This window comes from Lynx canadensis, chromosome C2, assembly GCF_007474595.2.
Source record: "Lynx canadensis isolate LIC74 chromosome C2, mLynCan4.pri.v2, whole genome shotgun sequence".
NCBI classification, from domain to species: domain Eukaryota; kingdom Metazoa; phylum Chordata; class Mammalia; order Carnivora; family Felidae; genus Lynx; species Lynx canadensis.
In genome coordinates this window covers 156,009,693-156,077,913 of record NC_044311.2, presented here as the reverse complement: position 1 = coordinate 156,077,913, position 68,221 = coordinate 156,009,693, and the positions used below count along the sequence as shown (strand labels likewise).

General features: G+C 61.4%; 1 protein-coding gene and 2 long non-coding RNA genes across 4 annotated transcripts; 2 read left to right on the top strand and 1 right to left on the bottom strand.

Moving 5' to 3' along the window:
* Positions 1-12,671: 12,671 nt before the first annotated feature.
* Positions 12,672-17,764, top strand: LOC115524038. The gene is made up of 3 exons (XR_004344114.1): positions 12,672-12,764; positions 13,304-14,028; positions 16,725-17,764. It is a non-coding gene; the product is annotated as an uncharacterized LOC115524038 (long non-coding RNA).
* A 6,882-nt stretch (positions 17,765-24,646) lies between these two features.
* LOC115524216 lies at positions 24,647-28,243 on the bottom strand. Of its 2 annotated transcripts, XR_003971980.1 has the most exons (5): positions 27,994-28,243; positions 27,261-27,441; positions 26,409-26,533; positions 25,873-26,047; positions 24,647-25,403 (listed from the first exon to the last, which is right to left on the bottom strand). It is a non-coding gene; the product is annotated as an uncharacterized LOC115524216 (long non-coding RNA). The 2 variants fall into 2 exon arrangements; XR_003971979.1 differs by having other exon boundaries at positions 24,647-26,047.
* A 2,663-nt stretch (positions 28,244-30,906) lies between these two features.
* On the top strand, positions 30,907-40,821 carry SIK1 (salt inducible kinase 1). Its single transcript, XM_030330193.1, has 14 exons — positions 30,907-30,952; positions 31,948-32,118; positions 32,545-32,661; positions 35,074-35,137; positions 35,315-35,476; positions 35,639-35,763; positions 35,865-35,988; positions 36,451-36,674; positions 36,968-37,117; positions 37,585-37,707; positions 37,825-38,041; positions 38,641-38,919; positions 39,478-39,712; positions 40,120-40,821. Exons 2-14 carry the CDS (start codon positions 31,963-31,965, stop codon positions 40,478-40,480), a joined length of 2,337 nt encoding a protein of 778 aa, XP_030186053.1. The 5' UTR covers positions 30,907-30,952; positions 31,948-31,962; the 3' UTR covers positions 40,481-40,821.
* Positions 40,822-68,221: the final 27,400 nt, after the last annotated feature.

Genomic DNA, 68,221 nt, shown 5'->3' with positions numbered 1-68,221 from the left:
TTCTCCAGGGCCAGCAGCTTCTCCAGGGACAGCAGCTTCTCCAGGGTCACCAGCTTCTCCAGGGTCAGCAGCTTCTCCAGGGTCACCAGCTTCTCCAGGACCTACAGCATCTCCAGGGTCAGCAGCTTCTCCAGAACTGGCAGCTACTCCAGGGTCACCAGCTTCTCCAGAACTGGCAGCTTCTCCAGGGTCACCAGCTTCTCCAGGGCCAGCAGCTTCTCCAGAATCAGCAGCTTCTCCAGGGACAGCACCTTCTCCAGAACCGGCAGCTTCTCCAGGGTCACCAGCTTCTCCAGGACCTACAGCTTCTCCAGGGTCACCAGCATCTCCAGAACCGGCAGCTTCTCCAGGGTCGGCAGCTTCTCCAGGGTCAGCAGCTTCTCCAGAACCGGCAGCTTCTCCAGGGACAGCACCTTCTCCAGAACCGGCAGCTACTCCAGGGTCACCAGCTTCTCCAGAACCGGCAGCTTCTCCAGGGTCAGTGGCTTCTCCAGAACTGGCAGCTACTCCAGTGACAGCAGCCTCTCCAGAACCGGCAGCTTCTCCAGGGTCACCAGCTTCTCCAGGACCTACAGCTTCTCCAGGGTCAGCAGCTTCTCCAGAACTGGCAGCTACTCCAGGGTCACCAGCTTCTCCAGAACCGGCAGCTTCTCCAGGGACAGCAGCTTCTCCAGGGTCGGCAGCTTCTCCAGGGTCAGCAGCTTCTCCAGGGTCAGTGGCTTCTCCAGGGACAGCAGCTTCTCCAGGGTCAGTGGCTTCTCCAGAACTGGCAGCTACTCCAGTGACAGCAGCCTCTCCAGAACCGGCAGCTTCTCCAGGGTCACCAGCTTCTCCAGAACCGGCAGCTTCTCCAGGGTCAGTGGCTTCTCCAGAACTGGCAGCTACTCCAGTGACAGCAGCCTCTCCAGAACCGGCAGCTTCTCCAGGGTCACCAGCTTCTCCAGGGCCAGCAGCTTCTCCAGGGTCAGCATCTTCTCCAGGGACAGCACCTTCTTCAGAACGAGCAGCTTCTCCAGGACCTGCAGCTTCTCCAGGGACAGCAGCTTCTCCAGGGTCACCAGCTTCTCCAGGGTCAGCATCTTCTCCAGGGACAGCACCTTCTTCAGAACGAGCAGCTTCTCCAGGACCTGCAGCTTCTCCAGGGACAGCAGCTTCTCCAGGGTCAGCATCTTCTCCAGGGACAGCACCTTCTTCAGAACGAGCAGCTTCTCCAGGGTCAGCAGCTTCTCCAGGGACAGCAGCTTCTCCAGGGTCACCAGCTTCTCCAGGGTCAGCAGCTTCTCCAGGGTCACCAGCTTCTCCAGAATCAGCAGCTTCTCCAGGGACAGCACCTTCTCCAGAACCGGCAGCTTCTCCAGGGTCACCAGCTTCTCCAGGACCTACAGCATCTCCAGGGTCAGCAGCTTCTCCAGAACTGGCAGCTACTCCAGGGTCACCAGCTTCTCCAGAACCGGCAGCTTCTCCAGGGTCACCAGCTTCTCCAGGGCCAGCAGCTTCTCCAGAATCAGCAGCTTCTCCAGGGACAGCACCTTCTCCAGAACCGGCAGCTTCTCCAGGGTCACCAGCTTCTCCAGGACCTACAGCTTCTCCAGGGTCACCAGCATCTCCAGAACCGGCAGCTTCTCCAGGGTCGGCAGCTTCTCCAGGGTCAGCAGCTTCTCCAGAACCGGCAGCTTCTCCAGGGTCACCAGCTTCTCCAGGGTCACCAGCTTCTCCAGAATCAGCAGCTTCTCCAGGGACAGCACCTTCTCCAGAACCGGCAGCTTCTCCAGGGACAGCAGCTTCTCCAGGGTCGGCAGCTTCTCCAGGGTCAGCATCTTCTCCAGGGACAGCACCTTCTTCAGAACGAGCAGCTTCTCCAGGGTCAGCAGCTTCTCCAGGGACAGCAGCTTCTCCAGGGTCACCAGCTTCTCCAGGGTCAGCAGCTTCTCCAGGGTCACCAGCTTCTCCAGAATCAGCAGCTTCTCCAGGGACAGCACCTTCTCCAGAACCGGCAGCTTCTCCAGGGTCACCAGCTTCTCCAGGACCTACAGCATCTCCAGGGTCAGCAGCTTCTCCAGAACTGGCAGCTACTCCAGGGTCACCAGCTTCTCCAGAACCGGCAGCTTCTCCAGGGTCACCAGCTTCTCCAGGGCCAGCAGCTTCTCCAGAATCAGCAGCTTCTCCAGGGACAGCACCTTCTCCAGAACCGGCAGCTTCTCCAGGGTCACCAGCTTCTCCAGGACCTACAGCTTCTCCAGGGTCACCAGCATCTCCAGAACCGGCAGCTTCTCCAGGGTCGGCAGCTTCTCCAGGGTCAGCAGCTTCTCCAGAACCGGCAGCTTCTCCAGGGTCACCAGCTTCTCCAGGGTCACCAGCTTCTCCAGAATCAGCAGCTTCTCCAGGGACAGCACCTTCTCCAGAACCGGCAGCTTCTCCAGGGACAGCAGCTTCTCCAGGGTCGGCAGCTTCTCCAGGGTCAGCAGCTTCTCCAGGGTCAGCAGCTTCTCCAGAACCGGCAGCTTCTCCAGGGACAGCAGATTCTCCAGAACCGGCAGCTACTCCAGGGACAGAAGCTTCTCCAGAACTGGCAGCTTCTCCAGGGACAGAAGCTTCTCCAGAACCGGCAGCTTCTCCAGGGACAGCAGCTTCTCCAGGGTCAGCAGCTTCTCCAGGGTCACCAGCTTCTCCAGAATCAGCAGCTTCTCCAGGGACAGCACCTTCTCCAGAACCGGCAGCTTCTCCAGGGTCACCAGCTTCTCCAGGACCTACAGCATCTCCAGGGACAGCAGCTTCTCCAGGGTCGGCAGCTTCTCCAGGGTCAGCAGCTTCTCCAGAACCGGCAGCTTCTCCAGGGTCACCAGCTTCTCCAGGACCTACAGCATCTCCAGGGTCAGCAGCTTCTCCAGAACTGGCAGCTACTCCAGGGTCACCAGCTTCTCCAGAACCGGCAGCTTCTCCAGGGTCACCAGCTTCTCCAGGGCCAGCAGCTTCTCCAGAATCAGCAGCTTCTCCAGGGACAGCACCTTCTCCAGAACCGGCAGCTTCTCCAGGGTCACCAGCTTCTCCAGGACCTACAGCTTCTCCAGGGTCACCAGCATCTCCAGAACCGGCAGCTTCTCCAGGGTCGGCAGCTTCTCCAGGGACAGCACCTTCTCCAGAACCGGCAGCTTCTCCAGGGTCACCAGCTTCTCCAGGACCTACAGCTTCTCCAGGGTCAGCAGCTTCTCCAGAACCAGCAGCTTCTCCGGGGTCACCAGCTTCTCCAGAACCGGCAGCTTCTCCAGGGTCACCACCTTCTCCAGGGTCACCAGCTTCTCCAGGGTCACCAGCTTCTCCAGGACCAGCAGCTTCTCCAGGGTCGGCAGCTTCTCCAGGGTCGGCAGCTTCTCCAGAATCAGCAGCTTCTCCAGGGACAGCACCTTCTCCAGAACCGGCAGCTTCTCCAGGGTCACCAGCTTCTCCAGGACCTACAGCATCTCCAGGGACAACAGCTTCTCCAGAACCAGCAGCTTCTCCGGGGTCACCAGCTTCTCCAGGGACAGCAGCTTCTCCAGAATCAGCAGCTTCTCCAGGGACAGCACCTTCTCCAGAACCGGCAGCTTCTCCAGGGTCACCAGCTTCTCCAGGACCTACAGCTTCTCCAGGGTCAGCAGCTTCTCCAGAACCAGCAGCTTCTCCGGGGTCACCAGCTTCTCCAGAACCGGCAGCTTCTCCAGGGTCACCACCTTCTCCAGGGTCACCAGCTTCTCCAGGGTCACCAGCTTCTCCAGGACCAGCAGCTTCTCCAGGGTCGGCAGCTTCTCCAGGGTCGGCAGCTTCTCCAGAATCAGCAGCTTCTCCAGGGACAGCACCTTCTCCAGAACCGGCAGCTTCTCCAGGGTCACCAGCTTCTCCAGGACCTACAGCATCTCCAGGGACAACAGCTTCTCCAGAACCAGCAGCTTCTCCAGGGTCACCAGCTTCTCCAGGGCCAGCAGCTTCTCCAGGGTCAGCAGCTTCTCCAGGGACAGCACCTTCTCCAGAACTGGCAGCTTCTCCAGGACCTGCAGCTTCTCCAGGGTCACCAGCTTCTCCAGGCCTAGCAGCAGATAGAACTCCTCTGTACGGGCCACTGGGCCAGTCTCTTCTGACCCTGCAGAGGGGATGGCCATAGTCTGGGGTCTCAACAGGACAACTTACCAGGGTACAGCACCATGCACATATGCACAAAGTATCAGAGCACAAGTGTGCACGCGTCTATGATGCGAGCGTGCCCGGAGGTGCGTGTGTGCTGTGTGTGTCTTGGGTGAGTGTGTTGCATGCCCGTCGTGTGCGTGTGTGTGGCGGCTGGGCGGTGGCCCCTGGGCACTGGAGGATGAGCCGCGGCATCTCGGTGACTGCTGGCTGAGGGACAAAATGATGAGAGGGCTGGAGGGAGCGACCCCAGAGCAGAGGCTGCGGCGTGCCCCTTCCTGAAGCCTTTCCAACGGGCGAGGCAGCGGGAGGGGGCCATCTGGGTCACCCTCTTGCTTGCCGGGGCGTGGCGGGACCCTTGGTCCCCGGAGGTCCCCACCGCTCTGGGGCTGGGCGGGGCGCCCGGCTGGCAGCACAGCCCTTGAGACGCAGCGAGGCTCTGCGGTGGGGCCGGCGGCTGGCCACGAGGACTTTCAATGCGAAGGGAGACCCCGGGTGTCGATGAGCAAACGAATGCCGGGCATTTCTGTGCGCCAGGCTTTCCCCACCAGAGACGAGGGTTGTGACGGTGGCATTGACGGTGGTGATGTAGACGCACTGGGTCGGTGTAGCTGCTGTTGGCGATGGCGGTGGCATTAGTGGAATGTTTGGGGGACCCGCTGACCCCAGTCGAGGGGAGGGGCGTGCAGGGTGGTTTGCTGTGGACTCAGCCGGACCAGCAAAGCCCAAACCATCCAGAGTCACCCGGCGGGTGAGGGGTGGCTGCTGGGCATCTGTTGCTGGAGCACGGAGCTTCGTGGGCCGCCCAGGGCAGCTCTCTGGGCAAGGGCAGGGGGCCACTGGGAGGAGGGATTCCACGTCGCTGGTGAAGCGCGTGATTGCTGGCCACCAGGTTGGCGGCACGGGTTGACTTTGTGTAACGCGTGGAGCACAGACTCTCTGTACCAAGAGATCATGAGCCTGAGGGCGCCTGGGGGGCTCAGTTGGCTGAGCATCTGACTTCGGCTCAGGTCACGATCTCGTGAGTTCCAGCCTCACGCCGGGCTCCGTGCTGACAGCTCGGAGCCTGGAGCCTGCTTCCGGTTCTGTGTCTCCCTCTCTCCCTGCCCTTCCCCCACCTGTGCTCTGTTCCTCTCTCAAAATAAAAATAAACGCTAAAAAAGAAGAAACGAGCAACCCATGGGCCTGGCAGAGCTGCCTCGTGGAAGCTAACTGATGGGTGGCTTCCCCTCCAGCCAGGCCTCCCTGCTGACTGTGACCCCCGGTGCGACCAGTGGACCAATGAGGCACCTGGGCCTCGGCAGCCCTCCCAGCGGGCGGCTGGGCCTGTGTCCTTGTGCCTCCCTCGCTCTGACGTGGGGGGACGCGTGGCACGTGGCAGAGACGTGGCCCCTCACACCCGGGCGCAGATGACCGCCGCGTGGGCACCTGCTGGGCGCCTGGCCCGTCCTCCAGCTCTGTCACTTGCTTAGGGCTTCTTTCGGAATGGGTCTTTCAATTTATTTTTATTTTAAAAAAGTTTATTGATTTATTTTGAGAGAGAGAGAGAGAGAGCATGAGCACGGGCCGGGGAGGGGCAGAGAGAGAGGGAGACAGAGTCGGAAGCAGGCTCCAGGCTGTGGGTACGGACTCGAACTCACAAACCGTGAGATCACGACCTGAGCTGAAACCAAGAGTCGGGCGATTAACCAACTGAGCCACTCAGGTGCCCCTTGAGGGGTCTTTTTAAGATAAACTCCCTCAAGGACACTCTTATCTCTGTCCGGAAAGCACGAGGTCCGCGGCAGGAATGACAGTCGGGCTCGTAACAAAGGGCGCCACGGTCCCTCCCCGTCCCAGGGGCTTGTGTGCTGGTGGTCCCCGGCCCCTCGTGCTGTGGCTGGGGCTGGGTGGTACCCGGTCGCTGCCCTGGCCTGGGCCCCTTCAGGCCCCGAGTGACTCCGGCTCCCAAGTGACCCAGGAGGCTCTCCTCGTGCAGTCCCATCGCCATGCACAGCAGGACCCCAGGGCCATCGTGGTCAGGCCAGCTGGACGCCCCTCGGGCCTGGCCTGTGTCCCCCCCCCCCGCGCCGTCCCCCCACACCGTGCACACTGCTGTCCCCCGTACCCTGAAAGGAGGACCCACGAGCCCCCACCTCCCCGCCCTCCGCCGCCAGGCGCTCCGGGCCGAGGAGGCGGAGACGCGGAGGTGTCCCTGGAACACAGACCGACAATTCAGCTTCTCAGAACTTCGGCGATCTTTAAAACGTTTCTTTTTCTCTTTTGGTTCGGAGTCTTAATGGAAGCCCAGGTGTTCCAACCACTTAACGTGTAAACAGTCACCTCCACTGTGGGTGTCAGTCCAGGGCAGGGGGTGTGAGGATGGGCCACGGAGGGGATGCTGCGGGGGATGTGGGACAGGTGAGGAGGAAGGGGTCCCCGTTCTGCCTCTCACTGGTCATGGGACCTGGGGCCCAGCACGAACCTTGCCTGCACCTCGGTGTCTCCATCTGCGAAGTGGGCCCACGACTGCCTTCTTCAACCCAAGGAAAGAGCAACCCCACAAACAGAGGGGAGGGTGTGAGCCGTGCCAGGAGAAGGGCTGCTGCCCAGGGTAGCCCAAGGCCTCCTGACCCGCCACGGAGAGGCTGCACCCCTCCCCAGCCTCCCCTCGCCGCACTGCTGCCCGGCGCCCTGAAGCCTGCAGACCCCTCTGTCCTGAGTGTTCCGAGAGTCCTGGTTCCCCCCCACCCCCGCCCCCAACTACCACCCTGAATGCTCAGGGCCTCGCGGGATGGTGTGCCTTTTAGAATGAAACAGAAACAAATTCAGTTATTTGTTGTTTCAGGTTAAAAAATCTCATAATTATACAATACCCCTCAAAAGATTCTGCTTTATTTTTAATCTTGAGAAAGGACCTCTGAAGATTTTCCATTCAAGATGCACTGAGAAGGCAGAGGCTGGCGGTGGGCGCCCTTGTCCGGGAAGGTCCTCGCGGGCCCCGCTCCGTCGCCGTGGCCTGCCTGCGTCACCGGGACAGGGTTTTAGGGAGCAGGGAATGTCGGGGGCCAGGCCCGCTGCGTGGCCGGGGCTCAAACAGGGCCGAGCTCCCCACCCCCCCAGCCGAGGCCACGGTCACCGAGACCAGCACTGCGTGGGGGGGGGGGGGGGGGCCTGGCTGGCAGGCGTGGAACACCCAGTCCCCTTCCACTCAGAGCGGAGCTGGGCTCCCCCAAGCCGAGGAGCGCCAAGACGGCCATCGATCACCAGGAGCAGGGAGGGCCTGGAGCCGCCCTGCTGACCCCGGGTGTCGGGCGTCTGGCCCCAGAACTGGGAGAGGATGCGTTTCTGCGGCTGACGCCGCCCCATCTGTGGTGCTTCATCGGGGCGGCCCCAGGACCCTCACACGGGGCCCCCCAACCTCCCCTGCGGAGAAATGCCACGGCCCCGACAGGGCGTCCTGGCTGCCCTGCGTCCAGACCCCAGCGTCTCTGCGGGCACCCGCGTCTGGCAGCGTTGCGCGGAGAAACGTGCCCCGAGCTGCTCCCACGGGCCCCGCGTCTCTACCCGGGAGGCCCTGACGGGGAGATCGTGGCTGATGAGCTCGTGGAGGAGAAGGTCATCGGGAAATGCCCTCATCTCCGCTCTGCGTGAGCTGTCGCACTCGGGCCTGTGTCACCTCTGTGCCCCCACGGGGAGTAATCAGCAGGCAGGCCACCGGGCGCTGGGGGTCTCTGTGACCCCCGCCGTGGTCCCGCTCAGGGCTCCTTGTGGGTGGGGCCTCTTGGCTGCCTGCTGAGAGGGCATAGCCTCCCTGGGGACTCTTAACACCAGGGGCACACGCGTGGCCTAGGCCAGCAGGGGTGTGGAACGGAGCCGTGTTGCGAGGGCGGGGTCCCCCCCACCTCAGTGCCCGGGATGGTGGTCTTCTCAGGCCCCCGCCCCCGAAGCAGGCTGGCGGTGGCCACCGTGCCCCTTGGTGGCCAGGGCTCCCAGCGGCCGGTCTCTAGGCCTCAATCACTGGAAAGGGCCAGCGACCCTTGCCCCACGCTCTCTCTACCCAATTCAGGATGTTCCGCAGGAGGGACGGGATCGCTGGGAGGGGACACGTGTCCCGAGAGGGGGGCCGGGACAGGCGAACTCCTGGGACCCTTCGTGATGGGAGGTGACTTGGAACGTGTGCCTGGTGTGTGTACTTGTCCAGGGTTCTTAGTTCTGCCTTGTGTGACTTGTGTTCAGGGCCCTGGGACAGTGTTCACCACGCTCCCAGGACGTGCGTGTCCCTGTGTAAGGATGTGCCTGAGAACAGAATGTGTCACGGGCAGGGGACAAAATAACAGCTGATCTGTCATCTCTGGCTCCTGCTGTCCCCTCCTCCGGCCTCCAGCCCCTGGGACCCCCTTTCCTTCCAGCCTCCCCTGGAGGGAGCCCGCATGCGGGTGCTGGGCTGGGCAGGAGGGGCAGGGAGGCGTGGCGGGAGCGCAGGGGAGGCCTGTGGGGAGAGAGCCGTGGTGCAGCCACTCAGTTTGGGCGCCAACGGTTACAGCCGAGGCCCAGGTGGGTCCTCCTCTGGGCTAAAGGCTCCTGGAAGACACGGGGTGCCTGGGTTCTCCGGGACACCCCCCACCTCTAGCACAGCACTTGGCACGTGAGAGGCATGCTCAAGCCCTGACGACTGACCCTGGTCTTCTGGAACGTTCTGGATGGAGGGAAGAAAGCTGCAAGGACATCCGTCCCTCCGAAGCCGGGCCTCTTCCTTTTTAATGCCTTGATGGCTGACGTGGCTTTGTCCCTCCCCCTCACTGGGAAGATGCTTCCAGAAAGAAGGGGGTCAAGACCCGGCGGGCTTCCCTGGCCGGGGGGTCGGGTTAGGGGCAGACTCAGCAGACAGGGACTGGGCCCTGTTTCGGGGAGGCTCCCTGCCTGGAGCTCGCTGCACCGCCTTCCTGGGGCTTGGACAGAAGGCTTTCTTCAGAAAGGAGAGTGGAACTCGGGAGAGTTGGCTTGGCGTGTGTCGGGCCTTACACAACTGCATTTCCAGGGCTTTCTGGGAAGGGTAGAGCGAGGCCGCAGGGCACCTGCAGCAGCCGATCTTCCTCCCCACCCCCCGGCCCCAGCGTTGCAGCGCTGGTGAGCGAGCGGGGAAAGCACGGAGCCCTGAGCGTGGTCTAAGCAGACGCCCCAGACCCCAGGGCAGACGGCAGAGGAGGGAGGGGGCGGGTGCAGGGAACACCACTGAGCCAGGGAGGAGGGGGCGGGGCGGGGGCCGCTGGCTCTTCCGGCCCTTCATCCTGCGGAGGCAGGGGCCCGACGAGACGAGAGAGGCTGGAGGGCACCACTCCAGACAGACGGATGGACAGACAGGGGCCACACTCAGCACCCCCAGCACTCACAGGGATGTGTCCTCCCATCTCGATGTGACTCCCGATACCTCTGCACCCCTTGCAGGGCAGAGATGGGGTCAGCCACGGGGGCACACGTGTCCCTCAGTGGGAGTCGGGGGCCACAAAAGCGATGGAGGGGTGCCGAGGATGAGCGGCGAAAACGGGTAGGCGGGGCACCAGCCCTCCGGCCCGAGGGCCTCGGGGGGCTCCTGCAAGCAGTCTTGCCCCCCCGTGTGGGCAGTGTCGAGGGGGGCCTTTCTTTAGAGCCAGGATCTTGCTGCCGTGATGACGCCCTATCAGCCTTGACCGCGTAGGAGACCAGTGGTGCAGACCGCTCGCCGAGTGGGGCCCATCCAGCCCTGCCCCCGGGGACGCCAGAGTGTGGGCCCGGCCCCGGGGACGTGACCCCTCAAACGGCCATCTGGAGGCCGTGCACCGGAGTTCTCACGGAGGGGAACCTGAAACCGGCCCTGGGTGACGTGGACGGGGGCACTTTGACCCCTTCGTCAGGACTGAGTCCCCCCGGCTCCTAGAAGAGGGCCTACTCTCCATTTCCCTTAAGCCCCTGGGCACCCGGGGGCATCCTGGCAAGCATAGGCCCCCTGTAGCTCGGGGACCTCCCTGCTGGGATGGGACCTCCTGACGGCCAGCCGGGACTGGGAGCTCGTCCTGCGTCACCGCTGCTCCCCCAGGAGACGTGGAGGCGGTCTGTCTGCCCCTGCAACGCGCGGAGGGTGACATCCCCGGAGGGGTTCGGTGACTCGCCACCCCAACCGGGCACTTGAGAGAGAAGGGGGCTGTGGACCCCGAGACCAGGACCGAAGACAGAGCAGTCTCGGGCGCACAGTCACCGTCTTCACTGCTGTCCCCTGGCCGCACGGCCCCACGGGCCTTCCCTGCTGTGGCTCACGGCTGCTTCCCGGGAGGGGGGGCTGCTTGGGACCCCCCCCCCCAGACTGGCCGCACCTGCGTCTGCGCTGCCTGGAACCCTTGAGATTAATCACCTCTTTCCAATTAGACTCTTCCTTGATTTCAGAAGTGTGTTTTCTTTAGCGGGGAGTGGAGGTGACTTTTTAAGAGGAAGGGGGAGCTCTTCGGGTGTGGATTGCTAAAGCCGGCTGTGCGGTCTGGCCCCGGGTGCAGGGGTGCGCTCGGAGCCAAGTGCAGCCGGGTGCCCAGGCTCTCAGTGCTCAGAGGAGGCGGCTTCCTTCCTTCCGGGGCCGCTTGTGTGGGACGGCGTGGGCCGCCCGCGGGTCTGGCCGGAGGGACCCTTCCCACCTGGAGACATCTCCTGGGGGACAGCAGAATGTGGCAGGTGATTGAACACAGAGCAGAGCCACGATCGGGCCTCGTTTGGCCATTTAAGGAGCCCCAGGCTGCCTGGAAAGCCCGGAATTAGAAAGGCATCCAGACCCGTGTGGCAGATAAGCCCCGGGCAGCCGCCTTCCTCCGGCGGAAGCTGACCTACACACAGCAGCGAGGGTCCCAGCTCGTGGGGACCCTGTTATCAGCACGCAGACAGTGAGGGCTTGCGGCTTGGTCTGGGCTGTTAGCAGAAAAACCCACATGGTTCTGCTAAATGCCAGGCTTTGCTGGCTCGCCTGGTGGCGGGTGAGCCGGTGTCGGGAAGGCATGGCTGCTCACCTCTTTATAAAGTAGGCGCGGCGGTGACCTCCGGGCACCACGCAAGTGCTTGCCACATGCATAGCTTCCTTGTCATTACAACTCAGAGGCGGGGCTCACGGCTTCCCCAGTTTCACAGGAGGGGAAACTGAGTCCAAGAGCCCAGGATCCGTGCTGGGTTCCCATTTGGTGAGGACACAGCAGGGCTTCTGGCTGGACCGGGCTCACGACTGGGGGAGGGCACGTCCGTGGGTGTGGCCCTGTCTCTCCCATCACCCCTCGAGCACCCCGTGGCTTCTGTCACCTAGCTCACGTGGCCTGTCTCGTTCTCCTTCCCAGGCAGAAGGGTCACCTGAGTCCACATCCTTGGCCAATCTGGCAGCACGGTCGCTGTCCCCCGGGGGCTGCAGGTGCATCAGGTTCCTGGAGCCCAGAGCCACCAACACCACCTGTACAGCCACACACGCAGCCCAGCTCAGCCCTGCTGGGCTGCAGCCCGCGAGGGAGGCCAGGGAAGGAGGTGCCGGGCCGCGGTCCCCCGCCGGCCTCCCGCTGCAGCTACCTGGGTGGCTGGGCCTCCCTCCACCCCCGGGGGACCCTGGGCCTCCCTGGCAGGCCCTGGACAGTCTGCTTAACAGCTTCACATCGGCGTCTTCCAGGAAGTTTTGGCTTCTGGAAAAGGAGCACACTCCCAGAATGACTTGTAAGAACGTGTTTGAAGCTGAGCGTGTAACTCAGGCACCGTGAAAGGCGCACGTCCTGTGTCCTGCTGGTTACACGTTCACCCGTCTACGCCCGTGAGACCCCACCTCTGTAATGGGATCCACATGGAGCCCCCAGCACCTCTGAGAGCCCCTCGTGCCCCGTGCCCCCTCCCAGTCACTCTCCCAGGGTAACCTCTCCTCTGACCTCTGACCTCCGTCACCTCCGTCGTCAGCTCTCGACGTCACGTGAACCGAAACTTCTCTCCCTTGGTACCAGGAATGTTCACGCCGTGAGCTCCCTCCCAAGGCTCTAGGGGAGCGCCTTCCTGCCCTCTCCAGCCTCTGGGGGCTCCGGGGGCTCCTTGGCTTGTTCATGTGGCCTCACCGCCATGTTGGAATTTCCCTCTTCTTGGAAGGACTCCGGTCATCAGTTCGGGGCCCACCCTGCTCCACAGTGACGGAGACTTAACTTGATTACATCTGCAAAGACCCTATTTCCAAATAGGGTCCCATTCTGAGTTGACATGAGTCTAGGCAGGGGATGGGGACATTGCTCAACCTACCGTCGTATGTGATCCAAGAACTCAATGAGAAAAGCTCCAGGCCTCAAACAGCATATCAGCTCAGAGTCAAGCAAAATGAAACATTCTTTTTAAAAAAATTTTTTTTAATCTTTATTTATTTTTGAGAGAGAGACAGACAGAGAGCGAGCGGGGGGAGGGGCAGAGAAAGAGGGGGAGACACAGACTAGGAAGCAGGCTCCAGGCTCTGAACTGTCGGCACAGTGCCCGTCGTGGGGTTCGAACTCGCAAACTGCAAAGGTCATGACCTGAGCCAATCGGACGCTTAGCTGACCGCGCCCCCCAGGCGCTCCAGAACACTCTATCTGACACAAGGTGCACTGCGTTTTATACACACGGTAAGTAAGTGTGTGGTGAACGATACCTCAGGAGAGGCTGCGGGGGGACAGGAGGAAGCTGGGGCAGTGGAGGGACAGTGTGCCGGGTAGGGCCTGGGTGGCCTGGCCAGGGTGAGGGGTCTGTGGCTGCACGGCTCCCAGAGTTGCCACCGCGGGAGCCCGAGTCGACAGCCAAACCCAGAACCGTCGGCCCCACGTGACCAGGCTGTCGGCCCAGAGGCCCCCACAGCCACAGGGGTCGGGGTCTGCGGGGGCGTGGGGGTAGGGGTGGGTGGGGAGGGGGGCGGGCACCTCTGCTCGGAAGGGCACAGGTGCTCCCTGTCTCCTGCAGGATCACCCCCCCCCCCCCCCGAGCAAGAGCCCGGCAGCAGGTGGAGAGGCTCCGAGAGGCTGGTGTGCGGCTTCCCCCTGGGGTCACCTATTTCCTGACGCTCCTGGGGCTCCGGGTTCGGGTGCTGGGGACTCAGACCAGAAAGGGAGCTGCCACCATGTTGAGGTCGTATCTGCCGATCCCCGAGCCACCCCTCGCCTTTCTGCAGAGCCCGGCAAGTTGTGTCCCGCCGGGAAGTCCCAGGAGACACCAACGGGGCGAAGTCTGGTTTGAGCGGGCCGGCTTCCAGCACCGCCGCTTCGGATGTCCGTTTGCTCCGACATCGACCATCCCCTGGGCTGGAGGGGGGTGACCTCGTCTGCGCTGGGGTCAGGAGTCCGCCGTGCCAGCTTCGTGACCGATCACGACGCCAGCTCAGAGTCTCGACCCCTCCTGCCTGAGCGCTCCGCTCTTTGCTCTTGAGGATTGTGGAACAGCCTCAGGGCCGGGCATCTCCCGGCCTGTGCTTCTGGAAGAGAGAGTCCCATGCTTGTCCTGCCCCTGGCGAGACCCGGGCTGTGGGTGCACGTCTTCCCCTGGAGCGGCCTTGCTCGGGCGAGCAGACGCTTGGGTCTCCTGTCCCTTCTCTCTGTCACTGCTGCCTTCCTGTTCTGGCACATTCTGGGAAATGGTCCCTGAGAGTCAAGTGGGCAATGTGGTGGGGAGGGGGCGGGTTGGGGCTGACTTCTCAGACCCCGGGGGTTCCTGGGGCATCTTGCACTCGGGAGGGCAGGGACAGTCTGAGTGATGGGGAACGTGAAGACGCAGGGGCTGGCTTCCAGCACCGGCAGAGAGCCCAGCCGCTCGCCGCTCTCCGGAGGACAGAGCTTTGCGGATCAGGGATGCTGAGTCACGGCCGGCAGCGGGGGTGGAGGAGGCAGGACAGGACGGCAGGTGAGGACGCCTCTGGGGGGGCAGCCGGCCTGCTTGGTCGGCATGGAGGAAGGGAATGTGAGGGATTGTTACGGGATCCCGGGCCGCGGAAGCGTTGGCTGTGTGGTTCTGGCAGCCGCTCTACCAGAATGTGCTGGAACAGAAGCAGAGGGGTGATGCCACGTTGGACAGAGGATGGAAATGAGAAATACAAGGGCCCCAAGCCAGACTGAGGCTCCAGCAGCAGGGTCCATCTCGGGGCAGGGGTCCCCTTCGCGGGGACCCAGGGGTGCTCAGATAGTGGCTCCAGGGTGTGGGCAGACCCCAGGGGTATGTACGAAACAGCCCTGCCCCGTGGCCCGCTCCCCTTTGTGGACCCTCGCGGTGGCTGACCCTGTCCAGGATGAGAAAGGGACGTGGGCAGTAGGGCCCAGGGGTGGGGCACCGGCAAGGGCACAGCTCCCACCAGGTGCCATGGAGGCAACGCTCCCCCACTGCAGAGGCCTCCGGGGCCTGGAGCTCACACCTCGGTGTCCGTCGGGGCCAAGGGGACCCGAGCGATTACACCCCAGAGCACGCTGGTCAACGCAGAACGCTATTCCAAGGGGGTGGGAAATTTCCAGGCCAGGCCTGACTGCTCTCTGTGCACGCAGTAGTTTAAAATCTAGCTTTGTGGGCACCTGGGTGGCTCAGACGGTTAAGCGTCTGACTCTTGATTTCGACTCAGGTCGTGATCTCGAGCCCTGCGTCAGGCTCTGCGCTGACAGCACGGAGCCTGCTTGGGATTCGCCCTCTCTCCCCCTCTCTCTGCCCCTCCTCTGCTCTGTGTGAACCCTGGCTTCACCTTCCCACCGGCGGCCTACAGAGTCCCGGGCCTCTGAACCTCCGTTTCCTCCCGTGTAAAGTGGACATGGGCAGCGAGGGCTCTTGGCGGGTGAATGAGGGGACGATGCTGTGAAGAGTTTGGTGTAGAGCTGGACGGCGGGTGTGGACAAACACCCACCCACGGGTCTCCCTCAGTCCACACGCCTCACAAGTGGGGAGGGCGGGGAGCCGAGGCTGCGGGGCTCACGGGGCCCTCTCTGGTCCAAGGCCAAAGCAGAGCCTGAGACTGCCCCATGCGGAGGGAGGGAGGGCAGCCCCAGCCTGCAGGAGGGCCAGCCTCTGAGCCAAGGCCACCTGGGGCCACCTCGGGCCTCCCTGGGCCACAGTGGACTCCTCTAGGCCACTCAGAGCCACCCTAGCCACACTGGGGCATCCTGGGCCACCCTGGCTCACACTGGGCTACTCCAGACCACGCTGGGCCACCCTGGCCACATTGGGTTACTCTAGGACACATTGGGCCACCCTGGCCACACTGGGGCATCCTGGGCCACCCTGGGCCACGCCAGGCCACCCTGGGTCACACTAGGCTACTCCAGACCACACTGGGCCACCCTGGTCACATTGGGTTACTCTAGGACACGTTGGGCCACCCTGGCCACACTGGGGCATCCTGGGCCACCCTGGGCCACGCCAGGCCACCCTGGGTCACACTGGGCTACTCCAGACCACGCTGGGCCACCCTGGCCACATTGGGCTACTCTAGGACACGTTGGACCACCCTGGGGCACCCCTGGGCTGCTCCCCAATGCCACGCCTGCTGATTTTGGTGGGGTCCAGGCCCGGAGGCCTTGGGCTTCTGCAGTCGGGCTACAGGAGGGCTATGTTGAAAAGGACATTTTGTGCCAAACCCAGGCCTGATTTTTGCCTAGGTCATTTTTTGGGGTTTGGTGGGAGGAAACAGCACAGGCAGAAGTGGTCAACTGAATTCCTTCCCCTGGAGCCGAGGGCCTTGCTGACATCAGCCCCTGACTCGTTGGTAATCAATGAGAAACCTGATACAATCAGAGCGAATCCCCAGGGTTTCCAGATCACTCTGCACTTGGAAAGAACTTTCTGGAAATGCAGCACACCCCCTGCCCCCACGCTCTTGCTCTGCGTCCCTGCAAGGTGGGGCTTGGGGGTGCTTCCTCACCGCTGTGTGGGGAGGAGGTGAGCAGGGATGGCTCAGGGGGGAGCTGGGAGCCGGCAGTCCTCCAGGACCCGCCGCGGGGCTGGGGAGCACGGGACAGCCAGGGCTCCGTCCTCCCCTCCGCCTGGCTCCAGCCACGGCCTGGTCACCGCTGGCCTCACGGCGGCTGGCAAGGCGGCAGCTGGTGGGGGCCTTCCCGGGAGGCTGGGGACTCCCTGCCTGGCCCAAACACGCTCAGGGGCACCGAAGGAGCTCCCCCTTCCACAAGGGTCTGGCGGGGACCCCCGAGCAGGGCTGCTGGTGCGTAGGGGCTGTGGCTCAATTTATTCTTCACTGGATGTGGAGACAAGGAGCAGGATCGGCTCCACTCGGGCCGCAGACCGGCCTGGCGGGATATTTGCACGGGGGGACGCGGCTGTCACAACAGGCCTTTCTAAGAAAGCGGGAGCACGGCCCTGCGGCTGGGCTGGGCTGGGCCGGGCCTGGGGTGCGGGCTGCGTGCTCCTGCGGGGGATCCAGCCCCAGCCCCAGGGGTCTGCCCCTCCTCCCCTCAGCAGCCATGGGCCCTGGTGGGGGGGGGGGGGTGGCGACACAGCGGAGGGGCTGAGAAGTCCCTGTTTGTCCACTGTCTTCTTCCCGTGCTCCCCGAGGCCCCCGACTCTGAGCAGAGATGTTGATTTTCTTCCCCTTCACTTCAAACAAGACACAACACAGTCGTCCAGTAGGCACGAGAGCAAGTTCCCAGCCGCTGTCCTACAGAAGTCCCCACCGCTCAGGCTGTCATCATAGGCTGCGTGTCCCTCCCGGATGCACGTGTGGAAGCCCAGGCCCCCCGCACCTCAGAGCGGGACTGCATTCGGAGATGGGGTCTTTCCAGCAGTGATGAGGCTAAAATACGACCGTTGGGGTGGGCCTGGCCCCGTATGACTGTGTCCTCTGAGAGGGGAGACCGCAGGAGGACATGGGGCAGACGGCGTCCACGCGCCCAGGAGAGAGGCCTCGGGAGGAGCTGGATCCCAGTCTCCGGCCCCGGGGAACTGGGAAAGCGGGTGCCGTCGCAGCCGCCCGGTAGGCTGTGCTGTGTTTCGGCCGCCCAGACACGGATGCATCCGCGTGGCACGGATTACAGAGAATTTCGCTCCTGGGAGGTGATCCCCCCAGCACTCCAGTGGGGTGCGGCAGGCTGGCACGTCACCCCCACGACGAGGGGCTCTGGTCCCACTGCGCACCAGGGGGGAGGAAATCGCCCTTTGACCTTCCTTCGAGGGGCGTCACTATGGGGCCAGGCCGGGGAGGCTGGTGGCCTTGGTGAGGCAGAGTCCTCCCCACCTGTGCTCCCGGCTCAGCTCTGCCGCGGCTCCCCACCCACCGCGGGCCTGACGCACACCCCTCCCGAGGTCCACGTGATTACTTCGGGGAGCCCTGCTCTGTGCTGACAGTGCTGTGTTGCCCTGGCCTCGGCAGATTGTCCACAACAAGGAAGCATCTAGAAGCAACGGTCCCTCTGCGCCTTGTGATTTGTCCTCAGAGTGTCCAATGTGCCCGTCACTGCCTAGAGCCCCATGCTTTGGCCTTCAATGCAACACGTGCCAGTCTGGGACCATCCCAGCCCCCTTCGTCTCCACGGGCACCTAGCATGTTGCTGGATGCCTGATCTGCAGTGACTTGTGTTCAGGAAAGCTGCATTTAAAAGAGAATTCAAGGGGCGCCTGGGTGGCGCAGTCGGTTGGGCGTCCGACTTCAGCCAGGTCACGATCTCACGGTCTGTGAGTTCGAGCCCCGCGTCGGGCTCTGGGCTGATGGCTCGGAGCCTGGAGCCTGTTTCCGATTCTGTGTCTCCCTCTCTCTCTGCCCCTCCCCCGTTCATGCTCTGTCTCTCTCTGTCCCAAAAATAAATAAACGTTGAAAAAAAAAAAAATTAAAAAAAAAAAAAAAAAAAAGAATTCAAGGGGCGTCTGGGTGACTGAGTCGGTTAAGCGTCCGACTTCAGCTTGGGTCATGATCTCACGGTTCGTGGGTTCCATCCCTGTGTCAGGCTCTGTGCTGACAGCTGGGAGCCTGGAGCCTGCTTGGGATTCTGTGTCTCCCTCTCTCTCTGTCCCTCCTGCACTCATGCTCTCTCTCTCTCTCTCTCTCTCTCTCAAAACTGAATGAACATTAAAAAAAATTTTTTTTTAAAGAGTATTCAATGGTCAGGTCATGTTTAAGGGAATCCTTTTGGGAAGCATTATGCAAAGAAAATAAATCCTCAGTAACTTGCATTTCATTTAAATTTGTATTTGCGGGGAGCCTGGGTGGCTCCGTCGGCTCAGGCCATGCATGACCTCATGGTTTGTGAGTTCGAGCCCCATGTCGGGCTCTGCCCTGATAACACGGAGCCTGCTGGGGATTCTCTCCTTCCCCCTCTCCTCCTCCCCTACTCGTGTTCTCTCTCTGTCTCTCTCTCTCTCTCTCTCAAAATAAATAAATAAACATAGATTTGGATTTGAAAATGTCGGGTTCCCTGAAGGTGGATTCCCCAGGAAGCTCCCGGACGGTCACAGCAGGGAAGGGGCAGGCATGCTGCTGGGATTTTCCCAGGGTTCCCAGCTCCCCGCCTCCCTGCGGAGGCTCAGGTGGGGACGGCCCACACTGAGTTCCCACAAGGTCGCAGCTGTGGCTAAGAGCCCTTTTCAAGGGCAGGCGGGTAACATCATCACCAGCAGCGTTCTAAGAAATTCCACACTTCTCTCCTGATTAAATCAGCCGAGGGCTGCAGCTGAAGTTATTTCCAACCGAATCTAAATAAGGTGGAGATTCTTGGGCTCCGCGCCGAGAGGGGGAAGGAGCCCACGGAGGGCCACCTCACGGGGGCCGGGAGCCTTCCCTACGGTGTGGCCGAACCCGAGGCCGAGGCCGGGGCTGAGGGACCCGCCTCCCTCTCCCCTTCTCGGAGGCGTTTCTTTACTGTGGCTGAGCCAACACACACCTAGCGACGTCCGCTCCCCCATCCCTGGCTCCGAACCCGAACCCGCTGGCCCTGGGAGGAGACGGAGTGGCCTGGGCGTCGGGCCCCTTTGCTGGGGGCAAAGTCAAGGGCTCTCGGTTTGGGGTCCCCGAAAGGCAGAGCTGAGGCCAGGATTTGGGTGGGGGTGGTTCATCTGGAGGCAATCCCAGGGATCCCAGGGAGCAGGGGGCACGGTGGCTGAGGGGGTATGGCCGAGCGGGCACAGGCTGCCGGCCGGTGTGCAGACCGCACCTCCACATGGTGCCTCTGCGGCCGGCTGCGGCCACGGCGCTGCGGCCCAGCCCCCTCGGCGGAACTGTCCTCCTGGAGCTCAGACAGACCGAGCGCGCCCTCAGGCAGGGCGGAAGGACAAGGGTCAGAGACGGTGACCTCACTGCCCCCCGCGGGGGCATGGCGGCGGCCCGCCTGGCGTTCAGGAGGGCGCGCTGAGCACCTCCAGAACTGGGTCGCGGCCAGAGACAGGCCCATCCCTGAGTCAGACGCCCCTTCAGCAGCAGCGGCCGGAGCCTGTTGGTGTCAGGTGGCGGGGTGGGGGAGGACGCAACCTCGTTCCGGGGAGGGGGGGGTCTGGGAGCCTGGACACAGGGCAGCGGGGACCCACCGGGCTTCCGCGTCCCCATCTAAGCAGACACTCCCGTTGGCCCCGTGTGGCGGCGGCTGGCTCTCCCGGGATTTTTACAGTCAGTCTGGAAGAAACTGGGGCTTCTGAACAGCACGCGCCTCAGGGGGCCCGGGACTCAGTCAGGTTGAGGCTCTTTGTCGGGGGCCTTCAGAGGGGTCTCTTTCCGGGGAGAGGCCTGGAGGAAACCCCGGCCCCTCCTTGCCGGCTCTCACCCAGCCTCCGGCGCCGGACCCTCCCACCTCCGCCTGGGCCCCGCTCCCTGGGCTCGGCCCTCCTGTCAAGGCTGCCCAGCCTCTCCCTCCTGGACGCTCACACCCCTTGGCTGATGGTGTTGAGGATGCCTCTGGGCCTGGGCCTGTCTGCCCTGCTCCTCGGGGAGCCTTCTGGCCCTGCGAGGCCAAGACCCCAACCGTGAGGGCGGCCGGGCCCAGCCCCAGCCCGGGGACCTCCCTGCGGCCAGGGGACCACCGGCAGGCCCATCCTAACAGGCCTCAGGCCCCTCCCCCGGTCCCTGCAGTCACTTCCCTGGGCTGTTCTGTCAGCCCTGAAGACCCCTCCTTCCCGGGCAGAAGGCTGGGAAAGGGGCACCCCCCCCAGCAGAGCTGGCCCGCACCCTGAGGGGCTGGCTCTCCAGGGACGCGTCCTTCCGGGCAGCAAGGTGGGCCACAAGTGCCCCATGAGCCTGCCCCACGCCCCGCTGCTCTCCCTGCCGCAGGCCCGGCCCCAGGGCACTCCTTCCCGGCAGCCGTGCAGAAGCCCCTTATCAGGAGCCCCGGCCGCGCTCTGTTACCCTTGAATTTAAGCTCACCGCAAGGACGACGTGGCCTGGGAGCCGGGGAGCCTGATGGTGGGGGTGGGGAAGCACAGTGTGCACCGGGCCGTCCTCCCCGGCACTTCAGAACCTACCCCTCGGAAAGGTTGGAAAGGAGCAGAGGGAGGGCGTGGGGGAGGGGAGGGCAGGGGGCCGGCTGTGGGGAGGGTGCCTTGGAGCTGGACCTCCGGAGCCCTGGAGCCAAGGCCTGCCTGGGATTTGCCTGCGGGAGGGTCAGGCCGCCCGTTCTATCTGCCTGTAGGCCACAGCCCGGTCACGAGGTTAACGAGCTCCAAGTACGCTCCTTATCACGTCGCCGAGAGCCAGCGAGGGCCCAGAGCCCTGCACCTGCACCGTCCGTCCTCGGCGCCCTTTCTTTTACTGCGTGACCTCAGTAACTGTTACGGGTGCGGCCACGCTTTTATTAGGTGAGTGGCGGTTCCTTCCCTCTAGCCTTCGCCCGTGACGTCTGTGCCCAGATAAGCTTTCAAATGCTCAGTCGTTCACGGAAGTACTAGCCACGCTTTTTTTCCTCCTTTTCTGTTGGATGGCATCATTTACACCCGGGGAATGTGGCCTAACCAACCCCCCTCATGTAATGTCATCACACAAGGACACTGTAGGGCAAGGGCGCCCGAGCAGTGACACAACCCAAAAGGCAGCACTGGCCTCCAGGAAGAGACTCACAAAGACGAGCTTGAGAAAAATATGTGGAACAAAGATGCAAAGGATTAACATCCTCAATATGTAAAGAGTTCTCAGAATAAATAAGGAGCATTTGCCTTACTCGGGGACTTGCTTTGATTTCCTCCCCCGAAGGCATCCGTGGCTCCTTCCTCGGGTAACACCTCAGGAACCACCCCTCTCTCACCTTTAGCCCGTGAGACTCAGTGGGCTGACCTACACTTCCCCTCCAGAGGTCAGACGTGTGGCCCAGTCCGGGCCGATGATGGGGGACCCTGGGCTGCAAGCCAGAACCGCAGAGCAGGAGGCAGGCTCTCCCCTGGTGTTGGCCATCACTGCTACAAGACGGAATGTGCTGATGGAAAACAAGAAGGGCCACACAGGGCAGCTGAGCTGGGAGGTGGAGTTGGCAAGATGTAAGAGAACAGAGAAACTTCTTACGAGCGCCTGGATCTAACTCAGCCTGAAGCCTAACCTGAAAGCACGAACTTTCCTTTTTAGCTTAAAGCCATTTGGGTTGCGTTTCTGTTTTTCGCAACCAAGGGAGTCTGGGCTAAAACCCACTGATAGAAAACAGGGCAGGAAAGAAGGCCTGATAGTCACGAGGAATACGAATGGCCCATAAACATAAAAGCAAGAACCTATCTTAGTAAGGATATTGAAAATCACACATTAAATTGCACGCACACTGTTATGGACACCTACACCACAGCCCTTCAAGCCACACACACCCACACACACCTGTCCACATAGCTCGTGTCCAGATGCTGTGGTCCCGAGAGGAGCGTGTTATCCAGGGTGAAGGGAAGGGCCTCGGTCCGTCTGTGCTATTTGAGACTTGCACAGGTCCAGGGTGAGCCAAAGCCCCGCCTCCAGCCTGGCCGCCTCCCGTACATGGAGGTCCTTCAGCAGGTGCACTGGGACCCAGCCTCCGTCTGCTCAGCAGGGCCTGCCTCCCTGGTTCTGGGCCCTTCCAGCCTCAACGCAGGGTCTCCAGAGCAGGACACAGGCGACGGGGGAGAGGTAGCAGGGGACAGCAGTGGCTCCCGCTGTAGGAACAGTGTGGCTCTGGGGAGACTCACTCTGGATGGGTAAGGGTAAGGAGGGAAGGGTAAGGTGGAGAAGACCAAGGCGCGGTGTCCCCCAGCTGCTCTGGGCTCCTGGGAACAGCCCTTGCGGGCGTCAGCTCAGAGTGGCAGGTGGGGTCTGAGGCACACCTCCCTGGTGGCCGGTACGAGCCTGAGGGCACACGTTCTGGGCCTGCCTCGGCAGCACAGGCGGCCTCTGGTCTGTAAGGAAGGGGGTGGAGGGCCGTTGGGTGGTCCTGTGGTGCTTTAGGGTCTTGCTGGACCCTTGGACGTGGCTTTTTTTTTTTTTTTTTTTTTTTTTGATAAAAGATACATAAAATTTACCACCTTAACCATTTTTAAGTGCGCAGTTCAGTTGCATTAAGTAATTCCCAATGCCGGGGCGCCTGGGTGGCTCAGTCGGTTGAGCGTCCGACTTCGGCTCAGGTCATGATCTCTCAGTCCGTGAGTTCGGGCCCCATGTCGGGCTCTGTGCTGACAGCTCAGAGCCCGGTGCCTGCTTCGGATTCCGTGTCTCCCCCTCTCTCTCTCCCCTCCCCTGCTCGAGCTCTGTCTCTCTCTCTCTCTCCCTCTCTCTCTCTCTCTCTCAAAAATAAATAAACATTAGAAATTTTTCAAAAAACAATCATTCACGTTGCTTGGCAACCTTCAGCGCCATCCATCTCCAGAACTTTCCATCTTCCCAACCAGAAACTCTGTCCCCGCGACACACCGACTCCCAGGCCCCCTGCCACCACTGTGCTCCTTTCTGCCTCTACGAATCTGACCGCATGGAATCGGTAGAATATTTGCCCTCTGGTGACTGGCCCGTGTCACTCAGCATGACCTCCTCGAAGAAAGAAAGCTTTCTCTGTGCCGGTGTAGAAGTCTTTAGACACCTGTTCTAGCCTCACCCCTATACGTGAGGGGTATGTATGTAAATGAGCCAGTACAGAAACAACTCAAGGTTGAGGCCCAGCCCTCTGGTTGCCCCGGGAAGCTGGCTTTCAGTGCGCGGAGGGTCCACGCTCTTCAGAGGTGAGGTCAGCAGGCTTAGAGGTTGTCGCCTTTGACCCAAGGGCTAAGGACACCAGGCAGGAGAGTCAACCCCCTTCAGACTAGGACTGAGTGTCAGCTGGGACCAGAGAGGGGCTCCTGGAATGGAGGCCTGAGACGGAGCACATCCAGGGGACCCTGCCCCAGGCAGGCACCCTCAGACACACTGGACAGGTGGGGTGGGGTAGAGTGAGCTGCGTCGGCCTGAATGACCCAGCTTCACCGTCAGCATTTCAAAACACGGGCTATGGGGCGTGTGGCACAGCCTCCCGAATCACCGGGAGGAAGGGGGTCCTGAGAGCCGCTGAAGCCCATCCTGCAGCCCGTAGGAATCCAGCCAAGGACTTCTGTTTCTAGAACCTGAATGTCTGCCTGCTTGCCCTTCCTCCCCTTCCCGCATCTGGTTTGGGGGCAGAGGGCGAGAGAGCGCCCGTCCTAGATGCCTTGCAACGGCTGGGGCCGGGGGTGCTGTGGAGTGTCCCCGGGGACCACTCTGGGGGGATGCCGGCTCAGGCCTGGGAGGGGCAGGGTCCCAGCACCGACCCTGGGGCCCGGGAGCTTGGGGGAGCACCCCGGAGGGGTGGAGGGACTGGCAAGGGGGAGGGGAGGGGAGGCAGCCGCTGTCCGGGTTCTCTCTCTGAGTGGCTCAGCTTTAGGCGGGGGGACCCGGAGCAGGGCACTCCCAGAGGAGAGAGACGGGGAGCGGTCAAGGTCGGGGGCCACGGAAAAACAAGACCCGTCACTGCACACTCCTGTTTCTGGCTCACTGCCCCCATGCCCCTGCCCAGCTGCCTCACAGTGCACGAGTCTGCCCTGCTCGGCTGCGCCTCCCCCAGCCATACGCTCTGTCTCTCCCTCACCACACGGCCCCCCGGCCCCGCTATCCCGCTACCCCACAGCCCCCACAGTCCTATGGGCCCAAGATCAGGTGTCCCTTGCTGCCAGCTTCTCTGGAATATCCCACTACTGAGCTTGCCCTATTGTTTTAAATTGTCCGTCTTGGGCCTTTCCTGCACTTGGGGCTCTCCAAAGCCTCTCAGGTACCCTTCACATCAACTCGAGGGCCCTGGGACCACACACCATCGAGGGGGGACAGCGGGAGCTAGGCTGCGGGCCGGCCCCGGAGCGGACGGGCCAGCTTCCTCCCGCTGCTCAGCTGCCACTAACCAGTCCCCGGCCCCGGGATCTGGTTGGACCTTCTTCCCGGTCTGGCTGGTCCCGAGAGGCTCTGCCCACCTGCAAACTCTCTATGTTCTGAGTAGCTGTGGCCTGAGCTGTCTTGTTTTCTCCCCGACCAAATTTTTGTCCTTTCTGGTCTCTCAGGGACCACCACGGAGACGTGAGCAGGACCGCGGGGTGCCAACGCCCCAGACTTTGTCCCGCTCCGTTCCACGTCCCGTCTCTGCACGGCTCATTAGCTGTCCCGCCGTACTCGGGAGACGTCGCTGCGGGTGCGTGGTCTGGGGACTAGCTTTCGGTCATTTTTATTAGCTGATGGCTGTGACGTCTCTGCCTCCTCGTGACGTAAGTCTGTGTGTTTTCTTTTTAAACAAACAACGCAACAACAACACCGGAAACCATGGAAACCAGGTCAGAGGGGATGAAAACACCTCTGCAGGCTACGAAAAGGCCCGAAGCAGAGCCGGCCTCCTCCTGGGCAATCAGAGGCCTCCGTGTCGCCTTGGCAATGGGGGGACGAGGTGCTCCTGAGCTCTGCTGCGGTGGCCCGTGCCTGCGGGTCCCCAGGTGTGTCTGCAGGCCCTGAGGCTCCCGAAATTCTGCCCTTGGCCTCCAGGGACCACCCCCCACCCACGGTCTGCGCCGTCCTGAGCTGTCTGGGCCAGGTGTCCAGCCTTGACCCTGGATGCCTCTCCAACAGCCACATCACCCCCAAGCCAGCCTCCCGGGGAATGTCAGAGGAAAGCCTCATAGCACAGGAACCACGATGTCCGCGTGGAGGGGAGGACAACAAGGGGTTAAATCGGGGACGACACGGCCACTTCCACAGCGGAATTCCGGGCAGACACTAAAACCACCGCTCTGATGGCTCCGTAACGCCTGGCAGGACGCTTGCCGTCCGCGGCTGGTGAAGAAGGCTGGCAGAACAGGGTCTCCGCACGGTTTTCATCAAAAGACTGGATGGAAAAAGATCACACTGCCGGTAGCGTGGCCAGGGTTTTCTGTTTTCATCTTTCCGGACTTGCGCATTTTCTAAATTTCCTATCGATTGTGTGCCCAGAAGACACCGCTGAACGTGCTGGGATCCCTCCCGAGGCCGCACAGAGACCCAGTGTCCGGGCCTCTGTGTCACTGCCTGTCCCTCCTCCCACGGCTCACACCCGGAATGGGGGAGTCCTCTGCCACTGCCCCAGGGTCTGGGCTGGGCAAACGACTTACACTTCCTGTGCTGCCCAGCGGACCCCTGCTGCCCTCACCCCTTCTTTCCCCCGTGGGGAAGCCACACCCAGGATGGGTCGGCTCCACGCAAACATCCCAACCTCCTCTCCCCTCATCCTGGCTGCTTTCCCTTCCGTCACTCCTCGCCTGGCAATGGCCCAACCCTGGTTGAGCCCAGATACCCGCTTATGCCACAACGGTCCTCACCCGAGCACCTCCAGGGAAAAGTCACAAGGCCACCTGTGCAATAATTTGCAGACGGACGTTTGACGATGCTGAGCATGTCCACCCACATTTGCCTCTCCAGCCTCGGAGCTGCCTGGATCCCCCTCTCCGGCTTCTCCTCAGCTGCCTCCGCCGGCCTCCTGCTCTGTGTCCCCACCTTCTCTCGGGAAGACGGAAGGAGCCCCCCGTGGGATGCCTGCCAAACCCCTCTGCCCATCACCTTATCGCCTTATCCTGTTGCCTGTCTTCTTAATGAGGCATCTGCCCTGGAGAGAAGGCACCTTGTCTGTCCCCTTCCTGCTGTGCTCACGTGCCCAATATGCGTGGCACACGGCAGGTGCTCCGTGACTCTGGGTGGACGCCTGAGGGGGGACCCCCCAGGCACCGCACGCCTCGCCACCTCCCCTCCCTCTCAGACCCGCCCCCCACCCCCCGCTCGGTCACTGCCAGCGCATCCGTCACTGTCCATGGCGCCCGGGCACACCCCTGCACAGTTCTGACCAAGAGTAGAAACTCACATCGTTTCTGAATGAGTGAACAGCCGTAAAGAAGACAGTATAGCGTGCTCGATGACAGTCAGATGAGAGTCACTGCTTAGAAGTCCAACATCTCCCAGCAGGGGTCCGGGAGCTCTGTGCAGCCCCTGTGGAAAGCCCAGAATGAGGGGTGTGGCCACACTGTGGCTCCTGGGCCCGGTGCCTGGTCTGCACAAGGTCAGGGCACCCCAGAGGCCTCTGCTCTACAACACGGAGGAGTGGGAACTTTTCTCCCCACTTGCTTGGGACCGCCAGTAAGACGGCGGGAACTGAGGCATTTACAGGTGCGGCTTCCTTCCACCTGAGGACAGCTGGTTTATTCTGGGAACGCGACCAGGACATGTGACCACCCCCCACCAGGTTTCTAGATGTTGCTTTTCTTAAACGAGCCCGCGATAGGTACATTTCAGGTCCTTGCTGCTCCCTTGCCCAGTCCTGCGTCCCCTCCCACCCCAGTCTCCTTAAGACAGCTGTCTACAGAACGTCCATCAGGAGACAGACATCCAAAGGCCTGCCGGGTCCTCGGGTGTGGCACCAACCACAGCCTTGCTTTCTATCAGGCAGCCCCATTAGCCCCATTAGCCCCATTATCAGTGAGGACTCACTGGTGGGAGACAGAAATGGGAACCAGAGTCCTAGAACGTTGGATTCAAGAGCTGGTCTGCTAATAGGAAGTTTTTGCTGGTGTGTGTGTATGTGTGTAAGCCCAGTGTGTTAGAATTCTGCCCTGCCTGTCCCATGGCTCCCTCTCTGGGACCTCTCGGGACACATATCCCAGTCCCAGAGTCCCCAGGACCCAGGATTCCTCCTCTCCCAGCCTGTGGAGGGCCTCACCTGAGCACCAACGAGGCAGTCACGGACCCAGAGGAACCGTGGCGTAGGAGGTGATACCTTTGGAGCCGAGGTGTCCACGGAGGAGGGTGAGTGCTTTCTTCCCACCTGCTGAGCCCAAGGCCAGGGGCACTGATTCCCTGAGGCAGTGAGGGAGTGTCTATTCCTGTGTCCATGTCAAGTTCTGCAAATGTAACAGACGGCAGAAGGGACCGGGGCCAACGCTGAGGCCCGAGAATGCTGCTGGCAGCCAATCTTATTTTTTGATACGTGAAATCATTGGCCTGACCCCTTAAATAAACCACATAAAACCAAACAAGACAGCCAGGAGGACAGAGAAGGACCTTGAGTATCTAGGAGGAGAGTGTCCAGGAAGAAAATCACCTCGCCTTCCTATGGCGACAAGGGGAAAGCCACCTTACAAGGGGCGCTGCTGTCCCCACCACCTTTAATCTGGAGGGAACGGGTTTAGAACACCAGTCAGGAAAGTGTGAATATCGAAGGGACCCACTTGCTGCCGACGGGGTCTCCTGTCTCAAGACCTGAGGAGAGGAAGGTGAACTCCAGAAAGACTGCCATGAGAAGGCAGGCTTAAGAAATTCCAAATGGAAAAGAAAACCGACTTCCTGATTCTCCCGAATCTGCGAAGATCTACAAAACAGACACTATCCTTGCAGACGCTGAGAGCGTTTCTTCCGTTATGGCGAGTGGCGGAGTCCTCCCATTGTTTGCTTACCTCTCCTGGAGCACACACTGTGTATCCCCCCCTCATGACGCACACAGAGCGTGCAAGACGAGAAATCTGAAAAGAAGTCAAGGATTCTGGAAGGAATTATGGCCTCTGTGTGCCAAGGATGCAAAGAATAATCGAAGATCCTTGGAAGCAGAGACGCGTCAACGGCAAGTTCCCAGGGGTGCCAGCCAGAGTCCCACTGGGAGAGGTGGCAGCCGTTCTGGGGTCAGACTTTGCCTCTGCCCTGCCTGCGTTCTCTGCAGAGCAGACTTTCCACCCAAGGGTTGGGGCGGAGGGGTGGCCACGGCCCACACGGGGCTGTTCAGAAGGCTGGAAGCTCAGGAAGGACTAGGTCTAAGGGACAAGTGCACCTGGGTCCAGGGACCTTCTCTGGGAAGGCAGCTTTGGCTCTTTGGGCTGAAGGTTTTTATTCAGCGATGACACAATGTTTCCAAACAGCCAGCCAGGTGTTTGCAAACACCTATGACCTTTCAAAAGACTTGGCTAGACCTGGGACGGGAGGGGGTGGAGGGGCCCTGGTTTGCTGGGCGTCCCTTTGGATGAGCCTGAGGAACGTCCTGGGGTCACAGAATGAGGGGCCGCAGGTGAGTGCATTCAGATCCCTGATTTCTTATCTCTGCATCTTGCTCTCCTAGGAGATTAGTGGGCCCCCCAGAAGGGAAGAAAAGCAGTTGTGAACTATTCAGCCGGAAGAAAGTAAAAATACTCCTCCAAATTCTCGGCAGATATAGCTGGGACAGATCATCAGGGCACTTCTGAAAGACTAAGGAAAATTCTGGAATTGTTGGTGTCCCCGAAAGGCCTTTCAAAACAAACTGACCCACGAAGAACCGCCCAGGGAGGGGTGATTGGGAAATATTCGGTCTGGCTGGTGGCTGTGCATCAGGAGAAGCACATCCGAGTCCTACATGGTGTCCTCACCAGTCCAGCCACCTCTCCAGGCCACGCATGGAAGCCTCTGGAAGAAGGCTTCTAAGTTCTGCATCCATCTTACTTAAGTTTTGCTCCCCACCCCCTCCCATGAAATAGTGTTTTCATTTAACACAAGGGAAAATGATTCTAGGCTAGACGTAAAATTTAAATCCCAAACCACTGCCTTCCTAATGCCTAATGTTCAAAAAATGTCATTCACCCATAGCCTCTGTCTTCCCTAGAGAACGTGTTATTTTCTGATGAGGCATAAGGGGACATGAAGTGAACAGCAATACCAACGGCAATTGTCGCCCACTGCCGTTGTCATCCTGTCCGGCCTCTTCTCTAACAGGGAATAGGCTGCCGGGCACCAGTCCTGGGGGGGGGGGGGGGGCACAGGACTGTCCCCGGCAGCTCTGGGGAAACAGGCAGCAGAGGAAAGTAACTAAGTCCACAGGACCTTCCCTGTCCACTGCTGCCAAGGAGGAAGTCCTGGCCTGAGCTGACCCCACCTGTTGCCCCCCCACCCCTCCACGGCCCCAGGAGCAGAGTCCTCCCCTTGTCTGAATGCAGAGCATCGGGGACTTGTCGGAGAACCATCACCACCTCACTGAAGGTGTTGCTAACTGGGCTCCCCATAGCTGGTCCCAAGAGCTTGAAGACCTCAGTGGGCAGAACCCATTCCCACCGACACCTCTGGCCCTCCAAGAAACCGGCCTTCTGGGCCTTTCCACCTCTCTCCATCCCCCTGGGTGCCTTCGTCAAAGCAGAGCCCGTGGATTCCCTTACAAAGGTCCCCAAGCCTCCTCTGGTCTGTCACCAGCTGCTGACCCGCAGATCTGAGGGAGAACGGGGCGGGCTGAACCACGCCACTGGCCGCCTTGCGGGGGCGGAGGGCAAAGCCAGGACGAGAACCCGACCCATCCCACCCGGGGCTCCCCGTACCAGAAGATGCTGCCCAGGTTTCCTGTGTTTAAGTTTCTCACTCGCTAAACAATAGATTTGTGCAGAACAAAGGTAACCGGAGTTGGGCTGTCCCCAGGTCTTGCGTGTCTGCAGCTGCCGAGCCCCAGAGGGTCCCTGGGGGTGCTGGCGCTTCTCTGGGATGCTGGGGGGGGGGGGCAATTCGGGGAGTGGGAGCTGGCGGGCTGTCACCTGGCATCCCGTGTGGCCCTATTCTGCGAGTCTGCGAGCTTTCCCGAGCCCCACCTGCTACTTCTCCTAATAGAGGTGCCAAGTCCGAGGACTTTCGACAGAAATCGGGGCCCTGTACCCCGGTAACGGGGACCCCGGACTACGGGTCCAAAGAGGACGCAGCAACCGCGGTGCTGCACTTCCGGGGGGTTGGGAAGCGCCCCAGAACCAAGCCTTTGGGAAGAGCGCGAGAAGCGGGGGCGCCGCGCCAGGGCGGCTGCGCGCGCTAGCAGGCGGAGAACTGTACCCCGGGACTGGAGGCCGAGCCGCCTGCAGCGCCCGAGGCGCCCGGTAGGGGGCGCGCGCCGGCGGGAACGCGAGCGCGGGCGGGACGGCGGGCCTCGGCGGGCCTCGGGCGGCCGGCGCCCCTGACGTCACCGCCCCGCGGTCGCCAGGGCGACGGCCCCATCAGCGCGCGCGTCAGAGCCGCCAGTCTCTTGGCAACCGCCCGATCTCCCGCTCTCCCTTCGCCTGGCGCTCGGCCGCGCGTCGCTCTGGCGTCAAAGCGACGTCAATGGGGATGTATCAATCCGGCGGCGGCGGCGGCGGGGGCGGGGCCGGCGGGGCGGGGCGGGGCCGGCGCGGCAGGGCCGGGGGCGGGCCGGAGGCGGGGCCGGGGCGGGGCCGGGGCGGAGCCCGCGGCGGGCGGCGCGTGCGGCCCGAGCGCGCCGCGCGGCCTCAGAGCTGACATGCGGCGCGGCCCGGGCGGCGGCGGCGGCGGCCCGAGAAGCAGGCGCTCGAGAAGCAGGCGCCCGAGCAGCGCGAGCGACCGAGCGGGCGGCGGGGGCCGCGGGGAGAGCGGCGGCCCGGCCTCGGCGCTCGGAGGGCGGCGGAGGTGAGGCGGCGGCGAGGCCGGGGTGGCCGCCGCCGGGCTCGCGGCGGCCGGGCCGGGGCTCCGGAGCTCCCGGGCTCTGGTTTCCGACTGCCGCTCCGGGCTCCGGGGCCCGAAGGCGCGCGCGTGGGGGTCTCGGAGCGGGACGCCGCTCGCCCCGCCGCCGCCGGGCTCCCCTTTGTTGTGGGGCGGGCGGCGTGGGAGCGGGTCCACCGGCCCCACGGAACTGGGGCTCCGGGGGGTGGGATGGAGCGGACCGCGGGCGGCGGGGTGGGAGCGCGTCCCGGCGCCCTGCGGGGCTGGGGGTCCGGGGATCGGCATGCAGCCGGCCGCAGGCGGCGTGGGAGCGGGTTACACACCCTGCCGGACTGGGGGCCCGGGGTCGGTGTAGAGCGGATCCCGGGCGGCGGGGTGGGAGCCGGGCCCCGCGCCCCGCTGGGCTGCAGGTCGGGGGTCGGGATGGAGCGGGCGGCGGGGCGGGGGGCGGCGGGGGAACGGGTTATACACCCCGCGGGGCTGAAGGGATCTGGGGGTCGGGATGGAGTGTCCCCAGGGCGGCGGGTGGGAGCGGGTCCAGGCGCCCTACGGGGCTGGGGGGTCGGGGGTCGGGATGGAGAAAGACCGCGGGCAGCGGGTGGGAGCGGATCCAGGCGCCCTACGGGGCTGGGGGGCCGGGGGTCGGGATGGAGCAGAGGACCGGCAGGGGGCGGGGAGGGTGGGAGCGGGCCCACGCGCCCCGCGGGGCTGGGGGGTCGGGGGGTCGGGATGGAGTCGACCGCGGATCACAGGGTGGAGGGGGTCCACACGCCCGAAGGGCTGGGGGTCTTGGGAGCCGGAGTGTCGGGAGCGGGCGTGGGAGCGGGCAAGCGCCGGTCGAGGTGAGGTGTTTAGAAAGGAGCAGAGTGAGGGGGCGGCGGGGAGCGCGAGCCGCCGCCCCCCCCCTCCCCGGGTCGGGTCAGGCAGGTCCGGTGTTGAGTGCGCTCCCGGGTGGCCCGCAGGTGCGCCCCGGAGCCATGGTGATCATGTCGGAGTTGAGTGCGGCCCCCGCGGGCTCCGGCCAGAGCCAGCAGAAGCCCCTCCGGGTGGGCTTCTACGACGTCGAGAGGACCCTGGGCAAGGGCAATTTCGCCGTAGTGAAGCTGGCCCGGCATCGAGTCACCAAAACCCAGGTGTGTGCCAGACCTGGCCTGTGAGGACCCTCCCTGGGGGCGGCCGGGTGGTTTCCCTGTCCTCAGGGTTCATCGTGCAATGTCTCAGTGCTGACAGTTCTCAGTTCCACGAGGAGAAAATGCTTTATGTTATGGTTCTGAATAATTTCGACAAATACTAGGGGACAGCAGAGAGAGTAATGACCGGATGACCCAGGAGTGTGGGGCTCTGGGATCCAGGCCGAGGCCCTGTAAAGTGAGCTAGAAGACATTTAAGATACTTCCTTAACTTTAAGTACCATTAATGGTGACTTGTTTTTTTTTCCCCCCAACTTTTTGTGACCTTTGGGGACATAAAGTGTTACAGAAATTAAGCTGCAAAAAACAAAACGTGTCAATGAAAGGCGTTTGTTTGGGGACAAAAATATCCTTTCTTTTAAACTGTAGGTTGCAATAAAAATAATCGATAAAACTCGATTAGACTCCAGTAATTTGGAGAAAATATATCGTGAGGTTCAGATCATGAAGCTTCTGAATCATCCTCACATCATAAAGCTTTATCAGGTAAGGACTCAAGTTTGCGTTTTGCTGTTACTTCTGGCAAGTGTATTTATTACCTTTTATTTTCAACAATAAGTCTGCGATTCTGAATTTTGCCCCTCTCTTTGGGTGTGTGTGGGAGGCAGGGGGTTGGCTGTGTAAGGTAAATAGATTGATTTTTGTAAGCTCTTCAGATGCGTTTTCAATTATTTTCTTGCTTTTGGATCATAATTGAGATTTGCCTCATTAAAATTTTATTTCGTATTGTCATTCGCTCCAGTTTTAAATGCGTAGAGGTCGGTTGTTAGATTCACTTTCCTAAGAAAACAAACAACCAGACGTAGGTATTGTCTCATGTCAAGCATTTAGCATAGGACAGATTTTAGTGGAAGGAGACGCTTCCCCCTTTGCAGATGATTATTCAACTTTAAAACCGGCTGCGTTTACCAGTTTCCGTGAACTCTTTGCAAAGGCAGTGGTAAAGGCATTTGTCTTCCCGTTTCAACTCTTCCGTCAAAAACGGAGAGATGAAAATACTTTTGCCGTGGTGAGAACAGAGAACTTGTCATTGAATCCGCGTTAAGAACATGCCTCGCCCTATCCGTCTGTCGGTTTGTTTTGTGACTTTATTGTCGTTACCGTGTTTTAACTAATAAATCATACCTTTGGAATATTACAAGCGCTGATTTAATGAGCGCAGTAAAGCAACTCTTACCCGACCACTTCTGCAGATGAGATGCCGGCTGCTACGTTTTTTGCAAATGCTCGGTATTTCATCCAGCTGTGCCGGGTGTAAGTTCCTTCTGGGGATTCTCGTGAAGCCTCCCGAATCTGAGAGGAACACGGGACGGTGCGGGTGTGTGTGTGCCCACGGCGAGGCTCGGCGGGCAGCGTGGCAGGAGAGGGCGTTAGAAGAGAAAACTGTCCCACGGAAGTAGTGTCACCGGGCTTGTGTTCCCCTGAATGACAGTTCACTTAGAGTCACTGAGTGCAGTCATCAGCCCTCCACCGTACGCTCGGGTTTGTGTTTTGTTTCTGTGTCATTTTTAGTTGTGCTGCTTTGATAAGAAGTTTCCTCCGCGGCCGCTGATGTCAGTGCCTGAGAAATGTGCCTGGCCTGTTTCCGCAGGAGTGGCCCGAGCCCTGTTTTTGACTTTGCTGGAGGGATGAGCCAGAGTGTACCTTCCTGGTCTTCCTGTCCCTCTGCTGGCCCATTGTGTGGAGGAGCCCAGTTAGACAGCACATCGCCCCCAGCATCAGAGTGAGAGGTCCTTTCGCGGAGTGAAACCTCTCGGTGCTGTCTGGGTCGCTTTAACTGTTCGGACGTGATAGGGACAGCAATGCGTGTCATTCCTCGGGGTTTTACGCTGGTGTCTAACTCTCATCCAGCTGGCCCAGGCCCCAGAACCTTGCTGAGACACTACACTCTTGCCTGGAGGTTTCCCAACACCCCAAACACGTTTACTCTTAATTCTTTCTCCGGCTCTCTTTTGAACTGAGGAGAGGGACGAACCTCGGCCTTCCTGCTCAGGCCTCTACCGCACACATAGAGGGCCAGGACACTTCAGGACGTTGGAGATTCTTGGTCACACACACTGTGTTTGCTGTCTTGTTAGATTTACGGCTTAAACCAGTTGCCTTTAGAGTGTCTTTTTTACGGAAAAACTGTATTTCGAACCCTAAAGAAATCTGTTCCTGTGAGCACGTGTTGTCTCTGTGTCTCCCTTTGAAATCTTGTAAAACGCCTGGGAAGGAGGTGGATTTCCTTCTTTTAGGACCAAAGATGTGAAATTTACCTTGTTTCTTAGCTAGCTGTATTTTCAACTCTTTTTTAAAATTGTTTGCACAGTGAAGTAAAATTCTCGACCCGTAAGTGAGCCTGCAGGGTGTGTTTGACCTCGGCTGTTGCTACTGACACATGCTGAGGGGTTTGCCGTATAAAGAGCAGTCTGTCGTAGCTTAACCTGGCGGAACCCGCTTCTCAGCGCCCAATTCATCATGTCAGTAACGCAAGGGGGAAGGGGTGTTCGTTATCTGTTATTCAGCCTGCGCTGGCCCGAATCATCTGTTGCCTGCTAGGCTTCTAGAAGAAAGCCCTAGCGGTGCATGCTGCGGGTGTCAGACCTCTGAGGCCTCACAGAGCCGGCGGGTGGGTGAGGCAGTTGCGTTAACACGGTGATAACAGGAAGGTTCTAGTGCGTTCGGATAGACAGGTTAGTGAGGAATTCACCTCTGATGTTTTAAATTCTTTTCCTGAATAGGAACCCCCGTATCTGTTTCTTTAACACAGAAGTGTTTATTTTCTTTCCTTTTTAAAGATAATGGATACACTCATCCTCGGGGAAGTTAAAAATTTACTGGGGTTCGAGTAGATTATTTATGCCGTTGGCATGTTCTCTTCCCGTGTGGTTAAACGTTAGGTCTTTGTGTTTTTAGGTTATGGAGACAAAGGATATGCTTTACATTGTCACCGAATTCGCAAAAAATGGAGAAATGTTTGGTAAGTCACGCCTGTGTCTAACGTCTGTTGAAAGCGGAGGGTTTAGCTGGTCAGGCATCCGCCCTCCGGCGTTTGGGTCTGCCCGTCTTTAAGTCGTACGGCATTCCTCACTCGCGCTCCAGACGATGGCCAGACTTCTGGACGTTAGGGCTGGAGCTTCGGCTTGTCACTCCTCAGATTATCTGACCTCCAACGGGCACCTCAGCGAGAACGAGGCACGGAAGAAATTCTGGCAGATTCTGTCCGCCGTGGAGTACTGCCACAGCCACCACATCGTCCACCGGGACCTGAAGACCGAGAACCTGCTGCTGGACGGCAGCATGGACATCAAGCTGGCAGGCAAGGGGCCCTCCGGGGCTGGGGGCGGGGGGTGGTCCCCGAGCCCGGGAAGCGCGGTCTCCTAAGGGCCCACGAGGCCCCCCGCTGTGGGCGCGCGCGCCTTTGTGTCCGTGGCCCTGCCGTTTCCGCCGTGACCTCACCGTCCGTTTTCCTGTCCCTCAGATTTTGGATTTGGGAATTTCTACAAGTCGGGAGAGCCCCTGTCCACGTGGTGTGGGAGCCCCCCGTACGCGGCCCCAGAAGTCTTTGAGGGGAAGGAGTACGAAGGCCCCCAGCTGGACATCTGGGTAGGAGCCAGGAGCCCGCGTGGGCGGCGCGCGTCAGACGCCAGGGCCCCGGCCGCGGGCGTGCGGGCGCTGACCCCAGGCCGTCCGTGTGGTCTTTGCAGAGCCTCGGCGTCGTGCTGTACGTGCTGGTGTGCGGGTCGCTCCCCTTCGACGGACCCAACCTGCCGGCGCTGCGGCAGCGGGTGCTGGAGGGCCGCTTCCGTATCCCGTTCTTTATGTCTCAAGGTGGGCGACCCGGAACGAGGGGTTTGCACAGGGGGCGGGGGTTTGGTTCCCGAAACGCCTGCCCGACGGTGTCTGGGAGTGCCGTCAGGTCCCTGCCGCCTGCGACACAAGCCCAGCCCACTGGGTGTTTCCTCAGTGCCCTACTTGTGGGGCGGGGGGGGGGGGGGGGGGGGGGGGGGGGGGCCTCGACTCTGCGTTCCCCCGAGAGGGCCTAGTCTCTGGGATGCCGGCCGGCCTGGTCCTCGGTCTGGGGCAGGTCGGCAGGACCCCGTCCCCTCGATTGCTGGCTCTCCTGGCGGCAGGTCCTGAGCGGCAGCCCGGGGCCACCGCCCCCGGTCTCAGCGTCCTTTAGGACGGTCACTCGTGTGTCGCGCTCAGGAGGGGAGCCTGGTCCCCAGCGGGGCGGTGGGGGGAGCACGCAGGGGGGCCGCCCGGGCTCAGCGGGCCTCCCTCACCCCCCAGACTGTGAGACGCTGATCCGCCGCATGCTGGTGGTGGACCCCAGCAAGCGCATCACCATCGCCCAGATCCGGCAGCACAGGTGGATGCAGGCCGAGCCCCCGGTGCCGCGGCAGGCCTGCACGGCCTTCTCTGCGCTCAGCTACAACGCCAGCCTGGGCCGCTACGACGAGCAGGTGTTGGGGATCATGCACACCCTGGGCATCGACCGGCAGAGGACCGTGGAGGTGAGGGCCACCGCCCGGCCTCGCGCGGGCTTGGACGGGAGAGGCGCTCACTCCGAGGAAACGCAGGCACTCGCCAGTCGAGTTAAAACGGGAGCATGGGCTAATTTAAGGGCCAGCTGTCCACTCCTTTAAAGGATATTCTCGGCCACCCAGGAATAACCCTGGGAACAGGCCTGTCAGGGAGCCTCAGCCGCTCGGGAAGCGTCGGAGGCACCGCCCGCCGCGGAGCCCTGTCGCCCCGCTCTTCCCCGTGCTGGCCCCGCTCTGACCCCGCTTCCCTCTGCCTCCTGCAGTCACTGCAGAACAGCAGCTACAACCACTTTGCTGCCATTTATTACCTCCTCCTCGAGCGGCTGAAGGAGCATCGGCACACACAGCCGTCGGCGCGGCCCGGCCTGGCCCGGCAGCAGAGGCCGCGCAGCTCGGATCTCGGCGGCTTTGAGGTGGGGGGGAGCCTCCTTCCCGAGCTCTGCCCAGACTGTGCACCCCCACGCCCGCCAGTTACGGTCCCTCACCCAGACGGGCCCGGGACTGAGACGCCCGCTGAGCCCGCCGGCCCCCGGGTGCCGTCTCCTGCCCATGCGGCATGGGGGGTGGGGGGGTTCCTGTGGGAGCCACGAACCAGAGGCTACATGGAGGAGAGGGGGTGCCGGCCGCTCCGCTGCGGGTCAGGCACTACCCTGCAGCCACTTGTTCCTTAACTGTCCCCGGTCTGGCCTCCTGACACCTTCCCCTGGTCACCCTGGGCGGCATGGCCTTGGAGAGGAAGGTGCATATGTCCTGAGCCCAGGCAGCTGGTGACTGACCTGTCAGCCCCGCGGCAAAGCCAGTGGGGCCTTCCTAGTGACGCTGTTTGCGGTTGTCCCCAAAGCTACCTCCCTGCTGACGTCTGTCCTCTGTCTGCCCGCAGGTGCCTCAGGAAGGCCTGTCTGGTGACGCTTTCCAGCCCTCCCTGCTGTGCCCACAGCCCCAGGCCTTCGGGCAGTCTGTCTTGCAGGCGGACACGGACTGTGACCCCCTCAGCTCACTCCAGGTGTGTGATCTACACTGGGCAGCCGTCGCGTGGGAGGGTCTCTTCCAGCCGTGGTGACGACCCCCACCCGCGTCCCATGGAGCCCCAGGAGTTACGGGTCTGTGTCTGTCCCCCCAGCCCTTGCTCTTCCCCCTGGACGCCAACTGCAACGGAGTGTTCCGGAATCGCCCCATCTCCCCGAGCGGCCTGCTAGACGCGAGCATCAGTGAGGAGGTCAGGCAGGGCCAGGGCCTGGAGGAGGAGCGGGAGCCGCAGGAGCCCCTGTCCGGCGGCACAGGCCGGAGGCACACGCTGGCCGAGGTCTCCACCTGCTTCTCCCCGAGTGCCCCTCCGTGTAAGTGCCCGGTGGGGCAGGAACGCGGCCCGGGGCACCGGCCAGGGGGCGGGCGTGCGGTGGAGACTCCGACCGGCCGATGGAGAGTGCACCTTATTGGCTGGTGGGCGTCTGATTGCCCTTGTCCGGATTTGCCTTTTGCTCTGACCCCGAGGCCACGCAGATCCTACTTCGAGACTGCACGTGGTCCTTCGGTGGCAGGACAGCTTGGGGTTTAGCTGCCCCCGGGGGCCGGAAGGGCCGGTCCGCAGCCCAGGCCCCCATGTGTCCTTGTCTGAGCCCCACCGGTCAGCTACGGCGGCAGCCACACCCTCAGGGTGGCCGGCCACCATCATGGCTCCCAGACGCCTCTGACAGCCTCTGGCCGTCGTAGACTCCTGCCCCATGTTGAGGGTAGGCACAGGGAGGCCAGTACCGCCGTCTGCCCCTGTCAGCTGGCCCCACGGGCTGTCCCAAGACCCAGGGGCTGTGCACCAGGCACGGAGAAAGTGTCCGTGCCCCTTCTTTCCTCTGACTTCCGGTGAAAACTTGGGTGCTGGTGGGTTGCTTCTGGCCTTGGGGAGCGTCAGGCCCCTCAGGAGCACGTGCTTCTTCTGCAGGTATCGTCGTCTCCTCCTCCGCCGCGAGCCCTTCGGAGGGCACCAGTTCCGACAGCTGCTTGACCTTCTCGGCCGGCGACGGCCCAGCGGGGCTCAGTGGACGCCTGGCCGCCCAGGGGCTGGTGGGCACCTGTTCCCCTCTCAGACTGGCCTCACCGCTCCTGGGGGCCCAGTCTGCCACCCCAGTGCTGCAGGCTCAGGGGGCCCCAGGAGGGGTCACTCTGCTCCCCATCAGCTTCCAGGAAGGCCGGAGGGCATCGGACACCTCGCTCACTCAAGGTGACTAACCTTTCCTGCTCCCCTTCCACCCGTCCCAGAAGGTGCTGTGTGTGCCCCTGGGAGGGTGTCACCCTGTCCCGGTGCAGATGGCGCGCCCCGAGTCTCTGGCCGGGGAGCTCTAGATGTCCCCGTCTTCTGGGACGAACTCACAGGGTCTCCTAGTGGCCGGTCCTAAAAGCCCAGGAGACACTTGGATGCCAGGCCGCAGCGCCTCACCTGGAGGAGGGGACAGGTCAGGGAAGGACCCTCCACAGAGGCAGCCCCCACCTGCCTGCCTGGGCTCCCTCCCTCAGCCCACCGCCCCGCTCGTGCCTCCGTCCACAGAGGACCCCTGCCCAGACTCGTTCGGGGTTGGAGCTGCTGCCCCAAATCAAATTCTGAAGAAAAGAGGACTTAGCCCCGGGAGGGGTCATCCGATCGGAAGACCAGAGAGTGCCCTTAACCCCCACGGGAAAGCAATCCGTTCACGCCTTCACTTTTGCATGGGGTCCCTCCCTGCTCACGCCGGCCCGGGGTCTGCGGGCCACCCACGGACCGGCTTGATTTTGCACCCCCCAGGGCTGAAAGCCTTCCGGCAGCAGCTGAGGAAGAGCACGAGGGCCAAAGGGCTCCTGGGCCTGAACAAGATCAAGGGGCTGGCTCGCCAGGTGTGCCCGCCCTCCTCCTCCAGCCGGGCCACGAGGGGCGGCCTGAGCGCCTTCCAGCTGCCCGCGCCGAGCCCGGGCCCGCACGGCGGCGGGGCCGGCAGCCGGGAGGGCCGGAGCCTGCTGGAAGAGGTCCTACACCAGCAGAGGTACGCCCCCCGCCTCGCTCCCGTGACTGCCCCCTGGGGAGGGCTCGGGGACGTCTGGGTTTCTGGAGTAACCTGATCTCGGGAGCTCCTCGCCCTCTCCGCGGAATCAGACGCGTGCACCTGCCGGCCCCTAGTGTGGGGGGATCCGCCGGTGGGGCCTCGTTCCGGCGGATGGGGGCGGAGGGGGGGAGCAGTCGGCCTTCCTCACTTCGAGGCCCGCCCGTGAGTGGGGGGCGGGGGGGGGGGCAGCGAATAAGAACGTCGCGTCTGCTTGGCATCTCTGAGCTGCTGCAGAAGCAAGACGGAGAATGGAAATGTCAGGAATTGCTCAGGGATTAGTCACGCACAGCCTCGCGCGTGGGGAGCAGCCCCAGCCGGCGGCTGACCCGCCCCCTCCCTCCCTCCAGGTTGCTCCAGCTCCAGCACCACCCGGCGGGGCCGCCCGGCTGCCAGCAGGCCCCCCAGCCGCCCCCGGCCCCGCTGGTCCTCGCCCCGTGCGACGGCGCGCTCCTCGTGTCGGGACTCCAGAAGGAGCTGGGGCTGGCGCCCGGCCCGCTGCTGCCGCCCCGCTTCCTGCAGGCGGGGGGCTCCCCGGTGGCGGCGGCGGCCCAGCTGCTGGACACCCACCTGCACATCGGCAGCGCCACAGCCCCGCTGCCCGCCGCCACGCTGCCCCCGAGCTTTGTGGCCGCGGGGCTGCCGCAGGCGGACTGCGAGATAGAGGACCTGACCTCGGGCCGGCTGGGCACCTTCGTGCTGGTGCAGTGAGGACCCCCCCCCCGCCTGCGGCTCGGGCCGGCCGGCCCTTCGAAGCAATAATTTCAGAGTATGTGAAGACGTTTCCGGACTCGAAGCCAATAAGTTTCTAGAAGCGAAACAAGCAATACGTTTGGTGTTTTGGCTTTTTACTTTCTTCTCGGTTTTACTTTTTCCCTTGCACTGAGCAAATGCAACTCTGAGCAGGGCCTGGAAACTTTCTGAAGAAAAATAATAATTGAGGGGCGTGCCAGGGTGGGCGGACGGGGAGGGGAAGGAGGGCGGCGGGGCGAGAGGCGACAGGGCTTGGCTGGACTGGCCAGCGCCACTGCGGTCGGGGCGGCGGGAGGGGGCCACGGGGGCCACGCGGGGCTTGCCTCGGGAGAGACCGTGGCGTGGGCCGCGTGTCCATCCGCGTGCGTGCGTGTGTGTTTGGTAGCCTTTTTTGTTTGTTTTGGTGAACGATTCTCCACTCCCCGAAACATTTACGCTTCAAAACGAGGACTGTGAACTTTCTACTTTTATGTATCAGTTTTTTTAAAAAGGCTCTGTTGGCCGGCCCAGGAGAAAATAATCTACAAATTCCTGGAATTCTCTACCCTGAAATCAGAACCCCAAGGACGGTGTTTTCTTATTTTAGATGAGAACTTTTATCAACTGCTCGAGGTCGGTTTCCAGGATCCTTCAGAGGAGCCGTAGGAAGAGACTAGAAGCCGTGGGTGACTGAGGTTGGGGCTCCGGCCCGGATCACGTGGCTTCAGTCCCCCACGTGCCTCGGAGGGCCCCGGAGAGGTTTCTTCCTGCTGCCCATCTTATTTCCGCTGCTAATTTAAGTTTTTATGCATTTCATTATCAGGGTCCAAAATGAACAACTGACCAGGGCGGGGGGGGGGGGGGGGGGGTGCAATACGGCCAGGTGTGGCCGTCGGGCAGGGACAGGCGGAAAGCGGGGTCACGGGTGTGCGGCCCCGCCCGCCTGCCGCCACCGGGCCGTGGCCCGTGGTGGCCCTGCCTCATCCGGGCCGCACACGTCAGGCTTTCGTTCGAGAATACCGCAGTGAGAGGTCAGATCAGTGTTGTTCAAGCTTTGTTCCTTTTTTAAAGCAGATACTGTCCATGTATATAAACAGACAGATAGACACTACTTATTTTTTATATTTTTTACTACACTTCTGTGTTCCTGGTGTCACTTTTGCTCTCTGGTAACGTTAGCAAGCACCGGCACCAGGTCGGCGCGGAGGGGGGAGACGGGAGACGAGGCGCGTCCTCACCTGGCGGGTGAACTCGGGTCAGAAGCCACCCGACCCCCTCTGCACCAGTCAGTCCCCGTCCCTCGACCCGACCCAGGTGCCTTCAGCTCACTTTGGCTCTTACAACCTACAGTATTAACAGGGGAGAGGAGGGCGCTGGGAGAAGCCGAGGACACCCCCCTCCCCCCGCCCCGGGCTCCTAGAGGGCAGGGGGCCGGCCGCGTGCACGGGGGGGGGGCCGCGGCCCGCGTGTCCGCGCCTGCCAGGCTTCCTGCTACCGGCCACCGGCCCTGCCACGGCCGCTGCTGCTACCTCCCCGTGGCTGTCGCCGGAGAGTCGGGGAAGGCGCTGTCCTCGCGCCTGGCCACAGAGAAATCACCAAAGCCTCCTGCTGACTTGTGACGAGGGCCCCGGGGGCGTCCGGGCCTCCGGATCCACAGAGGCGGCGCGGCCGACTCCCCCCGAGACCGGGGTCCCCTCGTTAGACTCCTTGCTGTCGTGACGCCACAGATCAAAGGCCTCGGAGCCGTGACAAGCACTTTACTTTCACGGAGGTTTTCTTTCCGGCTGTGAGTCGTGTCTCTGCGTCTTGTGTTTAGGTGTGTGCGACGTGCGTCCTGTACTTTCTCCACAGCGCCGGTGCGCAGACTGGCGGCCGTAGCCTGTGCGAAGGCGCCACGGCGCCCGATTAAGGTGTACAAAGTTTGGTTTTTTTTTTTTTTTTTTTACCGCGACGGAATTAATTATTTTATTTCTTATGTTAACATGAGAAATGTATGCCAAATGATTAGCGGGTGTATGTTTTTTTAATTTAATATTTAAATAAAATATTTGGGGGAAGAACCTTGCCTTTTCCCCGTGCTCGTCTCTGTGGGAGTGCCGTCCTTCCCAGCCGCTTCCTCCCGCCGCCCTCCGGTTCCAGATCTCAGAGAGGGGGCGGTGGCACCAGCTCCCCCGCCATCCCGGCCGCCAGGAGCTGCCCTCCTCCGGAAGTAGCGACCCACCGGGCGCTGGGCGCTCAGGGCAGGGCGCGGGAAGGGGCGGCCTGGGGCTGAGCGCGCCCCGGCCCTGCTGGTCCCCCTTCCCCGGGTGGCATCTCCAGCCCGGCCTATTTCCAGTGGGTTCCTCCCCTCCCAGGGTGCCACACGCTCCTTCCTCCTCCCTCCCTCCCCGGTAACGCTCAGCGAATCCACTTGTGAACCGAGCATTTGGAAGAACCTCACGGCCAGACTCTCCCAGTCTCTTCAAACCGGCTTTACGAACTTCTAGCAATAAGAGAGGCGTGGCTGGGGGCGCCTGGGTGGCGCAGTCGGTTAAGCGTCCGACTTCAGCCAGGTCACGATCTCGCGGTCCGGGAGTTCGAGCCCCGCGTCGGGCTCTGGGCGGATGGCTCAGAGCCTGGAGCCTGTTTCCGATTCTGTGTCTCCCTCTCTCTCTGCCCCTCCCCCGCTCACGCTCTGTCTCTCTCTGTCCCAAAAATAAATAAACACGTTGAAAAAAAAAAAAAATTAAAAAAAAGAGAGACATGGCTGCTCACAGGGCACAGGGGTCCCTTCATTTTGATTCCCTGGCAAATACCTTTGGGTTAAAGAAAGTTTGTCAGTCTCTTTACACGCGTTAGGATGGTCGTCACCAAAAACAAAAACGTGAGGTTGCCATCAGCACCCGCGTGGGCTGCTCAAGGGAGAGGGTGGCGCGGTCTGGCAGAGCCCCACCGAGTGAGAGCCACCGTGTCCTTCCACTGGTGGGCGTGGGCCCGACCTCTGGCAGAGACCCCACTGGCGCCTCTGTTCATTACGGCGACTCAGCGACCGAGGGACGGAAGCAGCCACACACCCGTTGACAAGGCGATGGACGTGACGTCCGGTGGCACGTGAAGAGTAGCCATAAAAAGGACAGGAACCGACCGACGCCTGCTGTAACACAGTGAGTCTGAGGACATTACACCAGGGACACTTACGTGGGGACCTCAAGCAGCAGAACCGTAGACACACAAGGGGGATGGGTGGGAGCCAGGGGCTGGGGGAGGGGGAGGGAGGATCCGTGCTCTCTGGGGACAGACTTCAGTGTGGGGAAGATAGAACGTTCTGGAGATGGATGGAAGTGACGGTTGTATGGCAACGTGAATGGACCGAAGGCCACAGAACTGGGCACTTGAAAATGGTTAACGTGGTAACTTTGACGTTAACCGCGTCTCACCATAATGAGAAGGAAATAGATTCTCTTGGAACAGCAGGACACGGGACAGAGGACAGCAGGCTGGGACCCGCAGGGGTCTCCGGAAGAGTCGGGGTCTGTCAGCCGGCGTGGGGATGACCCCTCGGCCCGACCACTCAAGCCCGGGGTGGCACTCGCGCTGTGGGCAGGAGGCCGGGCTGGCAGCGGCGGTGGGGTGGTTATGCTGCTTGCGTGGGAACGGCTACAACGCCCAGAACCGAGCCGCGGCTCTGGGTGTTGGGGGGCCCTGACGCGTGTGGGGGCTCGGCCTCGCCGTGTGCGCCCCGAGTGGGCCCTGCGACCCCCGGCAGTGGGGGCCCCCGAGGGGGACACCAGCTTCGGAAGAGACTAACGGGTGTGCAACCAACACGCGTGGCCCACGGCTCCCCGGCTGGGCTCCTTACGGGCCGGCCGCATCCCGTCCCACGCCTAGGACACCTCGAGCAGCCGGACCGCTGCCCGCTGAGATCCCAAGTTCACACTGGGTTGTTTCTGTGGGGCACTCCCGTCGTCGTCGTCATTAAGTGGCGCTTCCGGAACTCCCAGGTTGGAAGTCGGAGCCCCCCGCCTGGGGAGCCCCGCGGATGTCTCGTGGGGCTACCATCCGTCCGGGCCGGGTGATCCGCTCGGGAGTCATTCCGGCCCCTCGGAGAGAGGGCCAGGGCGGCCATGGGCCTGGCCCAGGCCCGCCAGCCTGTTGGGGACCCTCGCCCGGCCCCTCCGCCTGCATCTTGCTCTGGGCCACGAGGGCCTCGCCCACTCGGGCGCTGCTCCCGGGGTGTGGTGTTGTGCGTGTGCCATTCCGTTGGGGTGTGGCCAGGCTCACCTGTGCTTTGGCACACCTGAGTGCCGGGCACGCCGGGGGTTCAGAGTTTCCGCCTCCTGGTCGCTCTGGCGGGGGTCCGGGTACTGCCCGGGGCCGTGACCGCGGCAGACCCAGGGGCAGCTGAGCCCAGCGCGCAGAGGAGCACGGGGGCCCCAGAAGGTGGCCTCTGCTGTCGGATGCGCCTGGATGTGATCCGCGCGGCAGTCTTCCAGGCCTGTGGCGGCGGACAGGGCCGAGCCATGCCTGGCTTTCTCCTGGTCAAGACGGCGTGCGTGACCACACGGTGTACTTCTCGGGGTTGAGCGAACACCACCTACTGCGAGAACCGCTTCGCACAGCGCCTGGCACACGGCGGGCGCTCCGCGAGCACAGCGGCGCCTGAGACGTCGCCACAGCCAGGAGCGGCGGGGCACCCGGGAGGGAGGACGCGTCGGTGGACCCAGCTCGCTCGAGGCACCGCCGTTCCTCTCAAGGGTGTCGGAAACGTGGACCCGGGCGTCTTCCTGCCTTCACCAAGGGTGTCCATTCCGGCCACGAGGGCTCAAGGAAAGCGGGGGGCTCGTAGGTCCCACTGGACCACGGATCGAAGACTGTGGGGAGCACGGGGTGGGAGCCTCCCACGGAACGGCGCGTCCCCAGAACAAGCCAGCTCTGCTGAGCTGCAGGGGACGCACAGCGGGACTCACCCACCCGGACTGAGCGTGTGGCTCGAGGAGCTCTGCCAGCCACCGCCGCCAAACCCAGCCCGCCCGTCACCGCGGCCTCCCAGAAAGCCCCTGGGTCCTTTGCAGGGGCCCTTCCCGTTCCCCGGGCCTCAGGCGGCCGTGGCCTGCCCTCCGTCACCGTGGACTAGTTCTGCACTCTCTAGAACTTCCTGCAGACAGTCCATGCCGCGTGCGCCCCCGATCGCGTGGCGGCTCGTGCAGGGGTCGCCCGCTGGGGCCTCAGCCTCTCTCGCTGCGGAGCCGCGCTCGCTGGGCCAGCGTCTGTGGTCCCTCCGCAGTCGGCGGACAGTCGGGCCGTTTCCGGTGCGAGCTGCCGCGGGTGCCACCGCTGGGAATCTTCGCGTCCGAGTGTTTGTGCGCGCGTCCTTCTTTTCTCTCGGGTAGTGGGGATACAGGCACAGCGGCCGTGTCCCGTGGCACGATGGCTGTCAACGTCGTAAAAGCTGCCGAGCTGTGACGCGAGTCCCCCCTGCAGCGGGAGAGCGCGCTGGCTGCCCCTTGTCCTCACCAGCACTCACAGGGCCCGGTTAGCTACCCTGATAGGCCTGCAGGGGTCCCTCATTGTGGTTTTATCTTGCGTTTTCCTGATGGCTAGTGATGGCCAACATCTTTTCACGTGCTTATGGGCCGTTCTAGGTTTCAAGTTTACTTAAGTCTTTGCCAGTTAAAAAAAAAAAAAAAAGTTTATTTATTTATTGGGGGCGGGGGGCACAGGCAGAACGAGAGGGAAAGAGAGAATCCCAAGCAGGCTCTGCGTTGTCAGCACAGAGCCCGATACGGGGCTCGATCCCATGAACCTTGAGACCATGACCTGAGCCGAAACCAAGAGTCAGACGCTTAACTGACTGAGCCACCCGGGCGCCCGTGTCTTTGCCAATTTTTAATTGGTTGTTTGAATTCTTAGTATTGAGTTGTAGGAATTCCTTATATGTTTCGATATGAGTTTCTTCGTCGTGTGTGTGTATATACACATACGTGTATACGTATCTGCACACATGTATACATACAGATCTATCCATGTGCATGTGCACATACACGTTTGTGCACACACACAGAATATTTCTCCCACTTGTGGCCTGCGTTTCGTTGGAAGAGAGGAGTTCAAAGTTTTAAATTTTATGACGTCCAACACACCTTCTCTTTTCTGGTGCTTCCTGTGTCCTGAGCGATCTCCACCCCCGCTCCTGGTGTGGAGGGACTCTCCTGTGCTCCCTTCTGGAGGCTTCTCACACTTTTAGCTTTTGGTCCACACCTGCAACCCACTTTGGGATGAACGTTGCCTGCGCTTTGGGACAACGGTCGAGGCTTATTTTTCCTCTGTGGATGGCCAGTTGTCCCAGCACCATTTATTGCCAAGACGCTCCCTTGCCCCTGCTGGATTAATTTGAAACATTTGTCAGAAATCAAGTGATTTCTGAAGTCTTGATGAGTCGGGTAGTGTAAGTCTTGTCATTTTGTTCTTGTTTCTCTAAGAGTTTTGCTTTTCTGGGTCCTTTGCATTTCCGTATAAATTTTCGAGTCAGCCTGTCATTCTCTACGAGTTGTATGGAGTCTCTATATTTGTGTACAGTCGGAATTCTCTCTCTGCTAAGCGTTGGGTGGAATTCGTCAGTGAGAGCGCTTGGGGCGGGAGCCGCGTTGGGGGGTGGGGGGGGCCGTAAATCACACATGCGATCTCATTCCTGCGTTTAGAGCGACGCACGTTCCCCGTTCCGCTTTCGAGCGAGCTTCAGAAGTTTGTGTTTTCCAAGGCGTTTGCGCATTTCTTCTGGGCTGTCGGATTTAGTTCTCCAAGTCCCGTCGTATTCTCTCGGGCCCCTCTTATCATCTGCGGGATCTGCAGCCGTGTCCTCTGTGTCACGGAGGCTTGTTCTGCGGACGGGCACGAGGTTCGCTGGGTGACCCTCCGGTGCGCTGCTGTTTGTGTTCTGTAAACATAACCACCAGGGAAGCCAAGCTGGGTGAGACCGATGTTTGTGTTCGCCACATCCTCCTGATTTTGTCTTCCTTTTTTGTTTGTTTTTGCGGGACGGGTGTGGAGACGACCAGTTACACCTGCGAGTTCGTTTCTTCCGCCCTGTCCGTCTTAGCCGCGCGCACTCTGAAGCTCTCCCTTACCCGCTGCCTACTTTTTAATTTTTTTTTTTTTTGCCAACGTTTTTATTTATTTTTTGGGACAGAGAGAGACAGAGCATGAACGGGGGAGGGGCAGAGAGAGAGGGAGACACGGAATCGGAAACGGGCTCCAGGCTCCGAGCCGTCGGCCCAGAGCCCGACGCGGGGCTCGAACTCCCGGACCGCGAGATCGTGACCCGGCTGAAGTCGGACGCTCAACCGACTGCGCCACCCAGGCGCCCCCGCCTACTTTTTAGGACTGCTGTGCCTCCTGGACGAGCTGACCGTGCTTCCGTTGCGGGCGATTCCTGGCCGTGGATCCCCCTTGTTCCGAGGTCTGTTCTGGTGTTTTCGCCGCTGTCTGGCTTCCGTACGGTCAGCGCCGTGTGGGCGCGATGCTTTATCTACTGCTTGCACACGTGCGGCCTGTCTTTCTATTTCCGGTGCGTTTCCTGTAGATGGTCCAACCTGGGGTCTCGGATGGGAGCCCAGTCCGCCATCTCTGCTCTTTACACGGTGTGTTTGCCCCTTTAACCGCGCACATAACTAACGTGTCGGGTCCCAGTCGGCCGTCTTGCTCCGCATTTCCGGGCTGTCTCTCCTTTGTGGCTTGTCATGTCTTCTGCGGGGCTGGGTTTTGATTGCTCCCTTTTGTCTCCGCAAGGAGAAGGGGTGCGGCACACCTCCACCCTGCCCACCTCCCGCGGGTCACACTGTGGACACACGGCCACGCCTCGCGTCTGGGAGGCCGTGGGCTCCCACGAAGCTGCCCAGTTCCATTGTGTTTTGCAGAACTGTGTTCGTATAGCATTTATTTCTATGATAACGACGACAGGAGTGTGAAAAGCACAACTTCTCTACCCGGCGGGTACGGAGATAAAGCGTTCGCGAGGACAGGAGAGTCCGTTTTTCCATAAGCTCCACGCCTGGCACAGAAGTCGGGCCCTGTCTGTCCGTAGGACTTCCCTTGTTCTGACGGGACTGTGGAGCCAGTACCTCCCTGCTGTGCGGCTGTGCCCGTGGCCTCTCCTTCCACCTGCCCCTCGGCCAACAGCAGCACGTGCCCCAGGCTCTCAGAGGACACAGAGGACACCGGGCCAACGTGAGCTGCTGTGATTCGTCCCTGGGAAGCTTCTTCCTCACATCTGCAACCTGGCTGCCAAGGTCTCAGCTCCCGCTGGGCAGGGAGGGTGGGGCCAGGGCCCCGAGGCCTTGAGGCTGGGGTTTCAGCCCCAGGTCAGCGGAGCCTGGCTTCCGGCCCTGGTCCCTTGGTGCCCCGGCTGTCTGTCTCCTCTCACTGGGCAATCAGAAGACCCCAAAGAGCGAGTGGGGGAAAGAAAAGGCTTCTGCGGTGGGTCCAACCCCCCAAGCGGGCATTGGGCAGCCTTCCAAGCTCGGGCCATCGCTGGCCTCGAGGTGCAGGGCCACACAAGGGCACACCAGGGCCAGTCAGTTTCTCCGGTCAGCCCCGGCCGGGGCCCCTCCTGACAGCAGGGTGGGACTCCCCGGGTGGAAGATGATAGATAGATGGAGGGGATAGGAGCCCAGCTGGAGGGGCTGGAGTCCCACTGGCCAGCACCCGGGAGCCCTCCAGACCTCGAGCTCCTAGGGACCCTGCCCACCTCCCTTGGGCCCCAAGTTGCAGGCAGGTTGTGCTGCAGCATTCTGGGCCCGTGCGTTTAAGACACTTACTGGGCAAGTTCCCTCTCCGTATGGGTCTCCGTATGGGGTCCAGTTAATTTTCCTGAACAGGCACGGCGGCCAAGTCGTCTGCCTGTCTGAGTTGGGCGGTGATTATCGCCTCCCGCAGGTGTGCCGTGGCCTCAGCCACCGGGGAGCCCCGAGTGCTCGCAGCGCCCTGGACCTGCTGGGTGGTGCAGGGGACAGCCAGGGGTCAGGGAGGTACTGCCCGCCACAGCCACCCCACCCAGAGGCCGCGGGGCCAAGAGTACGCGGCAGGTCACGCGGGCTGGTGGCCAGAGTGTGTCGGGGGCGGTAAAGCGTGGGCGGGGCAGCGGAGATGCCTCTGGATGGGGTGCACAGCCAGGTCCTGCGGTGGGGGAAGGGGTGCACCCAACACGCACCCTACCGACGCCAGCCCCGTCAAGAGAAGGCCCCTGGGGTCTGGTGACGTCGAGGCTGGTCACCGCCCTGGGCCGCCCGTGGTCAGTGGCGAGGGGTCAGAGCAGGACAGGGGAGGGGTGCTGGGGCACAGCTGTCATCTGAGGCTCTCTGGTGTTGCGGGGTCACTGCTCCCCTCGCCTCGGTTGGGGGCAGCTGGCGGGGCAGCAGCCGGTGCGTGGGGGCCGGGCTGCTGTTTCTCAGGCTGCGACCCCTTCAGAGCCGGGCCCCCCTTCTCCCTCCCATTCCTGAGGCTTCTCCTGCAGCTCAGGGGGCCAGAGCCTCATCCTCGTGCACAGGGCAGGCTGGAAGCACAGAGACTTTGTCCCCACAGGGTCACAGGTCCCTCCTCCCGGGCCAGCAGTGGTGATGGGCACATCAGCTTACCTGACAGCCAGACCCCAGAGCCACACGGTGATGGTGATGTGATGGGACTCTCCGGGCCCTCCCCGAGAGAGACTCCCCACTTTCTTTGCTCTCACAGCCCTGTGGACCCCCTCCCCACCACCAAGAGACCCTGCCTGGAGGCAGGACCCAATGGCTAGGGCCCCAGGCCAGAGGCAAGTCCCTACTTGTGATGCTTTCCATTCTTCCCTCCCTTTTAAGAAGAGGATGTTGCGGGTGGCATTGTGTCCCCCAGAATATGTTGATGTCCCAACCCCCCAACCTGTGGATGTGACCTTATTTGGAAACGGGGTCTTTGCAGGTTAATCAAGTTGAGCTGGGCCATAAGCTCCTATCCTACCTGATAGGGCCGGTGTCATAGAGGAAGGGAGTTTGGGCACATATGGAGGGACAGGTGGACACAGGTGTGGCCATAAGCCAAGGAACACGGGGGCCAGCAGATGCTACCAGAGCTGGCCGAGGCAGGAGGGACCCTTCCCAGAGCCTCTGGAGCTGGTTCAGCTCTGCTGACACCTTGATCTTGGACCTCCAGCCTCCAGACCTGTGAGAGAATAAACTTCTGTGGAGTTAAATCCCCCTGGTCTGTGGCCTGTGATCCAGTGGCCTCGGGAAACTGACACGGAGGACGAAACAGGCAAGTGCCCACCTCCAAAGGGCAGAGGCCCCGGCGTTAAGTCCCAGGGACTCCTGGGCAGGCAGCCCCTCTGTGCCCTCGGTTCCCGCCCTCTCCATGCTCCGTGACCGTGCCGTCCACAAGTATTGATGCACCTTCCCGATGGAACGACTCCCTCCTCCTCCCCTGTGCAGGGAGCAGAGGCATCTTTAGAGAGGCACCGCAGCCCCCCGTTCCCTGCGGACCCCTCCTCCTCCCTCCAGCCTGACAGTCGGGCCTGATAGTCCCGTGCTTTCCCGTGGGAGGGTCAAGGTGTGCCCGAGCTTGGGGTTGGAAGGCTGAACCCCAGCGGGGTGCCCCTCCCTGCCGGGCCAGCCAACACTGTTCATCCTTGTGGAGCTGTTGGGTAAACAGAGGCCCGGGCTTTATCTGTGGAATGGCTCTGGGGGTCTCCCCCTGGGCTTCGCAGGACCTCAGCCACTGGCCGCCTTGCCCCCAGGCCCCGGGGCTGAGGGGCTGAGGCAGCCACCAACTAGGCGGGCTCAGGCTCGGCGGGGTGGGTGCAGGTGTTCCGGGCCGGCACGTGGAGGGGTCACTGGAGGCCAGAGCTTGGAGAGCTGGCCACTCAGGGCCAGCCCAGGAGGAGTGGAGACCGCAGCCACAGAAGGGGCCTGGCAAGGAGGTGGGGGGTGGGCAGCCTGAGTTGGGGCCAGCACGGTCCCCAGTGGCTACAGAGAGCCCCGTGTGGGGCCAGCAAGCAGGGGCTGGGCGGGAGCTCAGCCAGCAGACCGGCCACCCACCCGGGGCCACCTCCCGGCCTCAGTGGGGGGCCTGAGGTGGGGGTGTCTGCCCTGGTCTGCAGTGGGACCCCACGGCTGTGCCGGGGTGACCTGGGGGCGGTGAGGGGTGGGGAGTCTCCTGGTGCAGGGGTGGTAGGAAGGCCACGGAGCGGGGAGGCTGCCCCACGCCTCCCGCCTGCCCTGCTCCAGAGCTGTGGGACCCTTGCAGCCAGACTCAATGGGCGCTTCCTGGCTCTGAGTCCCTTCCCCTGTGAGGGAAGGTGACAGCCCGCCCGACTTGTGGGTAAGGACCCTGAGTCCCAAAAGCTCCCTGCTGGCCCTGGGCGCCAGGCCCCCTCGGAGCCGAGCACACCAGGCCCGGGGGTGCGGCTGCCCTCGCTGAGGGCTTGCGCTGGGCCAAGGGCAGGTGGTCTCCCTTCCTTGGGAAAAAGGGAAATGAAAACAGGAGAGGGAAGTGGTTTCCCTGAGCGGCAGAAGGTCACAAGTGCCCAGCGCGGGAACGGTGGCAGCGGAGGCAGTGGGCCCTGTGCTGCTATTTCCTCGGGACCCTGGGGAGGAGCAGCGGGGCCCCAGCCCACGGGCAGCCAGATCCCCGGACACACACGGAGACCCCCCTCCGCCGAGGAGAGCCGTCAGGGCGCCTCGGGGCAACACCCCCTCATCACATCACACGCCGGCGTCCAGGCGGCCCCGGCCCCAGGAAGACTGTTCATCTGTGGTTCACCCGCGGTGGGAGTTGGGGCAGAGGTGACAGGGGCGCCCAGAGAAGTGACATGAGGAGGGGGGGCGCCGTCGGCTCCTGGGAGCACACCCGTTATTGTCACTCCAAAAGGAAAGCCTTCTTCCAGGACTTCCCTGAGCCCAGGGTGGCCGGAGACAGCTCTCAGGAGGCGCCCACAGGTCGGGACAGCAGGAGATTCCCCGGGAAAGGCCTAGGGAGCTTCAGGGAAACTGAGGTCGGCAAAGCCCCCACCAGCCAGGGTCAGCAGCCCCAGTGACTGGGGTGGGGGGGCAAGACCCCCGTGCTCTCTCCCCCAGATGCCCTCTGGTGATATGCTGGCTGTCACACTTGGTGACTCACCCTCACACCCACTCGGTGGCAGGCATCATGTCTCCGGTGCCCGGGTGAGGAAGCTGAACCCCAGGACTCAGCCTTCAGGAAGCACGAGAGAGGGCGCCGGTGCTGTGCCTGCACCCCAAGCCCTCCCCGGGGCCCCGGCACCCCCCTCCTGCTGCTTCACCCCAAGTGGGATGCACATTCTCGAGAGGGGCCAGGGGACAGGAGGGGCTGGCCCGGAGGCTGGGCAGAATTTAAGCTGGAGGAGGCTGCTCGGTGATGTGTTTGCACGTGCACGCACGTGGGCCGGGGTGCAGAAACCCATCGCCCCGCTTGTTCGGACTGGGTCACCACCACAGGCTTAAGGAGCAAAGGCTTTGTCCCCAAGCTGCAGAGGAGGAAGCCTGAGAGAGTCGGTGACTCAGGACGTCCAGCTCATCAGCTGGTGTTGGCCTGTGTGACTCCTGGTCAGGTGCCCGCGAGCCTGGGGACAGCGCTGTTGACCAACAGGGCCAAGTGGGTGAGCTCACGGCAGGAGAAGGGTGTCTCCTGTCGGTGGATGGGACCACAGCGGGAGAGGTGACCACGGGGAGGTGACTTCCCCCCTGCAGTGCAGGATGAGGGAGGGAGCTGGCCTTCATTGGAGGAAGAGGAGGGCACTTACCCTGTGCCCCGTGTTCGGGGAGGACCAGGGACAGCAGGTCTTTGTCCCCTCTGGGGCTGCAGGATGGCCTGGGCTGACCGGATTCCGTAGCTCACGGTCCCTAGTGCCTTGGGCGCTCTGTCGCTAGGACAGGCTCTCGCCCTCAGCAGGGCCTTCCGCCCCCTGGGGCCCCGTTTGTGCCTGATCATCAGGCCGCTGTGTTCCAGGGATCCTGGAGCTCACGAGAGCCAAGCCGATGGCGTCAGCACAGGCCGGGCGTGCAGGCTGGGTGTGCACCAAGCGTGCACCGGGTGTGTGGGCTAGGTGTGCAGGCCGGGTGTGCTGGGCTGTGCTAGCCCTGCCGTGAGGGAGTGCCGGCGTGTGCAGGGCTCAGCCTGCGCGTGTGTGCATGTGCATGGGCACATGCGCGTGCGTTCCCGAGCCCGAGACCTCCGTTGCCACAGGGAAAAATGTGCCGTGGTCGCCACCGTGCAAGTTGTCCCGAAGGAGGCCAGAGGCCGAGGGTCTGTGCGAAGCGAGACCCGAGGAGGCCGGGGGTGGGGGGGGGGGGGGGGGGGGGGGGGGTGAAGCCTGAAGTCATTTCTGCTCCAGAAACCAGACGCACGCGGGTTTTCCTTCCTGGGCCGGCGGAATCCCGCTCATCCAGGCAGGAGGAAGTGAGAGTTTACTGTAAACAGGGCTCCCCGTAGCCTTCGTTTATGGTCAAACATCACAAAGACCTGCTGGAGACCAAGGCCTGGGGGGAGAGGTGCCCGCTGGCAGGCGCACCTGCCCCTGACGTGGAGGGCGGCTCTGCCCCGGCTCCGGGCTCCGGGCTCCGGGCTCCTCTAAGGCCGAGGGGCTGGGCCCCCAGCTCCCTGCGCGAGCTCCTGGGCCCGCGGGGCCCGCCTCGAGCGGACAGCTCTGTGGCCGTGGGGCTCCGTGCAGAGTCGCGGCCTGCCCGGCGCGAGCCCGGCTGACTCTGCACAGACGTTATGCTGCGTTTTTGCGTAAACAGGAGTCCTTTCAGGTGGCATTTCATCCTTGACTTTGAGACTCAGGTGACTTTCTCTCTGGGGGATAGAGTCCCGCGGGCTGGACTCCAAGTTCCCGAGGACCGGCCAGGATCCTCCTGGGCACCGTGCCCGGGGAAGCTCGCCTGGCGGGAGGCCTCCTCCCCACGAGGACGCGCCCACCCTCCCCCCGGCCCCTGCTGGGCTCCGTCACTGGGCTCCATTCTGGCTCTGGCTTCCGGGCCCATCAGGGAACAGCTCTGGTGAGACCGGACACCGGAGTCGAACTCAGACAACGGGGATCACGCCCCCCGGCCTTCTCTCCTGAGGACCTGACCCTGGTGGGGACAGACGGAGGGCGGGAGGGAGGCACCTCCACCCCGGGGCAGACGCTCTCAGGGTGACTCATCCGGGTCGGAGCCACGACAGGCTTCGCTGCTCACCCTGGCTGCGCTTGGTTTGGGAAGGTGTGGAGACCAGTGACTTCTCGTGACCCGGGGTTGAGGCACCCGTGAGCTTGTCCAGGCAGGGCCCACGCTGGGCATCGAATCCACGCTACGCGGAGGCCGGAGTGGCTTTCAGGAGTCCCGACAGGCCCCCTGCCTGGCTCTGTGCTGCCAGGAGCCCTCTGCAGCCTACGCCGGGCTCCGGGGCTCGACCCTCCCCCATCCCAGGGTGCCAACCGGCCCCTGGAAACAGGTGGGGCCTGGGGTTCCCAGGCTGGAGGCTGGGGGTGCTGCTCAGGGTTTTGACGGACCCACGGATCGGACAGAGAGACGGGAGGAGAGGGGAAGAGAGATCCACCTCGTGGCTAAGTGGGGAGACTGGGACAGGAAGGTGGGGTCAGCACGTGGGAGGGGTGCAGGGATTCCAGGCAGAGATGCCGTGGTCGGTCAATTCCATCACGCTGCTGGCAGACAATGCAGGCCAAGGATTGATTTGCCAATTACGTTTGGTCCCCATGAGTGTGTACCTGCATGTTTGACCACCTGGCACTCCGGGCTGGCGAGAGGCGGGACCGTCCGCACAATGCCCACCTCACTGCTTTGCCGCACGTGGCCTCCACCCCGCCACTCGCTGCTCGTCGCCCTCAGCCCTTCCTGCGTCGGCCCCCCTGCCCCAGCCTCTCTGAGAGCCTTTGCCTGGGTAGCTGCACACATCCTCCGAGACCCAGCCTGCCCTTCCTCTAGTTTCCACGGTACCTCTGCACCCCCCTGCCTGAGCGCCTAGGTATGGACCTGGCATTCCCTCATGAGTGTTGGTCTCTTTATACTGCCAGAACTCTCTTGGCTCAGAATCTCCATTCAAATGAACTTAAGTAAATAGGAAATTTATTGGCTTACGTTAACTACATCTCCCAGGAGCAGCTTCAGGCTTGGCTGGATCCAGGAGCCCCGGTCATGGCCTCGAGTCTCGGCCTCTCTCTCCCTGTCTTGGTTCTGCTTGTCTTTTACTCACTTCATTCTGGGTGTCAGCTCTCTCCCCGCGGGGTGGAGGTGGCCTCTGACAATCCCACAGTTGCCTCCTACCAAGTGAGCCCCGATTTTCTGGTCACTCTGGGAACAAGTCCCAGAGGGGGTTCTCATGTTGTGATTTGGGTCACGTGAGCATCGCAGAACCAACTGCTGTGGCTGGCGGACGAGGTACATGTCTGTCCTTATACTGGGCAAGGGCAGCCCCGCAGGAAGGAGAGGTTTGCTGCCTGGCCAAGGGGAGAGGGAGGCTGGGCAGTCTCCCCAGCGGGCCGGGTGAGTTCCTCACGAGAAGGTTGTGCATTTTAAGTGTCTCTGCACCCGTGGCCCCCTGCACAATGCCTGGCACATGGATGGGTACAGTCTTTCTTGACTAGCAACTGCCCCTCTCCCACGTAGGGGCTTCTTGGCTTTAGAGAGTGGGGCACATGGGCTCTGGGGAAATTATAAAGTGACAAAGGTCATCTTTGGGAAACCTCTCGGCTGCCCAGGTGTGGCTCTTCCTCCTCTGATGGCCTCAAGATGAAGGATTAAGCTGCAGCAGAACGGACAGGGGGCAGGGGTGGGCAGGCTTTCCTGGCCCCTGAGGCCCTTCCCACAATTATCACAGTGTTCAGCTCCAAATCAAAACCCACGGCCTACAGTGGGGTCGAAAATGCCACATAGATGCTGGAGGCTGTCTGCTGTGGTCATCCCAGACACCCAGTGCCAGCCTTGGCAGAGAATCAGAGCCTCGAGGCCATGATGCGGGGTCCTGGATCTAGCCATGCCTGAAGCTGCCCCATTGTCAACAGAACCTTCCTGCTTTCAGAGGCGGGTAAGGAGTTGGTGGATTCGGTTCTGGACGAGCCGTGTGTCTCCTCAGCGTCCCCCAACACTCCCCGCCGCCATCGCTGGGGCTGGCTGCTTCCAAGGCTCTCCCTCTGCTGAGCCCACCCCCAGGGCGGGGATGCATCGGGTCCTGACGTCGTCTGATCCCGGGGAGCCTGGAACCTCCGTGCGTGACATTCACGCAGGTCTGCAGCTCTCTCCGCCCTCAGCCTCTCCTTTCCTTCCCCAGGCTAAAAACGCAGACAAGTGCACCCCCACCCACCGTAACGGGTTCTCTGGAGTCTCTAGGGTGAGGAACGCCATCGCGGAAAAGGCGGCGAGGCCACAGCGCACGTGTTCTCTCTCTGCAGGACGGGTCTCAGAGCCTCAGCTCGGGGTGAACACAGAGCGGTTTTGTTGGGGCCAACAGCCCCTCCCGATCATGCTTTGCGGCCTCCTCCCCTGCGCGGGCCCCGCCACACCCGATCACTTTGGGTGGTCGGGGTGCCGTCCTCTGTCTAAAGCAGCTTCTCATCCCGCCCATGGCCCGCCTGGCCGGAGCCGGACTGTGTCACACGGGGCTCCGGCTGCCCCCGGCCCAGGTGCCACCAGGTCTGATGCCCCCAGCCTCGTGGCCTGCCCTCGCGAGCCATCACGCATAAAGCCCGGCAGGGAGGTTTCCGTCCCCGGAGGGCCTCTTAGGATCGGAGTGGGGTGCAGAGGGAGTGGGGGTGTCAGGGGCTGCTTAGCTCCACTGCCATTTACAACCTCAGTCACCGACTCCGGGGCTCTGGTAAGCACCTCCCTCTCAATCCCGTTCTCACCGTGCCCTCGCTAGCTCCCCAGATGCCACCCCGCGGTCCCCGGCTCCTGGTGTCCGGGCCCTTGTGGAGTCTGGGCTGCTCTGTGCCAAGGTGAGTGGCAGCCGGGACGAGGTCACAGGCGACATTGTGGTTTCCACCTTACCCCCTTTCGGATCACTGACCCTGGTGGACCCTGGCCGCCATGCTGTGAGGACGTCCGCGTGGCTCTTCGGAGATGCCAAGTGGCCGGGCACCGAGGGCCCTGCCAACGGCCGTGTGAACTCACCTTCTCGAAAACAGACCCTCCGGCCCCGGTGACACCCGCACGTGATGCCACCCTGTCTGACATCTTAGCTGCAGCCTCGTGATAAACCCTGAGTCAGACCCCCAAATCCCTGAGCCACAGAAACCACAAGGTAATAAACGCTTGTTGTTTAAAACGGCTAGTTTTGGGGGAGTTGTTACAGAGCCCCGGGTAACTCCTCTCCCCTGCGTGCACCCACACCTACTGGTTCTTGCTGTGGGAAACAAAGGCAAAGAAACAAATCAAATTTCCTTACAACGTACAGCCCATTGACAAGTCCTTGGGACAGGCAGGGTGACCTTCCCCCGGAAGCTCAGCGGCCTGGATGAGGACACTTTGCTCGGGGCAAAAGTCGATCTTAGCCTGACACTGTCCCACTCTCCTGGGTCCTGTGAGTCTCCTTTAACAAATAAAGATTCCTTTGGAAACTTCCTTTGTCTCAACACCCCCCCCCCCAAGATATATGCTGGCAATCATCCTGCAAGCATGTGGCCCCCTGATCTCCATCTGAAGGGTCTCATGACGGGGTTTTGACTAAACAGTAATAAATGACCTTTTCCCAACAACAACAAGCCCCTCCGGGTCCTGGAAGCCTTGTTTCCAAAACTCCCGGGAGGCCTGTGCTGTCCTGAACCCCTCCCACCCTGAACCCCTCCTCGCAACCCCAGTGCAGCTCTTTCTGTGCACGGGTCCGTCCCCCTGCTTTAATAAAATCACCTCTTTCTTTGCACGGAAGACGTCTCGGGAATTCCTCCTTGGCTGTTTGCTCCGAACCCCACGTTTCCACGTCAGTTCTGTTCTCCTGGAGAGCCCTGCCCGTCCCGGCACACACTCAGGCCACCCGCCCCCCAGCCCCCAATCCCCGCCTGGCTTCTTCAGGTCTGTCTACACTCCTGCCCACAGTTCCTTGGTTAAACGCTTCTCAAATGAGCCGGTTTGCACGCGACAGCCATTTCTTGTCAGGCCCACGCTTGGCAAAGCCACCCCACCCCCACCCCCAGTCAAGACCCAACCAACTGCCACTGGAAGGGACTTTCCGGGCCTTTCCCAGCTGGAGAAATCTGGAAGCAACTTTGACCTTTTCCTCAGATCCACCCGCAGCAGCAGCAGCGACGGCTGAGGACCCATAATAAAGAAAATGCAATCGGACGCGCTGGAACGACGTTCTGCTTTCTCATTGCTAACCGTCAACCTCCGCAGGTAATTGTGCAAAGGGGGCAGCGTGTGAGAGGACACTACTGGTTCCACCGTCACCCGCATGGCCTCCGGGGCCCCGGGAGCCGCCTTCCACCAGGGAGAGAGGGCGGAGGGCTCCGTCCCCGTGTCCCTGTCCCCGTGCCACCTGCGGAGGCCGACTTGCCCAGGCTCTTCGGGAAAGTCCCGGGAGGAGGGACTTCCTCACCGCATCCCTGGAATGTTGTTTTCCCTCCGGAGGAAGCCTGGGCGCAGGAGTCTCTTCCTGCCAGGGATTCCCCTCCGGTGCCCCCACCCCTGAGACGCCGCTGCCCACAGGTCGTGGGCTGGTGGCCGGGCGGCCGCGGGAGGGGCGGGTCCAGAGCCACGAGGGGCAGCACCAGCTCCCGGGACCCTGCCTGTGTTTAGGCGTTTGATGTTTCGTTCATCAGGAATTTTGAATTAATTCTGGCTTCGGAGAGGGTTGGGCTAAAATGGTGCCCATCTTGATCAGCGAGTTTTTTTAGCGACTCCCACTTGGATTTCGCACCAAGACGAGCATCTCCCTCGCTGTGCCCTGAGGTCTGGTTTCTGCCCTCGAGGGACGGGACACACATCACACACTGGGTGTGCGTGGTCATCTGCACGGGGCGTCCCCCGCGGAGCCTGAACCCCACGCAGCCACGGGCCAGCACCTGGCAGACGCCGACAGAAGCCCGATAAACACCAGTACACGGAAGGGGCCTGACCCTCCCGGGCCGGGACCCCGCACGGACGGCGGCAGGGCCCCCGGCACAGCAGGAGGGCAGTCCTGAGGGACACAGAGCGGCCACTGCCCGTCTGCCGGCCCCACGCTGGCCTCCGCCCCGGAGTAGTGACCGGGCAGTGCTGTGGATGCCCGGCGGCTTCTGAGGGACCAAAGGGTTGGTGTGGGTCCTCACAGAAGGGGTCTGGGGGTTCCGGTGGCTGCAGCAGTGGCCACAGTGGCCCTCATCCCAGATGGATGAGGCCGCCCGCCGCCCAGCCCTGGGCCCAGACTCCCCGGGATCACACCAGCCCTGCCTGGTTTAGACGCTCCCTCCCCAGTTCTCAGCGCAACTCCGCCCCATTCTCCCGCCGATGTTTCTCTGAACCCCTCTTGGGACATCAACCTGAACACCGCGTTTCAGACGCACCGTGAACAGACGCAGGCCTGTGAACAGCACGATCCCAGACATGCAGAGTGCAGGGCCCCTCCCCCGTCTCCTCTGCCAGGTCCCCCAGCCCTGGGGCCCCTGTCACTCCGTCTGATACATGGAAGGGGCAGCGAATGCTCCTTGACCTGGTGCTGTGCTGGGGGCTTCATGCCGTGGGCCACCCCCACCCCCCGGGCCCCTGTTGTGTGGTTGGGGCTCAGCGTGTTAAGTGACCTGTGTGGGGTTGCCCAGCGCCTGCCCCCTGGGGTACCCTGGAGCGTGGGGCTCCCCACTTTGCTGAGATCGAGTCCCCTGGAAAGGGAAGCAGGGGTGGGCCGCACGTGGGGTCGGCGCGTCCCTGCGCGTGCCGCGCCTTCTGAAGCTTCTCCGTCGGCCTGGTCCAGGGCCCTGCAGCCGAGCCCTGGGACGGTCCAGGCAGCCAACAGAAGGGAAGGGGGCAGGCGAGGTGGGCCGAAATAGCAACTGTCCCGGCTGCCCCGCAGGACCCCTCCGAGCCGTCCACTGTCTGTCTGTCCTGCACCCGCCCAACTAGGCTCAGGGCCGACCAGAGAGCACCCGCCCCGCCTGGCAGCAGGCAGCCCGGTGGGGCCCGAGGGCCAGCGGCCAGGGCGCTGGGGGGAGCCCCGTCCTGATGACAGAAGCCCGCTCCTGCCTGCCCGGTTTCTGCAACGAGCACACCCTCTCAGAGAAGGAGCTGGAAGCCCAGAAAGCCGCTGGCAGGGCTGGGAGAAAGAAGGGCGTCGGGAAGAGAGGTCTGTGTGCAGGTAGAGCCTGTGCGCATGTGTGTTACACACACGTGACACGCACACCATGGACACGCCCCCACATGCCCCTCACACGCCAACACACACAGAACTAGGCTTTCCTCTTGCACAACAAGCACAAACTCCTGGGTCTCCAGTCAGCCAGAGCTGTGTTTCTGGCTCTCACTCTGTGCCGCATCCAATCTACTCCGTTTGCCACAAGGCCTACCCACCTCGGCACAGGTGAGCCTCACCTTGCCTCACTGCCTGACCAGAGCTGTCCCGGGAGGTGTGGGCCAGTGACCAGACCTGCTTGCTTTCCTGATGGGGTCAAGTGCTGTTGGGCAGAGAGAGCCACCGGGGCACCATTCCAGCCAGGGGAAGTACCCCCGTACTTGGCTGAGGAAACCAAAGCCCAGAGAGACCACGGCTCGCCCAAGGTCACACAGCACAGCTAGGCTCCTTCCTGCATGTAGCCTGGGGGTGGAGGGACTCAGCTTGTGAATCAGCTTGGTGCCCACATCCAGTTTTCCACCTGGTCCTGGCCCCCAGCCCTCTGCTGATAGTGGGTACCAGGAAGTATTTACAGAGGGGCTATTGGATCGTGTCCTGGCACCCTCCCTCCTTATTCCCATTTATGCCCACGGACGAAGGACCCCGTGGACCACCTACCTCACTCTCCCAGAAAACAGCTTTGGCATGTACTTTGTTAACGAGACCGCAGTCTGCTGACCCATTCTCTGCCTTCAGCCACACTTCCTCGCCTGCTGGTCATTCTCTGTGTCTCTCTCTCACTCCTTTCTAAGCCTCCCTCTTCCCTGGGACTCTGAGCCACATCACTCATTCTGTCTTTGGTCTGCAAAATGCCCACATCTGTAAACATCCCTGCAAACATCCTGAGCTCTTCCACTCCCTCACCTTCTTGATGAGCCAACACCTTGTTTATGTAGAAACTTCAGGTGATGCTCTTGTCCTGAAGTCAACTTGTCTGATATTAATATAGTCTCATCCACTTTCTTTTTTTTATTTTTTTAATGTTTATTTATTTTGAAGGAGACAGAATGTGAGCAGGGGAGGGGCAGAGAGAGAGGGAGACACAGAATCCCAAGCAGGATCCAGGCTCCGAGCTGTCGGCACAGGGCCCGACGCGGGGCTCGAACTCATGGACCGTGAGATTACGACCTGAGCGAATTTGGACACTTAACTGACTGAGCCACCCAGGCTCCCCTCACCCACTTTCTATGGTTAGAGTGTGACACTGTGCCTTTCCCTACCCAATACTTTCAATCTCTTTGTGTTCTGATATTTAAACTGTGTCTCTTGGCAATAGTATACAGTTCAGTCTTGATGTTCTTATGCAATCTGATAAGCTCTGTCTTTTCACTGGAGTGTTTAGTCCATTTACATTTAATGTAATTAGTGATATGGCTGGGTCCAGACCTTCAGTCTTGCTATTGCCACCTTCTCTTTCCTCCTTTGTTCTTCCTTTCCAGACTTCCCTGGTGCTCTGTCTCTGCCTTTCTACAGACTTAGGCTCACATCTGGGATCACTTTCCTCTGGTATTATTTGTGTTCTGTAGGTCTGCTGCTGATAAATTCTCCCAGCTTTTATTTGTCTGAAAATGTCCTCATTTTCGTACTCATTTTAGAAGGATGTTTGCACTGGGTATGGAATTCTAGGTTGAAAGTTCTTTCCATCAGCATTTTGAAGGTGTATTAAGTTGCCTCTGGCTTTCGTTGTTCTTTTTTTTTTAATTTTTTTAATGTTTATCTGTGATTGAGAGACAGAGAGACACAGAGAGACAGAGCAGACAGAGACAGAGGGGCAGAGAGAGGGGGAAACACAGAATCTGAAGCAGGCTCCAGGCTCCGAGCTGTCAGCACAGAGCCCACCATGGGGCTCAAACTCATGAAAGTCATGAACCGCGAGATCATGACCTGAGCCAAAGTCAGACGCTTAACCGACAGAGCCACCCAGGCGCCCCTCATTGTTCTTAATTGGAAGATGCTCATCATTCTCATTGCTGTTCCCTGGGTGGCAAAGTATCATTTTCTCTGGAAGCTTCCAAGATTTTGTCCGTATCTTTAGTTCTTAGCAGGTTCACTCTAATGTACCTGGGTGTGGCTTCCTTTGCCTTTATCCTCTTTGGGATTTACGAGGCATCTTAAATCTGTAGAATGATTTCTTTTATCAACTCTACAAAATCCTCAGCCACCACCTCATCAAATACCTCTTCTGCCCCCTTCTCGATCTCTTCTCTTTCTGGGATGCCAGTTACATGAAAGCGTGTATGATAGACTATTTGCGGTGATCTCATATGCCCCTAAATTCTGTCCCTTTTGCCCCTATTTCTTTTCTCCCCATGCCTCACCCTGGATAATTTCTATTGGCTTGTGTTTGCCCAAACTGTATTGTCAGCCCCCACAAACTAAACGCATATACGGTGTGATGCCCCATGTGCACAGCCAGCCCCTCGCACTCAAGCTCATCCTGGAATGCATCTCACTCTTCCCTCTGCTGCCGTTTTGCCCACACGACAAATCCTTGGGTGCAAACACCGAGCTTCCAGACGTATGGTGCCTTCTCTCAGAGATTCCATGTCTCTGTTGAAACTCTCCTTCCTTTAACTCATTCTATATGTTTCTCCAAATTCTTTAGCATCTTTGTCATAGTTATTCTCAAGTCCTCGTTCAATGACTCTAACATCTGGGTCATTTGTGAGTCGGCCTCTCATGCCAAATTTTCCCTCCTGATTCAGGGTCACATTTTCCTACTTCTCGTGTCTCATAACCTTTTACTGTCTTCTGGGCATCATGATTAAAGAAAGGCAGCGGGGGGGTATCACTTCCCCCCACCCAGAGGCAGGCACTCTTTCCTCTGTTAGGCGGCTAAATGGGGGGCTGATCACTTTGGCCCACTCAGGAGGTAGGGGCTTTCTTTATCCTGGAAACAATAAGGCAACTTCAACAACAGAAGAGGAAACCCCCAAATCTCTCCAGCTGGCCTCCCTTCTGCTGCTTGGCTCCCACGTTCTCTGCCTTCTGCCCACTCAGATCCTTCTCCATTTCCGAACCTGGGGTCTCGGTCCTCAGCCCCGGCTGTGCCTGTCGGGGCCCGGGGTTCCCCAGCTCTGACCGGCCTCCTTGGGGTCGGTCCACTCAGGGCCCCTCGCCTGAGTGTCCCAAACCGGCGGGGGTTGTGTCCGCCCACACCCCACAGCCCCGGGAGTGGTTCGCACAAATCTCCCACTCTCTGTCCCCTCCTGTCACGGTGACTCATCTAGCCAATGGGGGTGAGCCGGGCGACATGTGGGCTTCGGGAGGGTCCCTCATGATGGGCATGTCCCACGAGTGACAGATACATCTGGGGCCTAAGCCTTGGGGGGCTTGGGGCTACTTGTTACCTTAGCATGACTTTACCTGTTGTGACTGCCGAGGGCCCTGCTACCCATTTCCCAGCCTGCTGTTCTAGAAGCAGAGGCAGAACCTGGGGCGCCTGGGTGGCTCAGTCGGTTAAGCATCTGACTCCTGATTTCGGCTCAGGTCGTGATCTCACGGTTCATGAGTTGGAGCCCTGTGTCCGGCTGTGCACTGAGTGTGGAGACTGCTTGGGATTCTGTTTCCCTTTCTCTCTGTCCCTCCCCTGCTCACTCTCTCTCTCTCTCTCTCTCTCTCAAAATAAACACGATTAAAAAATAAACTTAAAAACTCAAAATAATAGAAGCAGAGGCACATCCGGACCCCTCCCTCGTCCCTACCCCGCACCCGGGATGGACCAAGTCACACGCATGGGACTGTGTGTCCTCCGCCACCCCACCGACACCCGGCCAGGCCTTCGTCATCCTCCCCTGGGCCTCTGGGCGCTCTCTCAGCTGGGGCGCCGAGGACGGCACTCCCTGACTTCTGAGCACATCCGCGGAGCAGCTCTGCCGGCGTCCTGAAGGGCGGTCAGAGCGGACGGACGGGGACGGCTGCCCACCACACTTGCGGTAAAGCCCCTCTCGGCCCTGCCCGATGGGCTTCTCTCTGCCCGCCGGCCACGGCCTCTCCGCTCCTGACAAACCCTTCCCCCCACCCAACCACAGGGCCTTTGCCAGTGCTGGCTCCCCTTCCTTCACCCTCGGCCTCCGCCACACCTCCAAACTTCTGGCTCCCGTCCCGAGATCTCAGGTGTCAGTCTCCGGGAAGATGTGACTAATCCCCCCCACCCAACCACCGGCCCGTCTTCGCTCTGGAGCGGCCACTCATCCCAGCTGCCAACGACGTGTTCCTGTGCGTGTGAGCGGCCGCGAGGGTCGACATCTGCTCTGTGACGACGGGCTCTCCGAGGCGGGCTGTCCGCTCTGCCCACCGCCTCGCCACCAGTGCCCGTGCAGGAGACTCACACAGGAGTGTTTGTTGATTGACTACGCAAGAGGATGCCCTAAACGGCACGTGTTCATTCTGCCGAGTGGCTGAGAGAACCGAGCCTACGCGACCCGTACGCGCTGTGTGGGGCAGCGAGGACAGAGGGCGGGGCCGTCACCCGCTCGGGACCCGCCTTTGCAGCAGGCGGTGTCCACAGAGCGAGGCCCCAGCGTGGATGTGGGGTGGGGGGGGCGGCTCTCGCTGACAGGGCTGGGGCGGGAAGGGAGAGAACCACGGGTCCTCTCACGCGGGCACCATGCCTGCCCTCATGACCTGCTTTGCTGCGTCTCAACCAGAGTGCCAGCCAGTCCTGCCTTCCTACCCACCACAGGGAGCCCGCCTCGGCCCTCCCTTCCCGGCTCAGACGCTGTCCCTGGGCCTGGGGGGACAGACCCGTGAAGCCCCCGCCCGAGTTTTAGTTTTCTCTCCGCACAGTGTGTGCTCCCATCCCCCCCACTCCGACTCACCCTAGGGACCAGTAATGTTTTGCTGCTGGGGAGGGGCGGGGGACACAGCTCTCGGGGGCAGGGAGCAGCTTCTCACGCTCTGTGTGGGTGACTGTCACCCTTGTTCAAGGGATGTCAGCAGGGGACAAGAGTGGCCCTTCCCGAGGACGTCCTGGGGTGACCAGTGTTGTCACGACCTCACTTGGGCTGGGGCTCCAGACACACCCACGACGCGCGACCCGCAGACCCGGGCTGGGGTTTCCTTGAAGAGCCAGGAGCAAAGTCCCCTAGACCCCTGTCCTTTGCAGGCAGCCTCGGATTGGCCTGTCCCCACCCCCCGGGAACTCTCCCTAGCTGCACATTTCTGGGTGACCCTCCTCTGGCATGCGGGGCTCAGACCCCCCAGGGGGCAGGGGCCTCTGACAGGGGGAGCATGGGCTCTGGGCCCCTCCCCACCCCAGGCATGTCCCCTCTGGGGACTTGCAAGAGCCACAGGCGTTGGGAGGCATAGAGTCGGGGCCACGTCTAGCTCGGGTGGAGTGGATGTCTATTCTGATGGTTCACGGCCACCTCTGGGCGGCATACCTGGGTCGTGGGCATCTGGAAACTCCTGCCCTCTGCCACCCTGGCCTCAGGGCCAGAGGTCAGGTCGGGTCAGGACGCCAGCACGTCCGGTGAGTCCTGGTCCTGGAATCGTGAGAGCTTGGGAATGCGGCCAGGGGAAGTCTGTGGAACGTTCTCCAAACCTGACAGCTCGTATATATACTAAGCAGAACACCTCGGCAGAGGGTTCCCTAAATTTGATTATCCTGAAAATATGCTCAACATCATCAGTAAAGAAACTTTCCTATAAATAATTAGAAGCAAATTTTGATCAACAGTGCAACAGAAAAACCTGAATTATCTTTTTATTCTCTTTATAGGAAATGTTATGGCATCACGGCCACATGAAGAGACAATCAGAGTATCCAGTTGAAATGTAGAAAAAAAGGGAATTATCGGGGCACCTGGGGGGCTCAGGCGGTTAAGCATCTGACTTCGGCTCAGGTCAAGACCTCATGAGTTCAAGCCCCACATCGGGCTGTGTGCTGACAGCTCGGAACCTGGAACCTGGTTCAGATTCTGTGTCTCCCTTTCTGTCTGCCCCTCCCCCGCTCACATTCTGTCTCTCTCTCTCTCAAAAATAAACTTTAAAAAAAGAAAAAAGGCAAAAGGGAATTACACAGGTATGTCAAGTGATCGATAAATTTCCTTGACTTAATCATGCATACGGAATTTAAAATATGATCCTTTCGCTATGGTTTCTTTTCTGGTTCCAAATAGTCACGTTTGCACCTACACTTTGTGGCTATAATTTTGTATTCTTTTTCTTGGAGTGATGCCCCGAAGTGTAAGCTTTAGGCCCACAAAACCTGGGTCTGCGGCTGCGCAGGCCCTGAGTGATAGAGCAGTCAGGGAAGCTTCCAGAAGGATGGGAGGTAGCATGAGAAAAGAGTGTATTGGGGAGTCTCCAGGAGGCCCAGCCAGGTGGGGGCTCGGGGGTGGGGGGGGAGGGGACCTCGTGCTTGTTCCTCTCCCCAAACAGAATGAGGACAAATCACACACTACAGGGACGTTGCAAAAATTTAAAGATTAAAATAAATATACAGGATTTTAATAGTGAACACACATTTGAGTTTTTAGGGAAAGATGCATTTTGAAGGGCTCTCGGGCATACGCTTTAAAAAACAAAACAAAACCGACTTTATTCTTTAGAGCTGCATTAGGTCCCCAGCAGACTGAGCACAGGACAGATGTCCCGTTTCCCGGGCCCCACACCCCGCAGTGCCCCCCCCCCCCACGCCGGCCGAGCAGCGTATCCGCCGTGATGGAGACGGATGGGCCCACACTGACGTCATCACCGCGCACAGGCCAGGAAGGCTCTTGCCGGTGTGAGTCCTGCGGGTTCGGGCGAAAGGCTGGTGACCTGTGTCCACTGTCACAGTGTCACGCAGACCGGTTTCACTGCCCTCCAGGCCCTCTGCACTCTGCCCGCTCACCGGGCCCCCCCACCCGCCGGCCGCCAGCCCGCCACTGACCCCTCTGCTCCCTGCAGAGCTCAGAGTGTGCTTTTAAATGAAGCTTTTGATTGGAAAGTAATGAAAGAAGCCAAGAACAGGGAAAATGAAACCCAGCAGTCTCTGGAATGAATCCTGGGAGAGGGGGTGGGGTCTCTCCGCACGCTGTGCAGCCCCGGGCCACCCCTGCCTGACCCAGACACCCCGAGGCAGGGGTCTGGCACCTGTCACAGCCCCCACAGCGCCCAGGGCAGCGTCTTACTCGCTGGGCATGTAACCAGGCTTCGCTGAACAAGGACAGCATCCGATTCCGGAGTCACTGAACTGGGTCCCGGCCCCCCGCCGGCCATGGGAGAACGGCCCTCCTCCCCCACGGGGTCCAGAACAGCCTTGGTGGCCCCCACTCTTTACCAGCTACACCTTGGCCGGTGGCCATGAAGCTCCTCCAGTGCAGCAGCCCCCCGGACAGGTCAGACCCGGGCCCCCCCGGCCCCTGCTGTCCTGCTTGGACATTGTCCACGCTGTCCCCTTCTCCCTGCCCCCCCTGCCCCTCGGCT

What these genes read in the sequence shown, in the direction of transcription:
- SIK1 (XM_030330193.1), top strand. Translation starts at nt 31,963, where the DNA reads ATGGTGATCATGTCGGAGTTGAGTGCGGCCCCCGCGGGCTCCGGCCAG. An exon ending in CATGGACATCAAGCTGGCAG is followed by an intron (nt 35,477 to 35,638) that starts GCAAGGGGCCCT and finishes CCTGTCCCTCAG; the next exon opens with ATTTTGGATTTGGGAATTTC. An exon ending in CTCCCCGAGTGCCCCTCCGT is followed by an intron (nt 38,042 to 38,640) that starts GTAAGTGCCCGG and finishes CTTCTTCTGCAG; the next exon opens with GTATCGTCGTCTCCTCCTCC.